Raw genomic sequence first — 69,966 nt, 5'->3', positions numbered from 1 at the left:
TGTTTAGGTCCTTGAATGTTAGTCACTAAGGCTTTAGACACTCAAATGGTATTCTTTTTAGCATCAATTATAGAAAAATCAATAAATCTAGCTTTAACACTGTCTTTAGAATATCTCTTAAGAACATAGCATGAATCAAAAGATGCATATGAATTATCCTTGACATTTTTTGCAATCTTTTTTGACATGCACAGTTTTCATGCATTTCATGTAATAACCAATACTTTTCATAAAAGTGGTTTTATGATGAATGAATGATTTCTTACACTTCTTGGGAACATACACAAGGCCTTTCTTCTTGATGGAGAACCTTTAACTATCCAAAACTTGTCTAAGTTTGGATTCTCCAATATAGCATCCTGCAAGACCGTTGGTTAGTTTTTCAACCTTTTTTTTAACATGATATTTTTATCAATAATCAAGACATCATTGCAAGATATAGTTTTAGGCAAAGTAAGCAAATCATCATACGAGGTAGATAAACACATAAGAGATGAAGTAGATATATCATTAAGAATATTGCAATATATGCTCATATTTACTTTTGTTTTGTTGGTTTTATAAGCAATAAGAGAGTCATGAGCTTCTTTGAGCATCTGATGAGTTTCTTTTAGACCCTCATGAGATGTCTTTAGCTCCTCATAGGATTCTTAAAGAGAGGTATTCTTCTCTTCATTTCCTTAAAAACTTTGCTCTTTCTTTGTTCATGAAGTCATTAAAATCATTTATTAACTCAACTAGATCATCATATGAATATTCATCTTCATCACATAATACCCTAGAGTCTCCTTTTGCCATCAGTTAATAAGGTGTGGAGAAGAGTTAAGGTGCCTCCTTGATGGTTACACTGGCAATACTCTTTTGAGATGACTTCTCATCATTGGAGGTGGGGCTTGTGTTTGCATCCGAATCCCATTCAACATAGCATGCTTGGCATCTTTCTTCTTCTGGTAGTATTTCTTGAATACTTTTTTCCATCACTCCTTTTCTTCTTGGTATACTTTTCTTGCTTGTTCTTGCAATTTTTGGCAATGTATTCATTTTCACCGCACTCAAAGCATCTTCTTTCTTCGAAGAGATTTCATTTAGAAGATTATCTCTTCTTGCTATATCCACCTTAATATCTCTTCTTCTTCATTAATTTATTGAATCTTCTCAAAAAAGAGTCATTTCTTCATAATCCTAATCTTCATCATCACTCTCTTCATGATCATCTTTATCTCTTGATGATTAAGCCTTGAATGCAACATTTTTCTACTTGGCATCGGTGGTATCATCATGAAAATCTTTTTGTTCAACCTTTGCCTTGAGCTAGCTATTTTCATATTTTTTACACATGCTTCTTCCACCTTCGCAACACCTTTGTAACTAACCTTTTTATAACTCAAGTAAAAAATATTAGTCTACAAATTTCTTATTGTCATTAATTACCAAAACACGAATTATGGGTCTAGATGCTTCAATGTGTTTGTTCAATAAACACAAGAGGTGGATTAGGTTCAGAATTATCTCAGAATATAGTCTAGACATGCTATGTAAATTTTTCATAGGAAATATGTGCTCAAAAAATGTTGCATCACGAGACTCCACCATTGTATCGACATGCACATCAAGTACCTCCGATGAGCATATCTTAGAAAGACACAATCCACAATTTTAGGTTTGAGCTTATACTTTTTAGTTATTGATACATTGATTTTCGTCAAGCTTCCCCAAGTGCGCAAATAGGAAAGTGATGGCTTTCTCCCTTCTCATTCTTCATATGGGGTTTTGTCCTTATCCTTGAGAGAAATCTATTCAGGATATGACACGGAGTGAACAGGGCCTCCTCTACCATGCCTTAGGTAATCCTGTAGTGTATAACATGACATTAACTAAGTCAGTCAATGTGCGGTTCTTCTTTTTGGTAACCCTGTTTGAATGGGGTGAATAGGATGACGTCCTCTCATGAATAATCCTATGTTTCTCATAGAATAAGTCGAAATCATTAGAGAAATACTCTCTACCATGATCTAACATAATACTTTTGATCTTTCTCTCTAGTTGATTCTCAACTTCTGCCTTATAGATTTTAAAGTGATCTAGAGCCTCATCTTTCATTTTTAACAAATAAATATAGCAGTATCTAGTCACATCATCAATCAAAGTCATGAAATATATTTTTTCACCCTTCATCAATACACCATTCATTTTACATAGATCTAAATGTATGAGTTATAGAGGTGCCAAATTTCTCTCCTCGTTTGCCTTATGGGGCTTACGAGGTTGTTTTGATTACACACAACTATGACACTTGAAACCTTTCATCTTGAAAAAAATTAGAATTAAACTCATGCTGGAAAGTCGAGTCATAGAACCAAAATTCAAATGACATAACCGTGAATACCAAACACTAGCATCATCATTAACATTGCCACAAATATAGCTCAGACTTATTGCTGAAATCAAAAAGAGAAAAATGGAATAAGCCTCCGCACTCATAGCCTTTACTAATAAATTGTACAAGCTTTGACATTACTACTTTATTGAACTCGAAACACCGCCTTAAACTCATCTCTACAGAGAAGGCATATGCTAATTAGATTTTTGTTCATTGTAGGGATATGCTGCACATTCCTCAGCTGCACTATCTTACTAGAAGTAAACTTCAGACCTATCGTGCCAACACCACAAACAGAAGTATATGACCCATCCTCCATTAGGATGAAAGAATCATAAGCGACCTAATAAAAAGAGAACATTGAGATATCAGAACACACATGCAAATTAGCCCCTGTATCAATCCACCAATTAGTGGATTGAAATACTGAAAATACTGAAGGTAAATTTCCATACCCTGCAGCTCCGCTTCCAGCTTCACCAATGCTCACCACACTAGTAATCTTTGATATCTGTTTTTTGGAGCATTTCTTCCCTTGCGGTCTAGATAATCCTTGGCAAAATACCCAATCTCACCGCACACAAAGTAAGTCAATTTTGTTGTGTTCGTCTTCTTCTTGTTGAAGGTGATAGTTTTGTTTGGCTTATTATCTTTCCATTTATTTTTATTATAGAAGGGCTTTTGCACCATATTGACGCTAGTCTATCTCTCGTCTCCTTTTAGACTCATATCCTTAGCTCGAGCTTTCTTCTTAACATAAAGAGATGCGATCAAACTCTTAACAGTAATCTCTTGTCTCTTGTACTTTAGAACAGTGGCAAAGTTTCTCCACGAAGTAGGTAACTTCGCAACAATGCCTCCAGCCACAAACTTGTTGGTTACATTGATCTTGAGGAGTTTGAGTTCCTACACGATGCACTGAACCTCATTAGTCTGCTCAACTACAGAGTGATTTTCAACCATCTTGTAGTCATGATACTGCTTCATGATATACAATTCACTTCCTGTATCTAATGCATCAAATTTAGCATTCAGTGTATCTCACAGCTCATTTGCACTTTGTATATGCATGTACACATCAGAAAGATAGTCACCAAGAATGTTAAGAATATATCATACAAAGAGTTATTGGTATCCGTGAACGTTTTTTCCTACTCAGCAGTAAGTATTCCTTCCGGCTTGCCATTAGCCACTCAGTAGACATTCATAACCGTCAGTCATAGAGTAACATTGACTTATCATCTCGTAAAGTGCACACCAGAAAACCTGTCTGGTCTCAGTGCATCGACAAATCCAGCCATTGATAAACCTAAGTACCTACAATAAGATTTTGGATTGTTGGAATATAAGACACTTTTAGGTTTAATTTAATCCATAAATAATTCATGAGTAGAATCTGCTAAACTGATATAACATATCATCAAAGTATAATCTAGACATGAGTATGAAAAGCATTATATATGATTAGATCTACTATACTCAAAATTAGGAATCGCAAGAAATAAAGTACGAGTAACATGATTTTTACGTACTGATCCTATGCTGTGGAGGCTGCTGAAGATGCTGATTGTACCGTGTTGATGGCACGATAAATCCTACTGACGACGAGCCGAACTTGTTGACGATGATAGCGAGCAGCGCCCAAGCGACTAGGAAGACGAGCCGTGGTGAAGAACTTAAACAGTCACGTGTAGTGTTTTCCAAAAATCTTATTCGTCCTTTCCTGGTGCAAGATCTCAAGAGAGAGAGAGTTTCAGAGACCTGCTCTCCCGTTCGTTGGCTCACGCTGATATTAGGATGGAGTAGACTACAATGACAACGCAACAGAAAGAGAAAGAGGCAAAAACCCTAACTCTTAACGTAATGAGAGCGTTATCAATTTTAGGTTACTCTCAATTAGCAGTGTATATTATTTTTATTCACCCAATGAGGTGGGGTCCTTGTATGTATATAAGGATAAAGTCCCCACCTCTAACTTTATTAGCAATAGATTACTAATAAAAAGTGGACCTTAACATAGGCTACCTCTCCATAATATATGTCTTTACGATTTATTAAAAATTATCACATAGATTGCCCCTAATAATCCTAACAGTCACCATCATGATCATCGTCGACCCACGATCTTCCTCAAAAGCAAGGCAACTCGAGATCCATGAAACTCCAAAAGGGATAAATCGTTTCCGGCTCCGCCCCAACCCTAACTAAGAGCCCCACGGCATGAACACCTTTGGGGGGAAATTATCCCAGCTCCTAGTCCGTTCAAGATGGATTCGCATCTCAGGCTTGTTCGGTTGGCTCGGGAATGGATAGGGTCCTGACCCAACCTCCAGTCCGACGCGGAAAATTTTCCAGCCCAACAATTTTTGCGTCTATGGTTTAAGGCTTGTTGGAATTCTAACCCGGTCCACCTGTCGTTTCCCCCTCCCTTTGGCCCGAAAAAAAATCATCGAGTTTATTGACGTGGAAAAATTCCTCGACGCGAGTCGAAGGCGACGCTGCGGTGGCTGCTGCGGAGACGCGACTCGGAGGCGACGGTGACGTGGCGGTCTCCCCTCCGGCGTTGGCAGGATACTATTGAATAGAGGCGACTGGCACCTCCTCGAGCGCCTCACCCGCGTGGCCGCACCCCCCTGCGCCTCCGTCCTGCCGCTCCCCGCCATCTGCCGCCGCTTTGCCTGCCTCCCGCCTCTCCCTGCCCGCCGCAAGAAGTTCTCGCGCAAGAAGTTGGCAGCCGCCACCATGGTCCATGGGCGGGCGGATCTACGTCGCGGTGGTCGAGACGGCCGCAGAGGAGCCCATATCCGCAGAGCATGGCTTCAAGATCCGGCAGCTCGTCAGCTCGTCGGAGGGCCACCGAGGACCCTAGCGATGAGCTGCCCCTGCTGGACGCCGAGGCGGAGCGGGCCTGCTGCTGCTGCTGCTGCCTCAGTCACACGATGAGCCTGCTGCTGGTGCTGCTTCAGTCAACAACTGATGTATGTGTTGAGCTGCTGCTTCTGGTGAGCCGCCGGATGTATCAGCATGTAAATATAGCTGATGTATGTGCATGTAAATGGCAATACATACAAACAACTGATGTATGTGCTGCTGCTCGTGCTTCTTCATTTACAATGCAAGCATGTAAATTGAGCATGTGAAGTATGTTATGAACAACCTATATGTGTATGCAAGCATGTAAATTTCAGTCAACAACCTATATGTGTATGAAATGTGTCATTGTTTTAATGAATAATGAAACCGAGAAAATGAAGAACTCAAAGCACTCCCAGAACTGATTGTCGTGCAGGTAAATTGATTCAGTGTTCAAAGCTGGAACAGGTAAATTGATTCAGTGTTCAAAGCTGGAGCAGGTAAATTGATTCAGTGTTCAAGTAATGGAGTTTGTTAGTTTTCATCATCCAAGTCTGGAACAGATTCAGTGTTCAAAGCTGGAGATTGCTTTATGTTATCCTGGAATTGCTTGCTGCTCGGATGAGATTTATTAGATGTTCAGTATTGCACAGATGCATGAGACCTCTCACATATGAATGTCTAAAGATGGTGGTCGTAGCAGCCTTCCTTTCCAAATCAAAACCTCAGCTAAAATCTTAATCAAAACCGAACATATTCTTTAAAAGAGGGATAAGAGGAAAACAAAAGATTCATCCTCCACAGGATTTAAGTGACATGAGAGAGATCTACTCAATCTCTCCTAGATAGGTTTCCATTAAAGATTAAATCTCAAAGAGCCGAACAAGCTCTCAACGGGAAAAATTCCCGTCCCTAATTCCCATCTGCAAGTTGCAAGCTAGAGAACTGTGCCACGCCCCGGTGATCGTTAAAAGTACAGGCTGCGCTAGTCTCCATGGCATGCCATGCTGGCGTGCGCGAAATCCGAGGCTGCGAGTGTGGACATGCCGATTCCATCCTCGCTGATTGGTTCGCGATCATCTGGAATTGCACTAAACTAGTGCTACTGCTGTTTACACCTATATCCTGTCTTTGTTTACGGCCAACGAAACGGGAATAAGATATTGGAACCACATATGTATATAATACTCTGATATAAAAATCGAGGCCGTTTGACCTATCATCATATAATCTACTTAAACATCAACGGCCCAGCACAACGCAGCCTTTTCTTGGCTTTACTTTTATGAACGTCTGAAACGAGATGCATTACGCATGCTAACCTCCCTCTCAAGTGCAAACACGGGGTGTGGATTTTGGGGGTGAAGTGAGAGCGAGAGAAGATAGACAGAGTTTACTGGAGGCAGTGAGCGATGGTGATCGAGTATACACCATTACACCGTACACGAAACGATCCCAATACAAATTTTCAGCCCACTTATCAACCACATCCATATTTTTTTTTTACCTTTTTTTCCTGCAACATGTGTTTCAGCGGGCTGAAATAGTCTAGGGCGCTCTCCAGTCTGGGCCGCTCTACAAGAATCGAAAAGGATCCATTTAAATATCAGAAAGATGATGTATATGATTGTTGGGCTAGCTGTTCAGGCGACATTGACGTTGGACTGACCTCAAACCCATTAAGCATTTTCCGGAAGTCCAGTAGTAGAAAGTCAGCGAACGTGCCGAAGGCACGGTGGTAATGGCTCGGGTGGTGAGCCGTTTCGACTCGTGCTCGATGCCTGGGTTTCGCACTGGGTTCCGATTTATTTCGGATATCCTCAGCTCCTCCGATGTGACGCTGTGTGTGTGGGATGTGTGCGTGTGTGTGGAGTGAGTTATCAGTTGGTTTGCATCTGTATTTTCAGAGGAGTTTTTTTATTTAAATATTGTCTAACATTAATATTTAAATAAATAGACCTGATAAAAAGAATTACAAGAATACCTTACCACTGAACAATGTTTCGTCAAAATCACTGTTCACAGTAGTATTTTCATCCTCTTTATACAAAACTGTGGTGTTCTGTTACTCCAAAAATTCTAAAACTTTTTGTACATGTTTCATAATTCATGTGCAACTCATTTTAATTAGATTCACCTAAAAAGCATATGTATAATTTAAACTAAAATTCTCCGAAAAAGACTATTTTTATAATTTCTAACAATTATTAGGGTCTCAAATAAATTTCCAAAAATCTGGAAAAATTCACTAATATTCATATTATGTGATGGAATAATTTCTAAAATTATTTCTAGCCCTATTCTATATGGTGAAAAAGTGAGTTCCTTTATAATGCTCTATTTATATGCATTTTTATCATTTCATGTGAACAGAGCATTACAAAGAAACTCACTTTTTCATCATATAGAATAGGGTAGAAATCATTCCATCATATAATATGAATATTAGTGAATTTTCTTAGATTTTTGGAAATTTATTTGAGACCCTAACAATTTCTAAAAGTTATAAAAGTAGTCTTTTTAGAGAATTTTAGTTTGAATGCTACATACAATTTTTAGTGTATCTAATTAAAATGGGTTACACATGAAAATATTAGCATAAACAGTAATTTTGACGAGACACTGTTCACACATGCGTCTGTTAGAAAATATAAAAATAAAAAACTCCTTCTAGAGCTGTCCTTCTCCTTCGCCTCCCCCAAGCAGTCTTAGCAGATTTTGTAGAGAAGCTTCATCGATGCATTTCTGCAAGGTATACCCGTCCTCCCTTCATCGGAATAGCTTCACTGATTTATTTCTACTCTCTCGACTATGAGCCCAATTTAAATTTCATCTCTAAACCGGAAAACTAGATTTTTTTTCACCTTCAACTTCTAAAACCGTTTAGAATCCGTCCCTCCTAATTTTGCTTACATGGCGATATTGAGTCAGATCTAACATGGCACAACCAGCTATTCTCTCTCCCCTTCATCCTCTCTTTCTCTCTCTCCTAATATCTTCCTCGTTTGCATCCAGTCTTTACAGTTTTGCTCCAAGCTCATTGCATCCATCCAATCCCCTCATTGGTTGACTCTACTTGTCATCGCTCCTCTCTCCTTTGCTCAAATCAGTCGAGCACCATGGCCGCCTCCGCAGCCTAGCGTCGCTTCAAGATCCGTGACTAACTCAATTCTTAGGAAATCGCGAATTAGATCATTTGTTCTTACTTCAACAAGGGAAGCACGAGCCACCTCTTTTTCTTCTTGTTCCCAATTCGGCCACCACCGATACCTTCGGCCAGCCTCTCAAGGATGTCGTCGTTGTGCACCTCCGCGTGCACCCCCCGGTCAACTGTGCTACCTCCCCTTTTCCCCTTACTCCTGTCGCCCTCCTCCCCAACCCTGTCTACACTCCGCTCCCGCGATGGTCGACCAGTCGCCCTCCTCCCTGACCCCATCCACTCGTCGCTCCCGCGATAGCCTCCATCCATCCTCCGCTCCCGTGACGGATGGCAAGAAGCAGAGCCGTCACCCCTTGGCCTTCGTGCGTGGCCTACAGGAAGCCATTGTCGCCATGTCTTCTATGGGCGGCTCCCCATAGAGTCACGTCATGGCACCAGAAGGCGGCTATGAGGCTGACGAAGCTCGACCTTCAAGGGGATGCGGCGTGGGCAAGGCCGAAGGTTCGCTGGAGGAGGCATGCCCACTTTCTTTATCAGGTGAGCGAGGGGCAAGGGGCCACCTCAGAGTCAGCGCAACCAAGCTCGAGGCAGCGAGGGTGACCTCAGATGGAGAGGCAGGGAATGCAGGATGAGCATGGATTTGGAGGCCTTCGTGCCACAATCTACGCATGCTCCTTCTTCGGCCTCACTATCACGGGTGTCATGCTTGGGACCACTATGTGTGTTACCATGAAGGCCCCCATGGACATCTTGGGTGAGCTAGAGCAGCCAACCGCAGGACTCTACTAAAGGGGAACCGTCCAAATAATATTTTAGTTAATCATCAAGTCAATCATTTAATAATTACGACTTCAACAATTAACCAGAATATTATTCTGGTAGTCTCAGCACGTGTTTTGTGCTTAAGATCGGAACACATATCTTTCTAACATAAGCAATCATAACCAAGCTTAGTAAAGAAGGAGTAATTAAATCATATTATAAGTTCTTAACTATTTACAAGTTTAACAATTTTACAACAAAAGGGGTCTAGGAGGATACTAAAAATCAACTCCTAAACAAAAGAGAAACTGCGTAGCGCAAACAAAAGCTAAAGACAACAAAAGATGAGTGAAGCCATATGCCCTTAGGCTTCACCCCAAAAGCGGGATCTCCGAGTAGTTGCTTACTCATTCCCGCCGCTAGCATCGGTAGACGTGAAGTAGCCAAACATCGTCTCTTCTTCACCTGCAAAACCTGTAAAACAGCTGAGTACGAAGGTACTCGTAAAACTTAATCCATATAGGATACATATAAATAATCCGACTTCAAGGATTGTGTATTGGGCCATTAGCAAGAAAAAAGGTCACAAGGTTGATTAAAATATATGCGTCAGCGCAACCTAGACACATATGTAAGCACCTAAACATAACCAATATACCCTTCCAAACCTGTAACTATCAACCTACACATGAGTGTAAATAAAACCATAGTAATACATCAATAGCCAACCATCAACATTACCTAACATACCATCATCTCACATTCGTAGCTCTATGACTGATGCAAATAAATAGAAGCATGCTCATGACTAAGAGCGCGATAATTCAAATTATTTTTACACCCTGCAGAGGTACTCCTTTACCTACACGACTCGAGAAACATACGACTCACGTGTCCACACAGACCCACGTGAGGAGGTACTCGGGTCAACCTTTTCTAATAAGCCTCAACTGTCTGATCATACGCCGATAGGTGCAGAGGTCATCCAGAACTACTCCCGGAGCAAACTGGATAACACTGCAAGCCCGCTCGCTCACACCATCGACTCATATACCAAAAGGCCACAGTTACAAAGGTACTCGGCTTATCGTTTCTATATGCGACATGTAGTAAGTACGGAAAGTGCTAAAGTTAATTACACCGACAGACGGTTCTTAACCGATGCAAAGCGGTCTATGGTACCCGCCTCCTCTCCTGAACTACTCCGAGGAACTCCTCCGGGGCAAAAGACACTCCTAACACCGCTCACATCTCGTCTCATCCTCACATCTCATCCAACCATCGGCATCATAATCAATATTTGTGAACAATAAGTAAGCCATAAGCTCGTGAACAATGATGCACCATCGCTCGGCTTCTACCAAGGACCTATACATTGCTAAGCATTTCGAAAAACTTTCAAGTTAGACATCAAAAATGTTATCAAGGCTACAATGATATGTATCATCAAATAACCAAGGTAGGATAATGCATCACATAGGTTCTACCCGTAGAAGCCCGACATCGACTCATCGAACATGCAAACTTGCATAAGACATAATTTATCAATTTTAGACTCCACAATTCAAATCGAAAGGTGCGATATGCTTAGATGTTTGCCTTGCTGCTCTGGGGTTTGCCTTATACTTCCCACACAACACTCGCAAAACTCCCGAAGTTTGGCGTCACCTTCACTCGCTTGGACCGGCGGCGTAACACCCTCTAAACGAATCAAAATGCAATGCATAAACAAATGAACGATGAAAAAACACGCAAATGATGCATGCTTGAAGTATAATAGAGCGCCGAGCTTCAAAAACATTTGTAAAATACCGCTAAGTGATTAGGGTTTCGAAGTTTGAAACCCCGGATAAGGTAACCTAAGTATACCTAGCTTCAATAGGCTGACGGTTAGACCGACGTAGAGGTAGTGGTCTAACTAGCGGCCAGCAGAGAGTTTTAGTCTCTGACGGTCTAGCCGTAGGCATGGTGGCGGTCAGACCACCCACCAACGGTCAGACCAACCAAAATGGCAGTCAGACTCCTGTATAAGTTTTCAACTCGGATCATTCGGTCCTAACTGGCGGTTAGACCGACCTTAGCGGCGGTCAGATCACTAGACCTTACCGATAGCGCCTTTGCGAAGATTCCAGCAAGACCTTCGATAACGAAGGATACCAAAATACTCTATGGGACAAGTAGAGTGTTTCTAAAGTGATTTAGACATCATTCACTAAGCTAAACTTAAAATACCCCATGGATTAGATCTATGCTAGGTTGAACTTAGGCCTAAATGACATGAGGGTCGAATCGAGCTCAAAAACAACGGGAAAACGGTAGGGGATAGCTTACCTCAGCTTATGGAAGCATTCTATTGGATTGAAATACTTCACAAGGCTCCAATTCGCGGATTGGCTCTTGACGTGGTGGTGAAGCTTGCAGTCAATGAATGGGTCTTTGGCGAGGGAGAAGAGGGGGAAAACTTGAGGAAGTCCTCAGGAAACTCGTGGGAGTTTCCACCTCTGATCTCTGGCCTTCGAACGTAACAAGTAGAGCTCTCTTTCTCTCTCTAGGGTCGGGTGGAGAGAGGGAGAGTGAGAGGAAGAGAGCAAAAGAAAGTGATCGATCTACTTAACCCGAGCCTTCGTGAGCTCGGGCTATCAGACCGTGGGAAATCCACATGGAAAACGACGTGGTAGTGCACCTGGCGATTAGACCGCGGGTGACACCGGTCAGACAGCGAGATGGTTCTTTTGCTGAAATTTTTCTAAGTCTCCCCTCATAGTCCTCCTTCTATTCTTTTCCTTCTCGAAGATATATAGGTATTCTCCAAAGTGCTCTAAACCATCTCTAAGGTGTTTGAGACATGTTTAACCAGTTTTTTATAGACAAACACGTGCAAGCACATGCGATGACGATTATGCATGCCTAATTACGTAATTAATATTTTGGGACGTGACACTACTCCCCGTCACGAGCACCAAACTGCAAGGTGCGACAATAGAGATGTACATGCACATGATGTGTCCAATGAGGAAGAAAGAGATGAGATGAGTAGATTTGGAGCCTTTTGGCTACAGATCTGCTCTGAGAAGAGGTGGATTTGGTTTGCTCGACTGTGGTGGCTTGGATTTGATTTTGCTCTGTTCTGATTTGGAGAAGAAGAGATGGCGTTGCTCATCTGCTCTTTAAATTTAGGGAATAACAGAACAGATAAGAGATTAGTTGTGGCCGATGTTTAGCAAAGGAACAAGGAGAGAGAAAAGAGATGTACTGACTTAGCATGTCTTTTTGATGTCGAATCTGACTCATCATCTCGACGCAAGCAAAACCAGCCTCAAAAGACCCGATGGACGGGTTCCGAACGGTTTTAGAAGTTCAAGGTGAAAAAAAAATCTAGTTTTCCAGTTCAGAGATAAAAATTAAATTGGACCCATAGTTCTATCGTTGTTTGCTTCTTAATGAGTTACACCTGATTCTTTAAGTTTCTTGCTCCCTAGTTTGTGTGATATGTAATGGAGGGTAACTTTAAAGCCATGTCTATTAGGAGAATCTCATGATGCGATAAATCGTGTGGCTGTTCGAGGTTTCTTAGTGGCCATCAAATAATATGCTGTCTCCTAAGTGGGTATGGTTATGTTTTATTCTGTATTTGACCTTAGTGGCTAATTAGCCAACCACAGACTGCAGCCATCATGGCAGCAATCCCTTTGTGGATGGTCAGTAAGCTCACCTACATTAACTCGTGTTGTTGTGTGAATTGTGTTGTTGTATCAATTAAGAGTTTAGTTTGTCCGTAGTTGTTTTTTTGTGCGCGTCTAGGATCCGATGGAAATAAAATGGACTAGTTGCGTTATGAGGGCTTATTCTAATGTCTTAGCGTGTGTTTGTTACCCAAACGAGATTTTATAGAGCTATATTATATATGTAGTCTGAAGAGAAGCAAACTGAGCGGAGTTATATTTATTGAAAAGGAAAATATTTTATTGGTTATATCTGTCTAGATAGATGGAGTTGAGGGTGTGTTTGGTTAATTAAATTTGAGATCGTATTAACGAATGCAAAAATTAAAATTATGATTGATTACTTATATGAAAATGATTTTATGACACTGACAAGTGAGTTTACTTATCTGAGCGAATACAATCCATCAGGCCAGACTGTCGTCACTCTCGGATCAGAATGAGATTGTATAATTGCACCAATCGTAACATACTATACAATATATACAGGCAATCAAACTACTTCCTTTTAGGATTCTACGCATCCGTTAAGCCAGAATGAGAAAGATCCAGAGAACCAAATACTAGGGCTGAAAAATAAAACTAAAATAGGCTTGCCTCGATAGTCAAACATTGCTACCTTGGAGGAACCCTAAAAGCCTAGTTCTGGGGTCATGGGCTGGACCGACCATCAAGTTCCTGAGCCACTCACGAGCCAGCTCTAGTTTGGCTCATTTGATCATCGAGCTAAGAATGTAGCTCGGCTAGGTAGTCAAACAAACCAAGTCCGAGCCATCTTCTTAACTTGGTGGCCAAACAAGCCGAATTTGAGCTAGCTCGTAAGCGGCTTGGGGACTCAGTGGCCGGCCCAGCCCATGATCCCAGAACTAGGCCTTTTAAGGTTCCTCCAAGGCTGCAAGGCTCCAACAAGCAACTCTCCAGAGTCCACCAGGACCAACACCCCGTCACACCACCAAGACAGAGCCAGTGCCGCCGCCTGACACGCCGTCACCGGCCACCCGCCGCCGCTCCGGTCTCCGCCCTCAAGTCCCGCAGGCCGCAGCCCCGCCGCGGTGCCGCCTCTCCGCCCGTCGCCGCCGCCCGAAGATCAATCAGGTCAGAACTAAAATAGCTAGAAGCTAGATCGATCAGGTCAGAATTGAACTAGCTAGAATTATCTGAACAGAACAAAATTCAATCATTTTGTTAATCAGAATTGACGCGATGCGTCATGTGTTTGGCTGGTTTTAGTCATACTCTGCAACCTGCAATACTTATGCATTATGTTCCATGATCTTGCATGACTAAGTAGCTTTTGAGTATAATGTATAGATGATTATCAGATTATGTGTTCTGTTTGCATTTGCCATGATCTGTTTGACGTTTGCCATTAGCTTTTGAGTATTGATGATTCTGCGATGAACTGATGATGTGATCTATTTGCCAATTACCATGATCTGTTTCACTGTTTGCCATTACCTTTTTAGTATAGATGATTATGTGACATGGACATGGCAATTGGTTACCAAAAGTAGTATTTTCTATTTCGGGTGTTGTCACAATGTCAGAGATATTCAGATAAAGTGATATTTCTATGATTCTATCTGAATCTGAAGTTCTGAAATGAAATCTGAACTACTTGTTGCACCATGTGTTCTCAGTTCCGACTTTGAGTTGAGATGCTGTAGCTTGTTTGTAGTGATATTGAGTGGTGTAAACTAAGTTAGATTGCTTTGCTAATCTTACCCAAACTGACTTGGAGTCAGCTACAAACACTTTCTTTACTGAGGCACAAAGTTTATAATTTATATACTTGGAACTGACGTTGCTGGAACCTAGAATGATGATTTGGGTTTTAAAGTTGGCCTTGGCTCACGAGCCAACCGAGCTGGCTCAAGCCGGCAACGAGCCTGAGCCGAGCCTGAATTTCAGCTCGGTCACCTAGATGAACCGAGCCTGGCTCGGGTCGGCTCTTTCCACCCTTAGTCAAACACACCCTTAGTGTTCTGTTTTGAGGGCTATGGATATGGAAATTTATGGTGACTCGTTAGCCGGCTGCATATTTCAGTTGTGCAACTGGTAGTAGGTTCACCTAGATATGGTTTTCGCGATTACATCTTGTATAATTGGCTCATGGGGCAATCGGCTAAATTGTCCCTTCAGGTTGTAGTCGCGGACACTACTGCCATATCGCATATTTAGGTGCCTGTACCTTTAGTTGTCTGCCGCCTAATAATTCTCTGACAGAAAAGAGTCTCTGAACAGCTTAGTGATACTTTTAGACTGCAGTCTTTTTGGTTCATCACAAGTAATTCTTTTGTCAGTTAAATTGATATTCTCAGCCCTAAATCTAATCAAATATTGTCAGTATCGTGCTATGCCCTTATTCTTTGACAAACAGTGAGGACAATGTTTCTCAATTCTTCTCTACACCAATCCCTTTCACAGTTCTTCACTGTTCTTCTATTCCGATTCTTTTGCTGCAAATTCATAGTCACTGATGGGGAAGGCAAAGCGCACATCCATCTTCATCAGGCTGGTACTGGATTCTTCTATGTAAAGCGCAAGAATGACGGATCACTGAGAAGCTTGAATTTAGGAAGTACGAACCCCATGTGAACAAGCATGTTCTATTTACAGAAGCAAAGATGAAGTGAGATTTCATATCTCCACAATGGAGAACTGGAATAGCTTGTGGAAGTTCTTGGAATCAGAAACCTTTGTACTGTTAACTTGGATCAAAACAATGTTGCCAACATTATCCTGTTCTAGGTTCCTGAGTTTCATACTTTCATGTAGACAATTTAATGTTTCTGGAATTGGGAACCTGCAAGCAATCAGTGTTTATTGTCTCTGTCTTCTTTCGACCTGGTAAAGCACTCGCCATGTGATCCTTAAACTCATCCTGTTTTTTGGGTGTGCAGCGGATTGGCAGCGAAAGGCGTGCGGCTGCAAGCCTACAATGGTCGAATTGGCTGAGAAGATCTGAAGGTGAGAAGAGAAGTTAATCATGTATACTGATTTCACTTTTCTACTTCTGTATATTTCAGGTCGGACCCTGCATCAGTACAAAGAACTGATATGCCAGATGGTTGGTTGCTGACCCAGTTGATTTGCTTTCACCTTGATGAAGGCCTTGTCTTGAAACCATATGGAGACTGTGATTGTTGGATTTATCCTGCTTCTTCCATGAAAATGTAGGAATTATTATGGTGGTCTGTCGTTTTTTTTTGCATGTATCATATCTTTTTGTTTCATTTGGTCAATACTGGCTTGAGTCTTTTTTTTAAGGTAGCTTCCTGGTTCTCTATAGAGGGTACTCGCCTGGGTTAGAAATTGTAGCACTTTTTCAAATAACCTGTTGGCTTCCATCCTTTTGAAGGATGCATTCCATTTGATCAATTAACTTATAATTTGCAAGGGAGGCTAACAAATAGGATAATAGATACATAGATGTCTGAAACTGTTATCTGTATTTTGAGAAGGGTAGCAAGAGGCTTGCAAATATGATAGGGCAGTTCAATATGTGAAATTGGACCTTCTCCTGAAGATTTGCTGTGTAGGTTTTTAATTGTCCACTTTTTTGTTTGAGTTGTATTACTAACTCATGCATGAGCTTTCCGTGCTCAACTATCTGCTTTGCGCCTCGTGTTGCCTGTCTTGAAGATGGTGCAAGTTTGAATTTTACCACTGGATTCTGATCATATGTTATAAACTGTATGCAAAACATAGTAAATTTGTAATATTATGAAACTGCTATACAAGACAAATCTGGCTATACTATTTTATAAAAGTTCAATCGAAATATTTAAAAAGATATTGATGGTCAAAGTTTAAACGTGCAATCCCTGGTGTCGATGGTCATAAGCTCACCGGTTTTGTTGCGCCAATTGAAGGGATGACTCTGCCTTATGCGTGCTTCTTTGATGCAACAACTCACACCTCCGGGCGGTTTTTTTTTTGCATGTCTAGGACCTGATGCAAATGGAGTAGTCTCGCTTTGATGACTCATCCTAACGTCTTAGCTTGGTGACTCGTTAGCCGGTTTCATATCTTCAGTTGTGCAACTGGTAGTAGTTTTATCTAGATTGTTTTCGCGATCGGCTTAATTTTTCCGAACAGACGTCGGGAGCTCTGCAGGGTTTATACTATGGCGATCGGCTTAAATTGGCCCCTCCAGGTTGTAGTCGCGGACACTACTGCTGTCTTGCATACTGATCAGGTGGATCATTTGCTTGTTGTCGGTCTATAAATCATCCAGAATTGGGTTTTGATTCTTGACCCCAATTGCATAGTCCTCGTGTAGATGTCATCCATGCGTCTGACTGATAAAATTATGTACAGTTTCATCAGACATTTTACAGCAATTTCACCGGCACTGTACAAAAGCAACATATAAGAAGAGAAACAAACGCATCTTTCTCTTCCTGGCAAATGGTTTGGTGTGCTGAACTAAGCAACAGGAGGATATATTTCTTTCTCCTGCTGAATCACGCTACCTAACACTTTCCTTTTTCATTCTGTTCTTATCCTTTTGCCTATTGGCACCTGTCTATCTACAAGTGCGTCGCAAGTATGACCAAGACTGCACAAACAAAGCTAACCGAGCCACCAAGCCAACTGCTCCTCCCCGGCGACATGGAGGCGGCGTCCTGCGCGTAGAGCGAGCTGAGGCTGAACCCTGGGTTGGACCCGTACAGCCACTGGACGCCTTCGACGTCGTCCACGGTGAGGTCCGCCTTCTTTTCCCGTGGCCTGAGGCTCGGATACATGACAGCTTTCGGCGACGATGAGTGCCCCAGCCCGAGGACGTGCCCGATCTCGTGCGTGGCCACGGACTCCAAGTCGATGGCCGAGTGCACCGTCTCGGCGTCCATGTCCACCGCCCACCGCTCCGCGGCGTCGAGGTGGAGCCGCCCGTTCTTCGGGGAGAAGGCGTGGCCGAGCACGCCGAGCGGTCCGTCGAAGGGGATGCCGTCGCCGTGGCTGCCCACGTAGAACCCCGCCCTGATGTCGGCCGCGTTGTAGTCGTCGGTCTCGACGAAGCCCACTGGGATGACCCGCGCCCACCGCGCGAACGCGCGCCGGAACACGGCGCGCACGGCCTCGGGCGGCAGGTAGTCGACGGTGGCCGTCGGCGAGATGGCGTACGTCAGCACGAGCGGGTCCGGCTGCGTCCACCGCGGCTCGCCCTTGAAGAACGTGAACCGGCTGACCGCGCCGCCGCCGCCCCGGCTCGCCGTCGAGGCCGAGAGGGACACGGACACGCCGTGGTCGTCGTCCCCGACGCCGCAGCGCGGGGCCATGATCCGGTCGAGCGTGGGGGAGTCGAGCTGGCCCGTGACCGGCAGGCTGAGCATGGACTGGTACCGCCTCACGGCGACCTCCAGGTGCTCGTCGAACGCGTCCGTCGGGCCATGCTCCGACTTGGGCATGTACCCGAACCTCGCCAGGTACCGCTTCAGCTCGCCAAGCCCTGCGACGCGGCTGCCTCGCCGCGCGTCCAGCAGCTGCTTAAACGAGTGCCACGTCGCACCGCCGTCCGGCCGGTGCACGCTCACCGGCGCAGCCCGCGCGGCGGCGGCCACGTGGAGGCACGAGAGTAGGAGGCCTAGCAATAGGATACAGGAGCGACATGGCAGCATCAGAGCCAGGCGTCGCTGCCGTGGCCGTTAGGCTGCCGGGGTAGCTGTGCGCCGGTGGTTATTCTCGTTAAAGGACCCGTGGGTCGAGGCGGTGCAGCACGGCAAGGAATTTTGTACGCGCACGCTGCACCGGGACAAGACTGAACAAAAGCAGCTGCTACTGCGGATAGGCCATAGTGGGTCAGGTGATGGCGCTCCGGTTGGCCACCGGCTGACCTCGTCGCCTCCTGCCTACCCAGAGGCACGTAAACGACGGGTCAGAATTCAGTCACGCGTGGCTGCGAAGACCAGCTGCTGCTACGACTCACTGTGTCGTCGAAAGCACATGGCAGAACCAATCAGTCAGTCAGTCAGTCTCGGACAAGGAGACCGGTTGATGAATGATGAGCTGCGGAGGACTTGCAAGATGATGAAGGGAGCTAGTGGTGATCTGGTTAACAAGAGGAGAGTTCTAGGCGGATTGGCTTTTGGGGTTCTGATCGGCAGGGACGGGAACGGGATGACAGTGTATTGTGGATGGGCCTGTCAAATGACGTGCCACGAAAGCCAAGTCGGAAAGCGAAAGGAGCCATATTTCTCTGCTTGGGCTTAGTGGGGAAACGTTGATTTGTAGATGGAATAATTCTAGATCACCTCTTAGCGGTCGCGCCAGGGGTGCAGCTCCAGGGCCACGTATGGCACCCCCCAGCCGCGTAGTGCGCAGGCTGCACTGCCGAGCTTCTTGGAGTGGCCCATCGTCTTGTGCACGCCGGCGACCAGACAGGTAAGCCCAAACCTGGACACGTGTGCCCGGAGCTCATCGTCGAGCAGGATCTTGGGGTGGTGCGCGTGGCCGATGGCGGCAGTCTCTGCCTCGAACGCGTGTCACTGGCGCCACCTGGAGATGGTGTTGTTGCCGTTGTCGGGCTCTCTGAGTTGGTAGACGGTGATGAGACCTCGATGGGCCATCGTCATCGTCTTCTTCGAGGTCGGAGGCGACATATATGGATCCATGTTCGTGGGTGCGCGGCTGAGTCGAGTGGCGCAGGAGCTGCTCTGTTCGGTGCACGGCGAGCGAGATAGGGCCGGGTGGGGAGGGGGAGGGACTAGGGCATGGCGGGGCCTGGCAGGCCGGCGGCTAGCCACCCGCCCTGCGGCAGCGGCACTGAGTCGGGAATTGAGAGGAGGAAGAGAAGAAAAAGGGGGAAAAACGCTGTCGTGGCAAGCCTACAAAGCAAAACCACCTTGAAAACCAGTTTAGGGATAAATTAGACGAGATTGGATAGTTTAAGGGTACGTTACCTAATTTTATAGGTCAGGAGTGGAGTAGATGAACTGCAGTAGTTCAGAGGCCATCTAGACTTATTCCTTTGTAGATAGACCAGAGAGGTTTTTTATGTTGGAAAAATAAGTTCGTTCTCCTATTATCCTATCCCCTACCAGGCATCACAGCCAGGAACTTCATAGAGCCGATTCGTAACTATTCATATCACAAGTTCAGAGCCAATCCTCTCGATCATAGATAGTCTCAGCTCTCAACTTCTGAAACTTGTGCAGAGACAGCCTTATCACCTTTGGAATAGTCGCGTAGCTCTGATGGCCGAGGTCGACATGGCCGTGGAACCTTGTCCCGGTGGCATCCGCGGCCGGACCCCACGTCCGTCGCGGCGCGCGATGGCAACGCTCTCGGCGGTCGCCATCGGACGCCGGCTGCTCGTGCCCACGCGCGCGGTGTGTGAGACTGCAGTATCGTCCGCCCATATCGCGCAGGCGGGCAGGACACCCGATCGCGACCCACACCGTTGCGGACGGAAGAGCAACGGCCCGCCTATTCCTTCAGCGATACTCCTATAACAATTCACATCTTATATCTTAAATTTTTTATTTAATATTGCTACATGTAATATTTATATTTTTGTTGTAAGCACCAGCACAAATAAATTTTGTTAAGAAGATATTGACGAGTGCGGTTTGATCCAGGAACAGATGCTACCGAGCACGGACAGTCTCTTTAGATCAGATCAGATCAGATGGAGGAGGCCTTTGCCCCGTCACCACACACACCACCTGTCGATGCTGGTGGGGCCTCAGAACCATAGCACTTGCAGGGACGTGCTAAGTGCATATGTCATGGTCCGGGAAAAAAAAAAGGCATATGCGTGGCATTCGTTACTCTGCGTGGATATGCGAGTGTACAGTTTTGTGCTGTGCTTAGAGCTGGTTTGGTTAACTATTATAAATTATCACATCTTTAACAAAATCATGCTTAAGGTGTGATGAATAAATTATTCGTTACATCTTAAATAAAATTTAATAAAAAATTAGCTTATGATAAGTAAGGTCAAAGGTTAAAAAACTATGATACGTTAAAATTGTGACAGCAAATTAAATAGCTGCTAGAGAAAGTTCAGTAAAATATGGTAAAGTGCAGTAGCGAATTAAATATATCCTTAGTTTTATAGAGTTCACACTTTAGACATGGCACTACTACGTAAAAGTATGGGTATTTTTGTTTGTGTGTATGTGCGTGGAAATTAAAACTTCCCTTCAAAATAAAGATATTTGTGTGGTTTTTACATAAAGAAATGGTCTTAGTTAAAAGAAACTGACAAGGTAACTAGAAATTTTATTTTTAAAATACCAACGAGATTATTTAACATCTTTTCTTTCGATTGCAGTTTTGCTAAATTTATTTAAAAAGCTTTACAAATCACTTTTAACTTACAACATCATCTTTGAATATCCAATATGTTTGGATCATAGATAAATAAAATAGGAATAAACATTTTATGCCGTCTTTAGACATTTATTATGGACATCTTCATCAAATATAGATGAATGTTTAGCAATAGAGTAAGTGTTTGATGGTTAACATTATCTATTTGTTAAATCTCTTTTGCTTAGTGAATGAATCATGACTATGTGATAGATGAAGTCTACTTCATAGCGAAAACAATGTAATTACATCTTCAGATGTAGGAACTGGTATATTTTATTCCATTTATCCAAACAAACGTGTGCGAGACCGTGAGAGGGAAGAAATATGAGAGGCTAGCTGAAGCATGGAAAGCTCCGGTTCCAATTAACTAATGAGACATCTTTTTCTCATGATAAATGTAGGATGCTCACACTCACCCACATACATATGGATGCGTTCTTACATACCTCTAAATTAGATTGGAGACCTAGATTACATGTATGCGTGTTAATGCAATCTAAGTCCTAACCAACTAGCTACCCTGAGTTCTCGTTAAGGAGCTGAAGCGCTTCCGCCAAATTTCAGACTCCAGCTACCCCCTCATGCAGTCTCAAGGCAACCTGATGATGCAACAGGTATGTCATTAGTATCATTTTTTTGCCAGTTAGCTTCATTGTTGGCTGTTGAAACTTGAATCCCAAAAATCATAGGCATTTCAGTTTATCAATTCTGTTGCTATCTAGAAATGTACCTAGTCCAATAAAATCCCAGAAACGGCTATTGTAATTCCAGTTTCGTGCATTAAGGGAATGGGAAAGATATAAACATATATTTCAAGCTTTCACAGTTAGATGCCGTAACATAAGTTAACTGCAGCAAAAAAAATGTACATCACCTCTTTGTTTTCAGTAAAATTCATGCCTTACTGCTGAATACCTTACCAGGCTCTCAATCAGCTCAGCCAACCTCTTCAACTGCAGCTACAAGCACAAACAACCAGGAAGCTTCAAGGCCTGTAAGGTCAAATTCAGATTCAAACACATCAAAGTGACTTGCTGAAAATCCTGTCAAATTGATCTGATGTCAATCTGCTGCAGACTATTGGTGGTCTGTAACAGAGTCCGTGGTACTCACTTGACTGAAAAAGCATCCAAAGATTTGTTCTTCCATTATTTCTGATTTTTTTCAAATTTTTGCAATGCATTTCTTTGCTGAATCCACTGTACGGCCAAGTGAATCTCAAGTTCAAATTAAAAAAATTCGTTAAAATAAGTTTCTGAGACATGTTCTTGTCCAAAGTACTGCCGTGCTGTTAGTTATCTGAAATATGCAGTACTGTTCTTTTTGTGAGGAAATACCCAGTTCTGCTCTTGCAATAAGAACATTTTCTTTTTCTTGGAAAGGGAGACACCGAGTTCTACTACTGTTATACTCATATAGAAATAAAACGATTCACAGTTCATTATGTAGTGTGACCGGTGAAACTCTGAAATACTGACAAGCATCAAAATGCTCCACTTTGAAATGAACATTGTTCATATGACATCAGGTTTTCCACTATGAAACAGACTGAACCCTGAAAGAAACAAATGTAGTACAGTAGCACTTGCGCATCATAAAAGTTCAGGGGAAATTGAGTGATAAGTTTTCATACGCAAGTATACGCACAGCAAGTACATAACTGATTCAGCGGTACTGTTCAGCTTGCAGAGTTGCAGGATCATTTCCTGCAAGCAAGAATTCGACCAATCGGTCAACGTTGATGCTCGTGGTCCCGCCTTCCTCCGTTGCCGGCATTTTTTAGAAAATGGATAGAATTCTAGCTTTTTGCATTTGATGCATACAACTACTGTTATTATTACAATGATTTGGTTAAATGTCAGCAACAGTAAAGAATTAAAGCATGTTAAATAGTATCAAGCATCTATTATGTAACTATAACACTACTCGTCCTTTGCGAAGATGTCTATTGCCATCACTCACCTCTAGAGTGTAGCATACCTTCAAAACATCTTATCTTTCATTTTTCTTTTGTAATAGTCTTCAGAACCTTAGCTAATAGATTCCTCTAAAAATGAGGATATAAAAGATATTTGTTTTTTTATTAAATATAATATTATTACGATAAAATCATAGCTCAAAAAATAACAGCTATCCTAACCAAGATTCTTTTCTCTTTCTCTTTGTTCCCACCTCCCATAACTAATTGCCCACAATGTGAACTATATTCCTAGGTCTATTAATATCCAAAGCTATTCTGATAATATGCTATATGTTCTTAGCTAGGAGAAAAAAAAAGATGATGTGTGTTTTCATTGTGATTGCAAACGCAGCACTTTAGACTACCATTCTAATTTCTTTTGACTAAATTATCTTTAGTTAAAATAACCCCACAACATATATACCATAGGAATATCTTTATCTTTAAAGGAAGTTTCAGTTGTCATAACCACTTGCGAGAATTCGTAATGGGTTGATTCTTCATTTGCTTATATATGGATTGGACTGAAAATAATCCACTTTCATTTAGAGCTCACTTTAATGTATCTCTCTCATTAGAGAGATTTTGCGTGAACATTGCAAGGTTAAATTTTGCCATTCAATTAATTTATCACCTATAATTGGACGTCGGAAAGATAAGTTAAGATGTATGTTTTTCATTACTTTCGTGATTGTGATCTGCTTGTGCCTCACAACATTATATAAAGATGGGAATTGTATGCTTAAAGGACTATTATCCAACCAAATATCATTTTAGAATTGAGTCTGGCTCACAACTTGTACTTAAAAAGAACCACATTTGAGAAATTCTTTTTTATTTTCATAAAGTCAAACCAGAAATGTGAATCATCTGGTTTGCCTTGTGCTTGTGTGAGGGCTTTGGAAACCTAGCTACATGTTTTTGAGCAGTTTTTGCCACACCTCATCCTCGTTAATGAGCTCGAAAAATCATTTGCTGAGGAGGCATATATTCTTGACCAAAAGGTTAGTAATAACCAAACCACCCAGGTCCTTTGGTTAGCAAAGAATATCTCAACGTGCTAATCTATATTTTTTCTTGTGATTATTATCTTGCTAAAAAAATCTAGACGGTTCCGGTCTCTTTAGGACACCACGAGAAATTTTTTTTAAAAAAGATATCATAAATACACGAAGACTACTTAACACAAAATTGAGAAGGACTAATTTTTCCCCAGCTGACATCTTCTCTTTACAACTGCTCAATTTGCGTTCAAATTTTTCCTCAACCCCTTCCAATCGCTATCAGTGGAAGAACTGCTCGCAGTTGGTCATCTGCTCGCAGAAGAACTGCCAGCATATCATCGGCACGCCGACGCATATGCTCTGCAGTGTCGAGTTCCACCCGGAGTGCGTCAGGAACAGCCCGATCGATGGATGCGACAGGACTTGTTCCTGCTGGCACCAGCTGAGAAAGAGCCCTCTCTCTTTGGTCTCGTCGACGAACTCCTCCGGCAGCATGGCCTTCTCGCCGGTGACGAGGTCCTGCCTGTTGCCCCACAGGAAACGCCGGCCGCAGTGCGCCAACCCCCACGCGAACTCGGCGAGCTGAGACGGCGTCATGACCGTGATGCTGCCGAAGTTGACGTACACGACCGAGCCCGTCCCCCGGGCGTCCAGCCACTGGAGGCAGCTCGCGTCCTCATTCCAGAGGTTGCCGCCGATCGCGCGCGGCCACCTCCGGCCGCGCCGCAGTCTTGTCGAACGTCGGGAGCGGGCCGATGGTGAACATGCACGGGAAGATGCAGCTCCATCGCGTCGACATAGCTCTCATCTACGGCATGTGCAGTGACATACGTAAGCAAACGATTCTTGCTACTTGCTAGAGTAGTAGAGTGCGTACGTCTGTGCATGGCAAATACAGCATCTGTTCTGCAAGAAGCAATCTTCACTCAAATATACGAACATAAATTCTACAAAATTGTCGGAGATTGCTATTACAGTGCTGCATCATACTGTAAACTTTCAAGCTCAGATAAATTCAGAAGAGGGAGAAGCAAAAACGAGAAATATGCAAGGAGGGTAGTCGTTATTTGAAATGTTCGCCAGTGTGCCCGCCGCCGTGCCGTGCTGCAACCGTTTGGCGTAAACCATGGCTTTATTTTCGGGCTTGGGTGCGTGATAGGGACACTATCACACTACGCGAGCGCCGGTGCATCCGCCTCCTCCGCGCGGCATCTGCTGCACCGGGCACTGGAGCATTCCCTGCCCAGGTGCAGGGCCACGCCGGCGCTTATGCTCTCCAGCGTTGAGTTCCACCCGCAGTGCATCAGGAACAGACCCACCGACGCGTGCGAGAGGACGAGCTCTTGCGGGCACCAGCTCGCAAGAACTCCTCTTTCTTTGGTGTCGGTGGCGAAGTCCTCCGGCAGCATGGCGTTCTCGCCGGAGACGAGGTCCGGCCTGATGACCCACAAGAACGTCCGGCCACAGCGCGCCAGGCCCCACGCGAACTCGGCGAGCTGAACGGGGCTGCGGGGGTCATCACCGTGATACTGCCGAAGTTGACGTACACAACCGAGCCCGACTGCTGGGTGTCCAGCCACCGGAAGCAACTCGTGTCTTCCTTCCACAGGTTCCCGCCGATCGCCTCCACGTCGCTACGCGCCGCTTTAGCGAACGCGTCGAGCGGGCCGACGTTGTCCACGCACGGGAACTCTGCTCCAGCGCGTCCACGACGTCCTGCTCCAGCGCGTCGTACGTCTTCAGGATGACACCGCGAGCCTTGCGCGCGTTCTGCGCCTCGCCGCCATCGAAGTTGAGCATGACGTCGTCCCAGCCGGTCGTCCTAATGAAGCTGGGGATGCCCTTCAGACGGATGCCCGGCATGCTGGGGATCCAGTCGATTGCAGTGTCAAGGTACCCGTTTCATCTAAGCAATGTGCAGAACAAGCCAATAACATTTTAGTCTTGGATGGCTCGTTAATTTCTATCTGGTAATCTAACTGAAATCATCAGATATAAAAATTCGTGAGCAGGCACTGTACGACTCTCAAGTGCTGCAGCATTACTACCCTCAGCTGTACGGCCCAATTTCCCCTTCAGGACCGGAACCATATCAAGTCATCTGTGAACAGTAACAATGACTTATTCGTGCTACAGTGCTGTTATAATAGAAGGAACAGTACCGATGTAGATCCCTCGTTACAGTAAAGGTCAGATCAGTACAGCAATTCATGAACAAAATCACTATTCACTCTCTCACGGGCCACTGTTCATTCTGCTGTTCGCGGCTGACTTGCTCTTCTAAATCAGAGGATCTGGTTCCGGACCGGAACATGGTTCTTCATGACCACCCTACCAACACATGGGGTACATGCCCGGCTTCTCACCGATGCAGCAACCTGCACGGCCACCGTTCTTTCAGCAGCCAACGGCGCAGATTGAGGGTTCTTTCCCGCCAGAGCCTTGGCTTGCCTGAAGCTTGGTGAGTATTTTTATACTCTAGATAGGTACAGCAGTTTGTATATGCAAGCTGCCTACTGGTGGACAGGTGTAGTGTGGTCTCACTCTCGATCAAGGATTAAACACCTTTCTAGTACTCAAAGGTCAAAAGCAACTGCACTGATCTGCTCTTCTTCTTTTTTCTCAATAATACATCAAGTTCTGCTGATCGAGTAGTTCTTTTTAATATCGAAAGAGGATGACACCGCATTAACTTTAATCCTTTTTATTGGAGAGGGGAAGAAAACAAACATATCTTACATGCAAGATAAAATCCAGACCTTTCATACCAGAAAGTTCTGGGGTAGCACACAGCATCACTAACAACAAACGGGCGATCGTTCGTTCTTCACTCTCTTGCTATTACCCGCAGGGAGCGCTGCAACGAATGAGCCTGTGGTAATGCTTTTATCTCTATTCTATGGACCAGCCGACTGTCCAGTCTATAAACAAGTACTAATGAGGAAGCGGGCCTATTCCATCTTAGTGTCCGTCCGCAAGAGGAGTCCTGTTTACATGCCAGTGAGTCCCTTCCAGATGGCTTAAAGCTCTCATATGCCTAGCTTTAAGCTCTCCAAGTACCTTCTGCCTTCTAGCTTAGCAGAAAAGTAGCCCTTGGTAAACTCAACACCATCTATCGCCCTGTAGTGCACCTTGCCTGCCTTCAGCAGCTCCTGAAGCGGTCCAATCGTGCAGAAAAGGTGGGCGCTGTGGAATGCAGCAATCGTAATCCTTTCCTTGTCGGGGTTTATCACTGCCCTGTGCTCAATACTCTGGTACTTGCCATTGGTGAGGATCTGTTGGAGATATAATGCTATAAAACTGATAGTTGATGTGATCAAGTGTAAACTCTGAACAAGTTAAAGCATTCATTTATAGTTACCAGGCAATTTTCTATGGAACATATATTTAGTAAAGATAACTACATGCACCTCAAGAATGTCCCCTATGTTGACGACAAGAGCTCCAGGCAAGGCCTGCACGGAGAACCAGTTGCCATCCTTCCTGATTTGCAGTCCTTCTACATCATTTACGTGGAGGAGGAATGTCATGCCAACACCATCCGTGTGCGGTGAGAGTCCTAACACCTTGTCAGCTTGACTACAGGGAGGGTAATAGTTGATCCTTACGCTCTGAGGCAGCCCCTTGAAGGGACCAAGGAGCGCCTCCTGATCAACTCCAAGGTTGTTGGCCATAAATTTGAACAGCTGTGCAGATACATTTGCAAGTTCCAATGAGTACTTATCCAGTGTGTCCCTAGAAAAGAGTAAACATCAGCGACAAAAATGGCCTCCAAAGCTTAAAGAAAAGGCCTTCAAGGTTTCTTGTATATAGCATTCACGTAAATGCACAATTTGAACAAAAGGATGTAGTGTCATCCATGTTGAATAAAATCTTGAGTGAATTGCACAAAACTACAAGTATTGTGCTATTTGTAATACAAAACTACAAGTATTGTGCACTAATTTAACATAAAACCCGATTTTAATTAGATTCACAAAAAATGGTCTTATGTTTATTAAAAAAATCCTAGAACTTTTTGTATGTGTTCCATAGTCCATGTTCAACTTATTTTAATTGAATTCACCCAAAAAATCCTATGTATGATTTAAACTAAAATTATCCAAAAAAGATACTTTAATAACTCCTAAAAATTGTTAGAGCCTCAAATAAAATCCCAAAAATATGGGAAAATTCACTAATATTCTTATTATGTGATGGGATAATTTCTAAAATTATCCACATCCCTATGTTACATGGTGAAAAAGTGAGTTCCTTTGTAAGTATATAAATGGAGCATTACAAAGTAACTCACTTTTTCATCATATAACCTAGGTCTGGAAATAATTTTAGATATTATTTCATAATATAAGAAGAATATTAGTGAATTTTCCTATATTTTTGAGATTTTATTTGAGGCCCTAACAATTGTTAGGATTTATAAAAGTAGCTCTTTTGAAGAATTTTAGTTTAAAGTCTACACATGATTTTTGGGTTAGTCCAATTAAAATGGGTTGCACGTGGATTATAGAACATATAAAAAATTCTAGAATTTTTTAATAAATATAAGGTCATTTTTTAGGTGAATCTAATTAAAATCGGGGTTTATGTTAAATTAGTGCATTACTTGTAGTTTTGTGTTACTATTCACAATACCTGTAGTTTTTTTGTTACAAATAACACAATACTTGTAGTTTTGTGCAATTCACTCTAAAATCTTTGTCTACTTCAGCATAAAGCATGGTTTAAGATTATCATCTAGCCAATCACAAATATGACAATAGCAATAAGCCTTGGAAAGATACCTTCCACGTTGGCTTACAGAAGCAATTCTCTAACTCCTGGTGTTTACCTATTTTAGATAAATTTTGTATGATAAAATCTGGACTAGATGAACAAACCTAGCATCCAATTGTTACGGACATGAAGGGTGAAATTTTCTTTAAAAGTGGTGGTAACTGAGTGATATAAGATAAATTCACCTGAATGTGGAAGGTTTTGTAGGCCAGAAGGCCAGGTTCCTTTCCTCAATAGGCCGTGTGGCGAGGAACAACAAATCGACCCAGTCCAGCTTCTGTTCCTTAGAGAAAACAAAGTGGTGGCCAAACCCTTGCATGCCATTTGGTGCAATCGCCACTGCCAACTTTTCTTCCAGTGGAAGGCTGAAGAACTCTGCGATGTCAGCCTTAACTTGCTGCAACAGCCCTCCATCCACCCCATGGTTCACAAGCTGCGAATATCAAAGTAATCTCATGAGTTTGCTGTGATTAATGCGAACGGTGGTATGACATTATAGAGATGCCCCTTTACTTTTTAAGTGAAAGAAGAAATATTATCTGAAGTGAAAAACTTAAGTGTATAATCATCACTGGAATAGACAAAATTACATGGTATATTGTGACAAAGACAGTGAGACAAAAATTTTGGTTAAGGCATATAAAGGGTGCTAGTCTGCCAGAACACAAACCTGGAAGAATCCCCAATGCTCACAAGCAGATCCCAGCTTAGCAATCTCCTCCTCAGAGAACTCGGGGTTGAGCAATCTTGACATATCTATCATCGGCAGATTATAACCCTCGGCATCAACGATGACAGCATCAGCCTTAATCTCATGCCTGACATACCTTTCAGGAACCTCACCAGTACTACGGATGGTGTCTGCAACAACCTGAACGCTCTCATCTTGATCGACGAACTCCACTTTCATTTTGTCAAAGGTCCCAGCCATCCTCCCTTGTTTTCCTTGATGCAACTAGCTTGATGATTTTAAGACAATACTTGCCATCAAGTTGTATGATAGGCTGACATAGATCTATTGAGGCAATACAATAAACAATTCAGAATTCACATGAAAGTCAACACCACGAAAAGTACATACTGAAGAATTCAAGATTGCCAGCTAGCTCGACAAGTTGCAATTTCCTAACAATCTAATTTCAAAGGAAGCTACCTGATAAGTTTATACAATCTGCTTACACAATACAATTAGTGATTGGTAATGCAAGTCAAATCCACACACAGTTTACACTTTCAAGTGAAGACTTTTTGTAGGTTGGCTATAACCATAATATCTGTTCCAGGCACATATCAATATCTCAATACCTCCTGCTTTATCAAATTACCTTTTGGGGGGAGTAAATTATACATACGTCCAGGAACTTCTGTATCAGTTGCAGAGAGCCCGAGGTATTTGCAAAAGCAAAAGTTTGTTTATGTCATTAGTTGTATCAGTATACTAGGTGATTAGCAAAATGGCTCTGCCCTCCTCCGTTAACAAAAGATGATTTGTTCGAATCCTTTTCTTAACCTTTTTTCAAAAAAGAGAGGAATTCCTCCCTTCAGATTACCAAAGCAAGACTGTCATCTTCGGAGCCTATTTTAATCCAACTCTGAGTTTCTGCTGGAGTCTTGCGTCCTCGCACTTTTTTCGATCGTCCCGCAGGACTACACGGGAATACGGGATCCACCTGAACAAGCAATGAATCACAAAGCAACCCATAAACTTACCGTGACATCTCATTAAGCTAGGTGCCATTTTTTCAAGTCATCCAAGCCATGCAAGAGCTTAGTTGTCATCTCCAAGAATTACCAAAACATGCAAACTCCAAAATAGTTACACAAATCATGCTAGAAATGAGGTTAGGCATCAAGCATAAATAGAAGGAAGATGCCCCTTGGCCAGACACCATCCTCATTTGGTCAAGGCCAAAGGTGAGCTCATCTCTCTCTCTCTCTCCCTCTCTTCTCTTTATCCTGTGATGATCATGAGTAATGGCTAAGCAAATGTCATGATAGGAACAAGGTTGCGGAAGGGGATCCAGGGAGAAATATCATGGCTAAAATTAAGCACAAGAACAAGTTAATAGACAACATGTTGCTCTCAGCTTAATTAAGGACTAAACATTATGCTAATGTTATTTTAGCTAAGTTCATTCGAGCATCCTAGCATCATCGAGCATATCATCACATCACAAGCATCACAGTGCATACAAGAGACATTTATATCAGCATATGCATCATTTCAGTGCAATTATGCTAGATTGGGGAAAGATTAGGTTCGGTTTAACTAAGGACAGAAGATACCGAACTAGAGGAGGAGCCGAGCTCCATGGCTAACGGCTATTGTGGTTGCCGGAGTGGCCCTCATCGTCTCATGGTCGACAGCAGCGACATCGAAGTAGTCAAGCCATCACTGGCGTTGCAGCGGAGCAAGGCTCTAAGGCCGAGACCCACCGTAGCTGATGAAGAAGAGGAGGTGGCTGGCAATGTCAAGCACGGGGAACAAAGGAGCTCCTTGAGCTCCATTGTGGCCACTGGCGCTCAGGAAGCCAACCAACAGAGGCTGCAGTGGCTCTAAGGCCCTACAACCGAGGACAACCATCGAGTCGGGGTAGAAAGAAACGAGCCGCAGGGGAGGAAGAAGTGTGGCCAACGGCGATGGGATCCTCAAGGGATTCCCCAACCACGACAGCTGGAGTTCGAGAAGACATCCATGGCGATGGTGACTAGCAGCTAAGGTTTAAGTCTATCCAGCTGCGGGTTGACCTGAGAGAGGAGAATGGCCAATCCGAGTGCTAGCATGGCGGAGGACCACAAGGAGGACGCGCCGGCGAGGAATCGATGGCGAGGAGGTTGACAGGGTGACCAGAGTGGCACAATCGACGCGGCCGACGTGGAGGAGAAGAAGGCGGGTCGAGTTGGGCGAGAGAGAAAAGGTGGAGGCGATCGACTGGGTCGATCGGGTCCCGACTAGGTCAAAAGGCGGCGGGAAAAAAGGCCCCGCAGCCGGGCCTTTACCAGATCGGCCTGGTCCGATCGAGGCCAACAGAATGAAGCCCAATGGGCCAATCTAGGTTGTCCCAAGGATAAATGGTGTTAGGCCTTAAAAGGTTACGGGCTAAACCGAGTTGGGCCCTATTGACCAGCTCAGATTAGGCCCAAAAGGTCGACAGGTGGGCCTGTGTTATATTGGGCCATGGGCTAACTTTTGGGCCAAACTCAGATCCAAACCTTTTAAAAAATATTAGATTTTTCTGTTATTCTTTGTTGAGTTTTATTTTCCCTGTTTTGAAAATAGGAGCATTAAAAATGCAAAATTAATTTCTTTAAAGCTGATTAAAAATATGGAACTAATTTTCTAAACATGGATAATTGTTTAAAATAGGGAAATATTGTTTATTGTATTTTGTTCCCAACTCGAGTTCTAAAAATAATACAAAGATCCTTCTAAAGTCATTATATGACTTACCTAAGGTTCAGAGTTATGACCTTAAGACATAATCGTTTGTTCCTTAAGTATAACCTTTAGAGAACATCATCTCATCAAATCCTCCGATTCCATTTTTATGCATTGGACAAGTCACGAAGTAGCAGATTTTGTCTGATTTCTAGCACTCTGACAGCTTTACTGTCTCAGGTAAGTCCCAATTCTTGCTCATATTAATGTTATATCTTGCATGAGTTTTGCAAAACCAACACTACAAAGAGATCAACTATATAATCAATCTGAATCTAATTAAAGCTGACTAATGACTATAGAACGTGAGGTCTTTAGACCTAGATCGAGTATTAGTGAGGCGATGCTTACCATGCTCTGCTAGCCTTGAAAGGCTCACTAGTATCTCATGTGTGATTAAGTAATTAACCCCATGTGTTGATCATCTAGTGTCATAATTGTGCATTAATCACAAACCTGATTGAGTCAGGCTTTGTCCAGTATCACCTGTTATATTGCTGCTTAGTAAATATATGCAAGCCATTTCGCATGTTGGTGATCAGTAGACTTGCTCCCTCGTTAAAAGTACGGCTTTTGACTGTGAACCCTATAAAGGTTAATGCAGTCGCGCGACTCACACGACGCTGGCAAATATGTCACACGGCAGTGGATTCAGCAACTCAACCTGCAACAAGCATACATTCGTGTCAAACCAGCTATCCAGCACCCCTGTTGGTATCACTTCCACGAATGCAATAAGCAATACCCAAAAATTGAACAATGCACAGGCAGCGCATATCTGTCACTTCCACGAGTACAACAGCAGTACCCATACAATAAATAAAAGAACGATCAAGCCATGCTCGCGCGTCACAACCATCGCTCACAGCCTCACACCAAATCGGTCGAAGCATTCGCAAACACACATAGTAACATTCACACCATAGACCGCCGATGAATTTAAACCACACCCAATTTCTTTCCCAATGTATCCATAATTCCATACAGACTAAAAGGAGGTTCTAAAATATTAATGGCTATTCTACAACACGGAAGAGTTCTTCTGTCCGGTGCAGACAAAAAAAGGAAACATGATAAGGCTAATAACTTAAAGCTAGTTTATAACACATCTGAATCCTTGTGCTCCGATAGAGCCTTTTACTCCGATTCTATCCTTCTGCTTCCATACTCGGCAAGCTACGGTTATGTACAAAACGGAGAGCTGTCTCGCCAAAAATAGCACTATGGCACCTTTTCTCAGCCATGAGCTCTTCCTGTTCCACATAGAAGTTTCAAAGCAGAATGACCATCACAGAAGCAATAAATAAATTAATAAATAAAATGGCACCCATAAAGTAAACTAAGGAAACAAGTAAAAGAGATACCTCTTGACGAAGGACCTCTGTAAAGGCTCCTAGGACCCTTCTCGGCAGGAACTTTAGAAATTATAAGAGAACTTTGCAGACCCTCCAGTAACTGTAGCACAAAACATTGGAAACAATAACGAATTTTGATATGTAGGTCATTTCAGGCAAGCTCCATAACATAAGTATACATCAAAAGTCCCACAGCAGGCACGCACACAAGCACTAGTCGTGTGTTTGCATATGTGCAAGCACACAGAGAGAAACAGGCAGGGAAACAAGTCTCAGGTGGCACAAAAATGTAGTATTAAGAAGCTGGATCTCCAAATTATAAGTTGTGTGACATTATGAAAACACTAGATTAACTACAAGGAAACAGAATTTCATAAACCAAGTTATATTTCCTGCAGAGTAAAAAATTAACGCAAGAACGTATAGTTTTAACATTCAATGACAGAAGTGAGCCCAAAGTCAACATATAGAATACAAATATGTTGCAAGATGCATCATAGATATAGTTCCTGTACTTACCCTTGAAGTTGGTTGAATTCGCCGGTTGGATCTCCGGGGTTCACCAGAATCAGTAGTAGTCCTTTCAGAAGTTTTGAGGTTACTTCTGTTCAAGTTGTCCACAGTAGGAACATATTTCCTTTTAGTTCGATTAGTAGTGTGCACATTCTGCTTGGAAGTAGGAACAGTTGATGCAGTTTGCATTTCAGAAACAGAAGGGTCTTCAGTTCTAAGGCCAGCACCAAGCGCAGCTTTGTTTTTTTCTACAGTGGGCTTATCAGAGGTTGATGCACTTGACATACTTCCCGCAAAAGCAGAACTCCTTTCAGAAACACCAGAATTTGGGACAGACAAGGGTAAAGGATCCTTGTCGGGAACACTGTTAGCTGCAACATTCTGAGACTTTGAAGATTTAGGTATTCTAGACCTCATCTCGCCTACCCTCCTTCCTCTCTGATCAACTTTGGAAGTATTGTCCCGTGGTCTTGGCAATTGTGGCATAAAATGTTTCGCAAATCTGTTAGGTGCATTACCCTCAGAAATCTTGTCAGCTTGGCCTGCAACATAATGTTTGCTTACTTCCATAAACTTCTTCTTCTTTCCATGTTTTGGAACACCATAGACAACCTTTGATCCTTCTTTCTGTAATCCAGGCCGCTTGAATGCAAGAGCATCTGTTTTATTCTCAACTACACTCTTCCCAATGTTGAAAATCATGTCCGTCTGAGACAAAGCCAGTGGCTTTGGCTCCTCTGGCTTTTTTGCATTGTTGGTACTCTTGTCGTTAGGAGGACCTCCTGCTCCACCACCAATAGGTAGATCGCCACCTGCTTGTTGCAGGCCTGTCCTTCGGCGTTTCTCAAGAGGTGAATCACCCTAAGATCATGGGATATTGTAATTCAAATATCATTGTGCAAAAGTAGCAGTTAAAACATCATAACCAGAAAAAAAAAATAACTAAGTGTACAAAGTAAAAGCAACCTTATTAGATTTAGATTTCATTTCTCTTGCTCGGGACCACGCTGTCCACTGGCCATCTTTCCAAACAAGTGATGGACGAAGATTCCAAGCATCAACAACTAAAGAATCAGCACCACCTCCCGCTGGAAACAAATGAACAGAACAAGGTTAAACTTCAACGTAGATCATAGATGGCAATATAGCAGAATAAATGACTACAAAAAATAATCAACAAATGATTAACCCTATCAAAATTTAACAATATCGGCTTCAGCTCAGAGGAATGATTGCAATGCCCAGTCATATGTACCTCATTGGTTTTATTGAAGGCCTTCGTAATTCACATCTTTTGCATAGAATTGTAAATCATTACTGATTTGAAAAAAGGACACTTCACAACAAAAAATCAAACAAGTGCTTCCTTTTTTATCCCAGATATTTGGAAGTTTTCGGTTGCTCGTCATTTACACATTTTTCTTATGGTTACAACAACAACAAAGCCTTTGTCCCAAGCAAGTTGGGGTAGGCTTTTCTTATGGTTGTTACCACATAATAAATTGCTGGCCAGTAATAACTTGAAAAGGCAAAAGGTGGATGGCCCGTCATGCTTATTTATTCAGAAAAAAGGATCCATCATGCAAATTTTCATTGGCTGTGGTATTGCTAAAGTTGTTTGGAGAGCAGTTTCTGATCTTAGATGAAGAGGTTGGGACAAATTGTGAATCTAGTGCTTAATGGTGGGTCAGTGATCTACATTTCCAGAACATTAAATGTACTGAGTTGCAGGTACTATGCAGAACTATTGCACAGATGCTCAAGCAATGGAACTTGCTATGCCTGGCCCTCCAAATTGCAGATGATGAACCAATATACTGGGACTTCGGGGAGGACGGCCTGGACTTCCCCGTGGATTACATGGCATGAGGCTAAAGAACAACTCAGGTGGCTGGCCTGTAGAAACACCAGCGATGCTGATCAACAATGCTGCATCCAGGGGTGCAGACTGAAGAAGGATCTCAAAAGCCGCATCTTCTATTTTGTTAAGAACATTCGATTATTAGAACAGTTTATTTATTAACCTGGTTTGACATAAGACTAGGAATGTATTATGTAGTTTCTGCCAATTTGGAAATTCACAGTGTTGCCGTGCGCTGCCCCTTTGGTATTGTAGCTGAATGTTATACCGCTGCTCCAGCTTTTAAGTTTCAGTTTCACCAAAAAAAGGAACTGGGAACAAAATTCGGTACACATGTGAAGGACACAATCAGGTAAAAAAAAGAACAATGGAAGGGGGAGACTAAAATTACCAGAAAATTGTACAACAAATTTTGTTCCATCAGCTTCATAATTCTGAGCAATAATTCCCTCTCGCCAACTGTGGAAATAAACAGGCTTCAGATCATTAGTTAATAACAAAAGGATACTGATACTGCAACAGATTGTAAAATTGTAACAAGCGGCAATTTAAGCTGTAATTCACGTGATTACAAGCAAGAAGCAACGAAAAAAGGACAGCGCAGCTAATTGGATATAGGTGATATTTTAGAAATTTATATAAATAGCTTGGGAACTTACACAAAACCTCCAATTAGATGGAGGTGGGAAATTAAAACCAGAATCCTGAACAGCTAAACTTCAATAGCAAACCCAACTACTCTAAGGCACCTAATGCATACAAACCCACAGGAAAATTAGGGAATAGAAAGGGAAGAAATTTGGTCGCAGATGCAAGTAGACGAATTTACCAAAATTTCCTGTTTCCCTACATTCTCACATCAAATCTCACTTGGTTTGAAGTTGCATTTATGGCTTATTCCCCACCTTATACCAGACAGCTCACATGGGACTGACATAACCACAGAAATCATGCGTTGTAGAATTGTTTTAACACCCCTTTTAGAAATAACTGTGAGATACTGGCTCTACACATCTCCACGCCCTTCCCCTTCTCGAGTCTCTTCACCTAATACATGAGCCCCGTCATCACGTGACGAGTGACGTCTGCCAGGGCATTCTTGACATCGGAGAGAGACGTGCCAATGCTGCCGAGGTTGTTGTTGACGTTGGTGAAGCCATCCTGGAACTCCTTGCAGAGCAGTGCTTCCTGCTCAGAAAGAAACATCTTGAACTGGTTGCTCCCAGTACTAGAAGCCATGGTTTCTGATACCAAGTGGTCACATCCATGGGGAAGTGACCGGATTGGGTAGGCGTGGGAGGTCTCTGGCTGCTCCTTAGCCAGTTTCCTGCCCGTGGTGATGGAGGTGATGCCTGGGGGCATCAGTTGCAGCAGGGAGATGAGGCGTCGGCAGCAGGGAGATGAGGAACAGAGAGCAGGAGATGAGGAATAGACTGATATATTGCTTAATTCAAAAGGATGTCGACTGCTATATATATATAGACCCTGACCCTAACAATCCCAACTAAATCCGAACCAAATCCAACTCTACCTATCTCTTTCCTAATAGCTTGAACCAAATCCAACTCTTTCCAATCTTACCTAATCCGAATTACCTAACTTATCTCAACTTCTAACTCTACTTTATTTCCTTCCTAATTTATCTAAACCGAGTATCTCCTCAATATGTCGCTGCTGTTTCCTTCCTTTCTTGTGCGCCCTTCCCTGTTTTCCTGTGGTATGTGATCCCACGCATAACACCCAATAATATCACAACCATATTGTTCCTGACTAGCAAATATTACAGCACCTTCCCAAAATAATGTAAAGAACATTGAATAGCATACCTATCTTTGACCCAAGCATCTACATGATCTCCAATAACCCAGGAACAATTTCCTGCAGTTTCCCTACGACGCTTCCTAGTTTTGAATTTAGAGAGGGTAGCAGGATGAGCAAGGCGTAATTGAGGCGCCTTTTCACCCTCTTGTTTAAATGGCACCCATTCTTCGCGAGGACCAATTCCTGAAAAAGATCAGTTAGTACAAGACCTAACTAGCATAAATGTTAACAATTAAATTAGTATAGCAAGATGTGAAAAACAAAAAAGGTAAAAAAACATGATGCATTGTGGAAGGAGCATATACAAAAGGTTGACATGTGAATCCATGAATGGATACTAGTACCTTCATTGTGGTTGTCATAGCTGATGAAAACACTACTTTCATTTATATCAACAACCTTGGCAGAAAACCAAGCTACTCCAAACCCACCCTTGTCAGATAAAACCTGTCAAAATTGAAATGTTATAACATTCTAACAGGTTTCCTCTTGAGAGTTGGTGTGATAGATCAGATTAGACCACAGCAAAGCTGACAAATACACATACAGATAGGGAACATGTGAAAACTTGAGGACAGCATGATCAATTTGGAATGTATTAATGTAAGCCGTCAAAATGCTTCATAAATTTTGGTGTGATATACATGAAGCGTACAGATTGAAAAATAACATAATAGATTTGTCATAAAAGTATTTTATACTATGGTTTTTATAATCATTGCTAACATATTAAAATGAAATGGTCAAATGAATAACATTCTATGATTTTGTTATCATTTTTGCTATATTGATATGGATATAATTGGAGATTGTGTCTCTGTATGAAGCGGCTATTTGAAAACAAGGGAGCATATCAGTATATATCATGATAAAATGGAGTACATCACATCGAGAAGAAAAGGAATAACAAAAGGTAGTTCCAGAATCCAGAATTATTCACGCAGCACACTATCATCTTGATCATGTCGAAAAGGAGAACGGAGAACCATATCCAAGCCCCCAAAAAAATCAACTGACCTCAACTGCAGATCCCTTTTCAATGCCATTCCAGATAATGCTTATTGGTGCTATATCATTACTTTTACCATCAAGCGATGTGGTGGTGGGAACATCTTTGACCCCATGTCCTGCATTAGCCAAACAAAACTAGATCAGCTGGAAGTGAATGGTCTTGATATGCCAAAAATCAATTGCAACTTTACCTGAGTGCCTTCCATCTAGCTGCAATTCTTTGCCACTTGAAGATGGCTCCGAATTCAGTAGTGCTTGATCGTATTTAGGTTTCCGGCCACGCTTCCGACCAGGTTTTTTTAGATCAGCAGGCACATCTACCTCCAATGTTTCTGTTACTGGATTATCATTGACACTTCCAGCTTTCTTATTCCTTGCTTGCTCAGACTTCCAGTATCCATCCGGACCAGCTTCCAAAAGCTCACTTAGAGTAAATGGTAGAGGTTCACCCATTCCAATAATGGTTCCTGCATTGAACACGGCCTCTGCAGCAAGCTCTGCAGCTTTCAGTATGGCATCCAAGTTTTTTGCACGTTTTGCAGCTGCAGATGCCTCTTCAACCCTCTTTCTAGCAACCTCTCGTGCCACCGAAACGATGGAACCCGGGGCATGACTGTTGTCCTTAATTTTCCAAGACGACGCCGGTGTTGAACTTGACAAGTTATGTGGATTGCTATTGACATTAAGTTTACCAGCTTCATGACTTTGCAAGGAATTGACAAATTTAGAAGAGCTAAGAGCTTCCTCTGCCATCATTTTTGCCTGCAATGCAGCCTCCGACGCCATCTTGGCAGCTTCTGCAGCTGCCTTTGCAACAGAAACTGCTGCTTCAGCAGCAGCTGCAGCTGAGGTAAGCTTCTCTTCAACTTCTGGAGGTACCTTGTTTCTTGCGATTGTGGATAGGTGGCTCCATACGCTTTCTTTGTGCCTAACTGCCTCCATAGAATGCATACTTGCACCTTTGGCTTGTCCTGCTGATTGTTCTATTGCGCCACGGATCTGTTCTGAAAAGATGATTCTTTGCTCAGCATCCACAGTACCAGTAATCTGGTAGTTAGGCACAGAGGTGATCTGACCTGTGCTAGAAACAAGCTCGCTGCACAAAGCATTGCTTGGGGAATGAGTAGATAAGGTGAAGCCTGCTGTATGCTTAGCGGCAGGAGTAAAAGACGCTATGTCCGTTTTGAGCTGAGGGGAAAGAATGACAGCTTGCTGTTCTGGACTTGCTGAAGCTTTTTTTCTTTTTCTTGGCTTTTGCGATGCTGTTCCATGCTTAGAAGTAGATGCTGGTGCCTTCTGTTTTTCCTCATGTACGACTGCTGATGGAGGAGAAACAATAGAAGGTGCTGGACTGGGAAGAAACACCCCAGGTGAAACAGCATGTGAAATGGATATATTTTTGGAAGATGCTCCCTTTGTAGTTTCATTTGTAGGCACAGCTGGTTGCATCGATGAATCAAATATTAAGTTTTGTGGTGGAACCAGCCAGGGCACAGGACGTGGACCAGGGCTCTGAGGATACCAGGACGCAACACCAGGAGAAGGCTGCCTCATGTGTGAATTATATGTAAATGCTGGTGATACAGCCTGGCTAAACTCCAGATGAGTACCTCGTTGCAGGTTAAATGCAGAACTACCAAGAGGCGCATTGAAAGTTGGCGAGTGCAGGGCTACAGCAGAATGTGCTGGCAGCACTGTTTTGCCAACTTTTTTGCTAGCTGGCGCAGTTCTAACTGTTGTACTCTTACTACCTTTTTCAGACACACAACTACCTGCAAACTCAGCTGATCAGAAAAATTTAAGAAAAAAAGTTATATATCATATATGGTGCCACTATCATCTCACATACTTACCTATACGTGAGCTTGTGGGGGTCTCTAAGCCAGGAAAAATTGGTTTCTGATACTGAAATCTTTCAAGAGCAGTTCGCCAAGCTACCTCCCATGTAGGCTTACCAACACCTACAGTTCATTTAACACAAAATTCAGAAGATAAATAAATAAAGAAAGAAAGAAAAGGAGCACATTCAACAGTGAAAACAGACTAACCAGGTTCTCCAAAAGCTGCCAACATGTAAGCCTCTCCTGGAGGTGTTCCTTGGCTGCACAAAGAAAAATAACTTATGTTAAATCATACATTTGCCAATAAATAAGTTAAGAGAATTAGAACTCACATAAGAGCTCCATAAACAAATATCTGTGCACGTAGCTGCAAATGCTGTGCATCTGTGAAAGGTAGATTAGCCAAATCTGCAGAAGAAACTGAAATATTTGAGTAAGGTAAATTTGATAGTTCTGAACTGTTTGGACATAGGAGGTTTGCATACCAGAGCACTCAGGGGTTGGATGCTGTTGTGACTGCTCAGGCGGTGAACTTTTAGTCTTAGTGCTGTCGCCAATATTAGAGTTGTCTGAGGCCCCCCCAGCACTTCCATTCACTTTCCTTTCTGACAGCTGTTTTTTACCAGCCTTCACAATAGATGTTTTTTTACTATCATCAATGGTATTCTTCAATGAACTTCCAGGGTGAGGGCTTTCTGTGGTTACCTAAAATTAGGATACAATAAACAGTGTTAATAGGTCACACCTAGCTAATCCAAGTGCTGGGTGTGTGTGTGTGTGTTAATAGGTCACACACACACACACACAGAGAGAGAGGGGGGGGGGGACCTCGGTGCTCTGAGAAGCTTTGTATCTGGGGAAAGGGCTCCAAGCAGGGCTATGAGCTTTCTCAGATACATTTGGTTGAGCGCCCACCTCAAATGAGAAACTTCTATCATCTCCTGCTGAATTAGTATCCTCAGAACCAGGAGTAGGTTTTACATATCTGGTAGAGCATTGTTTTGAGCTCTGGGTAGCATCAGCTAAGGCTTCACTATCTTTCGGATCCTCAGATTGTTCATCTAGCGTCTGATGAACCATAGTGTTGCTGTCATGTCCACCTTCTTGGGGAGAGGGCTCAGTGCAACTAATTACTGAAGGGGAATCACATGTAGCATCAGAGCAGATTCTGTCTCCGTTCCCAGGTTCTAATAAGCTTGAGTCTAGCTTGCCTTGGGATGGAACAGTACCAGGACTATGATATGTATCATGACTTAAAACTGTATCTGTAGCCAAAAAAAACATGTCACTCTGTATCAACTACAATTATTCTGACACTTGTTTTAGCTAGGCTTAACATGTATACTTAAAACAGGAAAACAAGTGATTAGAGTACATAACTCACACTATAATAACTAAAATAAGCCTTAAACTTGAAAAACACCTTCAAAGAGCTTATAAATTTAATTGAACATATTGTAGATCTGGGACATATTAGGGAAGACATTACACGGCTGAGTTTGGATTGTCTGCTTCTACATGGTGAATGCATGGAAGACCATAGAAGTGCTAACTTTGAACGTTGTAATATCTGCTTATCCATGGTAAACACACGAAAGAAAAAACTTCATTGACATTGTGCTAGCACAAACAACTTACCTTGCACATGTGCATTCAAATCATCCCTTGTATTCAGTGGAGTTTCTACAATATTTTCAACAGCCTTGTCAGTTGAAATGCCTAATGCGGATGGTGTGACTGGATCTGTATGATGTTCAGATTGTATCGAAGGTCCGTCATTCTGGCATTCCTGTGAATAAGCATCTGGATGGTTGCCTGAATGAAAATCACAATATTATCAGTTTTATAAGTAAAACAAGCTTGAAATGTAACGTGCATTACTAATGCATACAATAATTTAGAAAGACGCCAACAATTAAAAATCGAGATCATAATAGGAACGGGGACAAGGTTCACCTGATTTATCCTGAGTTTCTCCTGTGCTCAAACCACCCAAAGAATTAGCCTGCTCCTTGTATTCCGCCTTTTTTGCAGCAGAAACAGTACCACTACAGATAACATTAATGTCTGAGTTCACTGACACTGCTGGCAATTCTCCACCTGGTTCAGAGCCAGGAGAAATAACATTGTGGTCTTCATCTTCTAAAGCGGGTTTAGCACCTTCCTTGAATGAACCCTCATAATTCATTGTGGACATTCTCGAATCCTTCTCATCAGGCAAAGCAGCAGAAGAATCATCAGGAGAAACACCTCCTGAACAATCATTTTTATCCTCTGAATTATCGGGAGTGTCAGTAACAGTGGTAGACACGATATCACTTCTTGAATTGATAAATGGTGCTGACATTTTCTCTTGAGGCCCAGAAGCAGTTAGGACCAAACATGTGTTTTCAGGCTCCTCTGAAGCAGGCGTGTCACCTTCCTTGAATGACCCCTCATGATTTACCAAGCGAATGTTTGGAACCTCTGAAGTATCCAATTTGTCAGCTGAAAAATTATCAGGTGCAGTACGCTCCGAAGAATCAAACTTATCTTTTGATGTACCAGTAGCACCTGTTGCATTTTCCTCGTGACCACTTTCCACCATTTGCTCAATATTTCCTGAAACTGCTGACATTTCCTCCCTGATTGTCTTTTCTTCCATGGCACCACTTTTTAGGTTATCAACAGAATCTTGATGGTGCTCCAACACTCTAAGTTTTGATTCATCACCACTGAAGATGTTTGTACTATTGGCCCAAGCATTCTTTGTTTCTTCAGGAACACCAGTGGCATGAGCAAAGTTTTTTTTGGGAGATTGAATCATCTTGCTGCTTTCAGTTGACAAAGAAGTAACAAGATGAGGATTAGAATTTCTCGTGTCTACCTCAGATTGGTTAGATAGAGCAGAATTGGAACCAATAGCAAACTCCTTAATGAGTTCATTGTTCCTGTCAACTGAACTTTTCAAGCCTTCTGCTGCATGTTGTATTGGTGGAAAAGATGGTTGCAGAGTGCTGCTGACTCTATTACAAGTATCATCATTCCTGTGCAGCATCTTAATCGGATTCGTAATGGCCTCTAGTAATCCGTCAGAACTTTCTGACAGTAGAGTTTCATTGCTTACTTGACTGGATAACTTCACAGCGCCCAAAGGCTGACCAGTACATGACAAATTTTGCAATTCATGTAGTCCTCCTTCGACTTTATTTTCATTGATATGACAAATCTTTGAATCCTGAGTAATACTGACCTCAGACTCTTGATTATCTTGCTCAAAGTGGTATGAATCAGTGACATAAATGTTCTCAAGTGGAGCTAATTCTGGAAAAGGTTCATTATTCATCTTCCTAGAATCTACTTCAGCTGAGGGTACACTGAGTTTGTCCAAAGAATGGTCATCATGAACCACCTTGAAATAGCCGCCAGCAGCTGGGCAGCTTTCTGATGTGTTGTTTGAAGAAGAGGACAACTTATCACTTACAATGCACTTCTCAGCAACAGAATCCAACACAAAGTTCGAGTTCCTATCTGATAAAATTGACCCTGCTGCCTGTTCAGTTTTCTCGTCCATCAATAAAGGTACAAAATGTTCAAGCTGAGGTTGGGTGCTTGAAGGATTGTCAGTCATTCTAGAATTAGTGTTCCGAGAACCATCAGGATCATCTGTCATTCTAGAATGAGTGCTCTGAGACTGATCATTCTCAGTTGGCACTACAGTGCCATCTGTTGGAGAGTTTCTGGATTTAGGCTGCACGTTGGATGCATCAATTTGACTGTTCATACCACTAAACTGAAGATGTGCATCACCGTCCATGTTATCAGTCATCTTATTTTCTCTCACTGATTTCAATAAGATTTCCACAGATTCTGTAGATGTCGCCTCTGACCAGACATTATTAGTCTTAGAAATGGAGCAAGATTCAGCAGCACTAGAACTAAAATCAACAGCGCTACTTCCAATGGATAAAACGTCAATCCAACTACTCTCATGCCCTTGTACGCTGAAAAATACTTCTGAATCTATCAAATTATCAAATCGAAGGTGGCCTTGTAGTTGGTCATCATCAAGTTTTGGCAGTGCAAATGGCCGCAAGCCCGATGGGAATTTGCTATTGTCTTCACCAGCTAGTTGAAAGTTTTGGCTCTGAAAATCAGTATCATCATGATCCATGGGTGTATGCCTGCAAAATGGAGACACTTGAAACATAGAGACGAAGTCCCAACAAGAAGTTAAACATCAATTAGCAACTTAGGAGCAAGCTAAATATTTGCTGGAGTATCAATTTTACATATACCACGATTCATATGTGTGTGTTTGAGGGAGATAGAGAGGGAGAATGTTTTGGGCGGGAGGGGGCAGCATTTAAGACAACTCTACAAGACCACCACCTAATGCCAACTAATGAAGCTTGCTGTATAACAAATAACCGCCACATGCACACATTTAAATCATAATGATTGTATGACCGTTTAAAAGTGCAAATTCTACATGAAAAATACACTCTGCTACCAAAGCATCCTCTATCAACTAAGATCGTACCCCTCCTGCACGAAGAATAGAACTAACGTGCGACACTTTGACATCAGCACGCTGGGTTTGCTAGCAGCACTACACTCCCAACAAAGCATCCCTCTCTGCAAGCAAAGCCGCAATTTACCCCAGTCGGATTGAAGTAAGCCACCTCGCTAACCCCTTGACTGAGTCTGACGGCGCCCCAGAAGATGCTGCTGAAAAAGCTCAAAAACCCTAATTCCCAGCGTCGAACAGGAACTCGCAACCACACCATCGAAAACATCCGAACACGAGACGGCTCAGCCCAAGCGCCACCCACCCCAAACCCTAGCCCGCCGAGCTACACGCAACTGGACGGAGTAACCCACCACAAGAGCACCGCACACTGCGACACCGAAGCGAGGCGCGCCGAGTAGGGGGAAAAAATGGGGAGAGGAGAGGTCAGGTACCGAGGGGGATTCGCCCGCCCTTCTAACACCCTCCATCCGTGAGCGCAGTCGTCGGAACCCTAGATCCTGCGGGGCGGCGGCTGCTGCTCATACCCCGGCGCACGGCGCCGGAACCCTAGCTCCTGCAGAGGCGGGGGCCGAAGCGGCGGGAAAGGGCGAGGGACTCCGACGGTGGTCGGCGGCGAGGCGAGGGAAGTGGAGAAGGGAGCGAGGTGGAGACTGGAGTCAGCTTCAGACGAGGAGGAGCCGGTGGTGGGTGGGGTTTGTGGTTTGGCTGCGCAGGAGGTACCACGCGCCCCGGGCAGCACCAGACGGGAGGGAGGTTGGGTGGGGGGCTGGTCGGTTCTGTGTCTGGGCGGTCGCGAGTCGCCAACAGAAGACTGGGGGAGTGGGCCCATGGAGCGTGACTTGCAGGTGGTGGCTGTTCCGTGGACCTGGTCTGTGAACCTGCTCACTAGCAGCTGCTCCAGGCCAAACCCTCGAGTAGGCTGCTTGGTGCACGAACCGGGTCCAGGAACAGAGATATGCAGAAATGTGCGGTGGACCTGTGGGCGTCAACGAGCCATTCTGCGCTTTTCTCGCTCACGACTCCCCCGAGCGAAACGTCTCGCTCTCACACTGGAGTTTTTTAATTTTATATTTCAAAAATCAAAAAATTATTAAAATAGACATCTATTTGAAAAAATGTAAAAATATACTACTATCGCCTGTTAGCCTGTTAGAAGGACTGCACATATATTTTAATACTCTTAAAATTCAGAACACTATCAAAATAGTTATAAAAAATTCAAATATATATATATAGTGTAGATGATATTATAATCTAACTCTCAAAAAATTCAACTCAAAAAATTACTTTTACAATGAGAAATAAAAAGATAAATCTTATTGTGCACAGTCTGTTAACAATAAATTTGTTTCTTATTGTACAAATTATTTTTTTCTTGGTTTTTTTAGCTAGATCATAGTATCTTCTATATTACCAAATTTTTCAGAATTTGTTGTGATTATTTTGATACTATTTTTAGTTTTGAGAGTAACAGAATATTTTTTTTATTTTTTAACATATTGCTCGTTAGAAGGACGACATATTTTTTTTAAACCTATTATCAGTTGGATGGACGATATGTGTATGTAGCCCTTTCGATGGGGAACAAAAGTCTATTTTTGCAATTTTTCAAACGGAAGCATACTTTTGTAATTTTTTATTTTCAAAAAAAAAATCTATAACTATTTTGACATATGTTATAAAAAACTATAAATTAACTATTTTTTTGTAATTTTAACTATTTTGATATATGTTATAGAAAACTATAAATTATGATAGTTTATTTTAAAATCTATAACTATTTTAACACATATTGTAAAAAACTATAATTTTCTCATGTCATCATCTATGGTATGTAATATGAGGATTAAACGTGAATCCACCTATTGACAGAGGATGACAGGTAGGTATATAGTGAAAAGTTGTAGTTTTTTAATATTTATTAAAATAGCTATAGGTTTTTGAAATAGATATAAAAAAAATTATAGTTTTCTATGACTCATGTTAAAATAGTTATAGATTTTTCAAATTTACTCAATAAAAAAAATCTCCTCACACTGCGTAGGCGGCAAGTGTCGCAGCCCAGCCCACTCTGCGTTTGTACCTTGTTCATTCGCACAACCGACGCTGATCGCTCAGGGCAAGCGATCGGACGGACCATATTCGAAAGCGACAAGCGACACCCGTGTTCCCCGCTCAGAATGGAACTTTGCACAGCAGCGCGTGTTCATTCACTCCCAATGGTCACCCATCCAGAAAACAAAAAAATATCCATTCGATTTCGATCTCAACGATGAACAGTTTGAATCAGTTTGAATGAATTCAGATGGTCTCTGCCAGAAACCATAGCAGTCCACCAGTCTCTGTACAATGCTGGCAAAATAAGCAGACTCCTCGTCGTTTGCCACTTGCTTGATTGCTAGTGCTCCTTCTTAAGCTCATGCCAATCATTTCGATGATCCGAGCACAGCAATGCAGCATCAACGAGACATTTACATCAGCTACCACTGCTACGAAGAACTGCAAGGCGAAGCTAGCAGTGTGGCTTGTCGACCATGCTCCTGGCGAAGGCGTAGTGGAACCTAGCGCTGTACGGCAGCCACTCGACGGACTGCGCCGCCTTCCGCCGGCTCCCGGCGCACTGCTGGATGGCGTCCTGCTGCGCCTGGCCGTCCGCGGCCATGCCCCCCTCGCGCTGCACCCACGGGAGGACGTCGTCGGGGCCGAGGCACGCCTCCCTGGCGTACCGCTCGAGGAGGCGCGGCAGGAACACCTTCTTCTTGGACTTTCTCACCACCACCGTGGCCTGCAGGAACTCCCGCTTGGCACCCTCCAGCTCCTCCATGACGTTCTTGGCCGTGTACACCCGCAGCTGCAACGTGTCGGTTAACCATGGTCAGAGCTCAGATCATGGAGTGGCGGATCGAGCAGGGATGGTGTGCCGCAATGGCGAGTGGGGCTACTACCATGGGGTCGGATGAAGCGCCGGTGCACAGGGCGAACAGGACCAGGGGCTGGCAGACCTGCAGGCCGAACTTGAGCTGGACCAGCTGCTTCTCGTCCGCGCATTTCTTCCTCATTGCCGTCGAGAGAATGGACTCGAACCACTGCAGATAAATACGTTGGATTCTCAATTCAGAATGTGGTTATGTAGATCAATGATGAAATGTTCTTTGGGTTGTCTCAGTAAACTGATAACCAATTGCCAGCACAAACTTGGGAGTGTCTTCAACTAATCTAGTTACGGTCTAAAAGATTTTTTTTAAAATTTTAGAATTTCAATCTGAAGTTTCCAACTTTGCATGAAAAATCAAACAGAAATTTCAACTTCGGCATGAAACTGCAAACCTACGTACACGACCAATCCGTGGAGATCTGAAGCACAGCAAGGCCTGTTCGATGGAGTTGGCGGTAACGGCATGTCCTCCAATATTGTAGGCAGCCTATAATAGGGCGACTTACTGTTAAAAACATTTTGAGAGAAGCAAGCCAAGCTATTCACAGCATGAGGTGTCAAGCAAAGCATGTTGGAATACTCTATTCCAATGTCGAATCACAAATGTAGTTAGGAGTACTTAGAACATCATTTCACCTTGTGAAATAGCGCCATTCTTTTCAGAGAGCTGTTTGGAATTCCATATGCCAGATACGCCTGCAAGTGAATAACACATATTAATAAGGGCAGTAAAATCATAAAAAAGAGTAAATTTCATAAAACTAGAACTATTTACACCTAACTATCACAAAACTACAAGTACTTGTGCCCTAGTAATACAAAACTATATTTCTTGCATAAAACTATATTTTTTGTGTTTCATAAAACGACAATTATTTTGCGCAAAATAGTTGTAGTTTTGTGATAGTTATATGTAAATAGTTGTAGTTTTGTGAAATTTATTCTTAAAAAACTCTAAGTAAAGTCACGGTAGAATATCCGGCATTACGTGCATGATAAGAGAATTGTACACATTAGTCCAAAAGGCCAATTTGATGCTGTTTTCTGACATGCTCAGATCAACCCTTTCAAGCTGCTCCACAAGCAACCTAAGGTCCAAGAGGAAAAAAAAAAGGAATTTGTTACGTGCGATTCTCAGAAGGAGACATTATATGAGGGTATAATTTGCAGTATTTTCTTTTGGACAAACCTGTAGTGGGTAATTGCGTAAGAGACCTCTGGCATGTGATTCTTGTCAAGTGATATTGAAGATACTTCTACTGCACATTTGTTGTTTGATAAACTATTTTCCTCTCCGTTCACCCTCCGAGGAAGTATGACATTTGTTGATGATCTTGACAAGAATGGTGAGCGGGCCTTTTCAGGCTTTTCTGGTACCTCAGTGCGCAGAAGATAGTATATGGAGGCCATGCATCTAACCATTTCTTCAGATATTTTGCTTGGGCATTGATAAAGGTGATCCTTCAGGGTGCGAGCCAGAGAACCACTCCCAGAATAAGGTAGCTTTTTGAAAAATGAAGAGTCAAAATTAGATCAGTGCGTGATTTTGTGATTTAAGCCATAGAAATAGACTATTTTGATTTGAAATAATTAGGGATAGAAGTACGATTTTTGGACAAAAAATGTACCAATGCTGCATGTTTCTGAAAATAGATTTAAAATGTGGACTGCAAGATAGATTTGACAGCGATCATAAACTTCTGTTCATTTCTCCTATAAAAAATACGAAGCAACTCGGCAATACGATGTTTTAGAGCAGGAATATCAGAACAGTAAAGTTTTTTCTTTTTTGAAACAGGTACACCAAAGTAGATCATTAGTAGATTGATACGCAGTTAGTGTTTGCAAAAAGTTACATCAGCTTGTTATGAGATTTTTTTCTTGTCTGTGTTACCTTCCTTGGATCTGGTGGAAAGGATATAGGATGAATGTTCAATGTTTCGCTCGAGAAAGATTCATGCTTGATCTTGGCCTTGAGCATATTCTTGGTTCTCCCCGACTCTGACACCGACGCCATGATGTGGAAAGGCTGAAGTGGGAGCTTATTGGATGAGCAAAATGCACTTGGTATTATGCTTGGCTGCCTTCTTGTTCTGGAGTTGATACCCTTGGTGTGCGCAGGGGAAGAAATACCAGAACTCTGCCCCGACGATGGCCCGGACATGCACTGATCAAAGATGCTTCTGTAGAGAGTAAGAACATGCTGCTCGCGGTTGGCGATTTCCTCTTCAAGCAATTCAATCTCTGCTATCAGTTCCTTGGTCTGCAGGGAGAGCAGCAGTCAGTCTTTATAATGCCATTAAACAATACTCCATCCGTTCAGAAATAATAGACGTATTTTAGACTCAGTCTTCGAAGTTAGATTTAGATTTTAACTTAGTTTTTCTTACAAAATATATCATTTATAGCTACAAAACTTATATAGAGTGAAATTATTTTGAATTATGAATCTAATTGTATAATTTTTATACACTAGATATTTTTATAATTTAATTAAATACTAATCAAAATACATAAAATTTAATTTTTCTAAAAATATATGTATATTATTTCTGAACGGAGAGAGTACTTGAATAACAAGATGTAACACTTTCCGTATTATGGTCTCTTCATTTGGCAATTGCTTTTCTTTTCCTTGAACTGGCATCACACTAGCTATCAACAATGCAACATAGGAAAAAAAAACTGTCTACATTTAGATACCCGTGGCCTAACAGTTGTCTTGTATCCAAAATTGTCTACATCTAGAACAGCGGTTGACTTTGACTATCTAGTACCAAAATTGCAATGGAAATTTTTTGAATTGGCAGATCATGCATACCTGGGCTGGGAAATGCCTATGGCCGGGAGACAGAGTGCTGGATGCCCGGCCAATAGCCTGATCAAGCATGACCCGGATAGACCTCTCCTGATGCAAATGGAGCTGCAGCTGCCTAACCTGACAGAATTCAGTAACAACTATTCAGACGGAGAGCACTACGCCGCATCAAAACGGTGGCTACTGTTTTGCTCCTCACATCATTCTCCAGAGATACGCGGTGGTTCGGCGACGCGTTCGGCCTGTGATCTCTCAGTGCCTGGTGAACCGTCCCCCCGGCGGTCGTCACGTAAGACTTCCTCGCGTCCGGCTGGTTTTTACAGCGAATTCGCAAAGCCAATCAATATTCAGTAATTCACATCGTTTTCTTCTCTGCAGTAAAGAGTTCGGTAATCTGTAACCTTCGCCGAAAAGGGCGTGATGGCAACCTGTTCTTGGCCGCAGCGTTGCTCCGCCGCGCCATGCGAGGCCGCGTGCTTGCATGGCTCCAAGTTCCTGCCGGAAGATGCACTGAAACACGAACAAAGACGCTGGCAAAGTTAAAATCGAAATTTTGTACTGCAAATGTGAAGGAAGAGGAAGCAGAGGAGAAAAGATCGGTGGAGGTCAGCACGCGGGGACCGACCTCTTGGACCGCCGGTGGTGCGGCAAGGCAGCGGGCACACGCACGTCGGTGGCGGCCTTGGGCGCACGGGCCGATGCCGCAGCATCAGGTTCGCCGTTCTTGGCTTCGTTGTTCTTGCTCGGCCCTTGCCCTCCGGTCACCCCTCCTGCCTGCTCCATCTTTTCTTGGCCTGGCATGGATCCCGGCGCCGGCATGAGTGCTGGCCGAGCGTTATATGAACATGAACAGTGGCGAGCAGAAGCAGGCAAAGAGCATCCTGCGCACAGAGGGCCGAATTAATACGGCGTGGTGGCAATGTTTCTGCTGCAGCGGCGATGCTGGTGCCGTGGGTTGCAGTGGGCTGGCGATCGATGGGGAATTAGAAACGAGGGTGGCATGCATCACTGGCCCTGCGCAGCGCACAGGGAGAGTGTGGTGCGGAGGATGGATGGATGGCGAGCGGGGAAGGGAGGGGCTGCGCTGCCGTAGGGGCCGGCCGGACGAACGAGCCGAAAGGAAGCGAACGAATTGGTGGGTGAGCCGCGTTAATGCCTACCCTGCCCTGCACTGAGGTCTGAGTCACAGTAATGGAGCAAGAGCAGGGACTTGCCATGCCATGCCATCGCACTCACCTCTCTCTCTCTCTCTCTGGACACTGGCGACGTTTCTTACGTGGTACGGTTGACTCGAGTTGAGAGCTACCACATGGTTCAAAACCGTTACTTTATGCGAGAGTGCTACTGCTCCTAACATCCTTGACCAATTCTGTGCAGAAAAGAGTCCAAATTCGCATAGCCTAGAGGCTCCAAAAGTCAGAAAATAGGCAGTGATACGAGACAGAGTATAAGATCTGGCACAAGCCACTCTGCAATCTGCATACTTGCCTAACTCCCCCCTCCCTCTCATGCCTAGACTCCCCCACTCTGCATACAAGCCACCCATGCCTTGACTCTCGACCAAGCATAGCCACGGCGTTCGCTTCCTTTGGACTTGGACCCTTGCTCCTCTGTAGCATGCAACGGCCGAGGAATCGATCGGGCTCATGCTCATGCTACTGGCACGCAGGCCCACGACTTCACGAGGTAGGTAGGTGACGGTATGAATGCAGCTGTTAATGCTCCCTCGCCTACTTATCTGTCCCACGTTGTGTAGCAGCATGCATGTCTAGTGATTGTTAAGGATTTGTTCAGAAGGCTTTTTAGCTCGAAGATTCGTATAAGATTTAAAGTTTGTAAGATAAAATAAAAAAAATTGAACCACCGTTTTTTCTAAAATAAGTTCAGCGGATCCTCTATCTAGCACTATAGTGCATTTGCCGATCGAGCAGGTGCGGCATCACTGCTCCAGCAGCTGCGGCATTGGGGTCTATAGTGATGCGGGATGCCGAATTCATGGACAGAGCAACGGCAAATTTGCGGTGGAAAAGAAGAGACCGTATCACTATTTATAGAATATACGTGTGGGTTTGAGGGGAGGAGTATAATAGAAGATAGAAAATAGAGTATTTGTTGGAGATGAAAAAAATAAAGGATGTTGTAATAGGGTTAGGGGATACTGTTATAGTGTTATAGTGGATGAATTTTTAAAGTATCTGCTAGAGTTGTTCTAACTACCTGTAATTTGCTCATAACTTCAACTACAATAATTTTTAAAGCTAGAGATGATGAACTTAAAAAATTCTTAGAAGCTGCCATACACCCTCTTGCATTTTATTTTTCTCACTGGGAGAGTGGTATACTTAGGCCATCTCCAGCAGAGGAAGCATTTTTGCAGATTCAGCTGATACAGTGTTTTACGGTGTACTGTTCACGTACTGTAGTAACTCCAGCAGAATTGGTATCCGGTGCTACAGTGTTGCTACATTACTGTGGAGAGAGAAAACGGTCCTGCAAATCTGCGGAGTTACTGTAGCACAAGTACACTGTAGCTGTACAGCGGGTCTGGAGAGAGAAAAAGAGGAGTAGAAGGTAGAAAATAGGATAGCTGCTGGAGATAAAAAAAATAAGAGATGCTGTAATAGTGATAGTGGATGCTGTAATAGTGTCTTTAGGATGAAAATTTAAGGTAACTACTGGATATTGCCTTATAACAGTAGCAGCACTGCTGTCAAACGGAACAGTCTGCACGAGAGCAACATGATGATGGTTGCATGCACCTTGTCTCACGAGCCTGATTTATGGCGCGGCTTAAAGATGCGCTGGTACGGCCAGAAACCACATCAGAATGATGGTACAGAGGCATAAAGGAAATGAAGAGCTACAGGAAAAGAAGGGAAAACGCTCTGTGGCTGCTGCGGGGAGTGACAAGGGTAGCGGTAGGCTTGGTACGCAGGATGCGCGCGGCACGGTCGGCGGATTCATCCAACAAACGCGTTGGAGTCTCGGATCCCCTTCCCTCGGCGTCGCAGGGGCTTCGCGCGCGTTTGCTCGGCATTCGGTTTGGATCTTCCGTTCATCGGCGGGGCGCACGTTTCGGTTGCGGCGAGTGCGACGGGATTCGCCGGTCCTCCTCGGTGCTGACGATGTGTCGTTCAGTCCCGGTCGGGGCGTCGGCTGGTGTTTACTTCCCTCGGGGGAGCGCGGGAGCCGTGCCTGGGCTCCTCCGTCTCTGGGCCTGTTTGGATTGAAGCCGGCGCTCGCCTTGTTAAAAAATTGGTGTTTATTCTGTCCTTGCGAAATCGTTTGGATAGACACATTTCTACGTCCACGCTGGACGAAACAGCAGACAACTGATTCCTCTGCCAAATGTGGAAGGAAATTCGGATCTTTCAGTGAAGAATCTCGTAGAATTTCCTTCCGTTAAATATTTAACGGATCTGGTATTTAGTGGGGTATACGTGGGCCAAAAGCAAACAGCCCCGAAGCCGTGACGCACCTCGCCCACGCGCGAGGCTGTCAAAGATTTGTGGGCTGGCAAAGTACTGGTGCTTGTCAGGGTCGGCCCGTCAGTGAAAGGCAAAAGGCCGAGATTATTTGGTCTATCCCACGGGCTGTGTTTTCGGCCCGTCAGGTCCCATTCTGCCAGCGTCAGGCCCGACGAAAGCCCTGTGTCGTCTCGTGCCAGTGTGCCACGGCGCGAGCTCCCGCCGCCTCGCCCGCCGCCCAGACCCTTCTCCACCTCCATCTCCACCCCCACCTCGCCCTCCCTCGCAGTCGCCGACGCCAGTACTCCCCTCAGCCGCCGGCGTGGATTCGCCGAGCCGAGCAGAGCCCACGCGGAGAACCGCTCGCGAGTCGCGACGGCCTTGCCGCCTGCCTCGCCCCCACGACGCTCCCCGCCGCCTATCGAGGTGAGCTCTGCTTTTGCCTCCGCCGCCCAAGCCTCTCCTCACTCCACCATCCTCAGCCCCGCTCCAATCGACTCCTGGCGCAGCGGTCACGCCGGGGCCTGGGCCGTAGCCCACCGCCATCACTAGCACAGAACCCGCCGTCTCCGGCCAGGTCACCACCGGCGCCCCAACCCGTCAGTGGGACCCCCGAGGCGTACAACCCCTTGCTCCGCTCACCACCTTGCCGTTCCGCAACAGCCAACCCCCGACTGTTCCTCTCCCAATCGTCCTCAGCCTCTCCTCCGTGCTCCCGTTCTCATGTAGATCCATCCAATCCGTTGTTGCTTGCTGACGCCGGTTATGTGGAGATTACATCCGTAGTTACAAGTTTCTGTCCAATTTGCTTGCGATCTGATGATGCTTTTGAAGTGTAGGTTAATGATTGATTTGCCTGCTCTGCTCGATTTATGGATAATCGGAGAGGAGCCGGGAGGGGATCAGTGCGTTGGTGCATTATTTTAAATGATGATTTATTTTTAAAAATTTGTATCCAAATGGCACCCAAACACAAAGTTTCGATTTTTAATTGGTCTGAATCAAATTCGTATTATACTAGAATAGGATTCTGCATCCAATTGAGTGAATCAAATTCTGTTCTAGAATGCCAAACGAGGTTTTATTGTTTGAAAGGTTTTCAGCTGCAATAATATTTCCGTTTCTTACAGATCGACCTAGAGGTTTGACTACAAAGTTTCCTTTGTCGCTGAATACTGCAAGCAGTTGTGCTAAAGATGCTTAAGAACATCTTGAGCCAATCGTGGAGGAGAGGGGCACACACACTACAAGAAGGAAATTCAGTACTGGCACTATATACTTGTTGGAGTCGATTTCATAGTGGGCAGGTAACAAGGATCATTGTCTGACAGCAATATATTTAACTTGAGAGATTTATGTTGTTACAGCAATTTGTGTGAGCAAACTCTTTTAGTTCCATCACTTACATGAGGATAATTAATTTGTAATGTCTAATAGATGATGCGAAGATGCAAATGTTGATGAAAGTTTTGTTTCTCTTTTCCTCTTCCTTCAGAAGTTTTGAGGATGAAATATCCTGATCAAGTTAGTGCTAACATTTTTACCCCTCTCAATCTGGATTGTAGAGTAAGTGTCTGGTGGACAATGCTGTGCATAATACTGGTGATTTTTCTTGCAGTTGGATTTGAGACATGAAATATTTACGTTTTATATATCTCATTGCTCAAATGCCAATATTATAGCTTGGTTGGCAATCAGTGCTCCCAAGAACTAAGCTAATACATGATATCATATTTGATGATAAGTAGATACATATAGCTTAGCTTGGATTGCAAATTTGCTGATAAAATCCAGCGAGACTCAAAATAAGCCCCTTTTTCATGGTATTGTGTAGAAAAAGAAATTCTCCTAAACTAGTTATACTCCTGTGGGCATGCAGTATTGTTTTTGTGGGAACACATACTATATTTAATTTTTCATACCGCAACATTTTGAATGATCAGTTATTTTAACCTTTTGTTTTAGTCTTGTGTTTCTCAAGGCTTAAAGCTGCCTATGGCTATTTCAGTTTAACTTTTACAGTCGTGTATATAGTGCATGTAGACAGGATAAATAGCGTTTTGAACGGTTCAATTACCAAAGATGAAATGGCACTTACAACTCAGAATTTAATGGCACCTACAGTCTATTTCAGCAATTTGTTACACCAAATGCAACAGTTATCGGTTCTTTTTTTTTTACATTTCATTTTCAGATTCATTTACTGAGAGATATTGGGTTGTGCCTTCTCTTTTCCAGATCTTAAGCTCTTCCAGGAGCTTCTTTGGCGTAGAGGACTTTGTTGATGAAGACAACAGTAGACCATACACATACAAGAAGGAGAAAAGATCGAAGAACCCACACAAGCACATTTCTTTCAAGCAGCGCACCATCGCATACATGGAGCCTTTCACACTCGACGTCTTCATTTCCAAGCGCTTTGTCTCGGCATCCCTCACCCACCGTTCGACATGCAGGCAGGTCGCAGTTGCTGGGACCAATTCGAAGGACATCAAAGCGGCTCTCCAATCAAGGTCCGACATACCAGCCTGCTTGGCCGTGGGCCGTTTCCTGGCAGAGAGAGCGAAGGAGGCCGATGTCTACACCTGCACGTACACGCCGAGGGAACGGGACAAGTTTGAAGGGAAGATAAGGGCGGTTGTTCAGTCGCTGATTGACAATGGGATCAATGTGAAACTTTATCTTGATTGAGTTTATGTTGCATGACTAACTCTTTTGGTACTTGCTAATGGGTAATCTATTGCATCCGTTCTGCAATCATGGCCGTCATCGTGATCCTGGTATGATATGCTAGTGTGTTCTAGTGCCCAGAAGCTATACTTCTCACTTAGTTGTGTGCTGTGATCGGCCACAAGCTGAGGCAACTTGTATGACTAGACTATGGAGACACCTTGAGAAGGATTCGACACCTGTGCTTGCTCATATATTTGGTATGCACTTTCTTTTTGCGGTGGAAGAATGGTGGCAAAGTTCTTATGGTTCTGGTTGTTGTTATCACTATTCGCTATTGTTGTTTGTCTGCCCCTTGTCGCTACATTTCCCAGGTCACTTTGGACACAACACGTTGCTGATGTGGCATGCGTGTCCCACCTTAACTGCAAGCTTGTTGAGCTACTTGTGAGGTGTGTATTGCTCCTTACTATTATGGTCACACCGCTATCCCTAAGACAGTTGCTCAACATGTGAAAAACAATGTTAGTGTTTGAAGCACACGAGAGTCGATGTGCCTTATTGGCTACGTGAGTCGTGAGAAGCAGGTTGCTGGGAACTAGAACAGTTTTAGGTGAAGCCCTAGCGAGAGGCTGAGAGAGAGTAGCGATGCATCGAGCAAAGAGACAAGGAGCCAGTTTAGATACGAGGGAGGCTCTCCGCCTGGCTAGCCATTTGGGCCGGCAGCCGGCTCAAATGGGACTAGAAGTTTTTATGTGAACTAGAATACAAATTTCTACTCTAATGTAGCTAATCTCTATTCTAAGGCTGTTGCTTTTTTTTTCAGCGCCTGATTTTGGTTTTATTTTCAGGAGACGGTCGTGACCATCTAATGACTCATAACCTTTCTTTAACCTCTAGATCCTACCCGCCTCTAGCCCCCGTCCTCGTCGTCCCGCTGCGCTCGCTCCCCCACCTCTAGCCTTCTCTTGCAGCAATCGCCGCGCTAACCTCTCCATTTTCACGCTCCCCCACCCCGCCCTAGCCCATCGGCCGTCCTCTTCCATCCTGCCCTAGCTCCTGCCTCCTCCGTCAGGCCAGCTTACCGCTGCCAACATTCTTCTAAGTTCAAAATTTATAAAATCCCCCTAAACCTGAAAACCTCTTCCCTAATTCGTCACTTGAGCACCCTATCAATTTTAGGTAACTGAAATTTAGGAAGTATCATCTATCCTAGCCTCATAATCGTATTAGAAGAAACCACAAAAGCGCTTGTGGGCATAGCAAGGTAAGTTCATCGATCCTTTGTATTCCTTCTCTACTTTACCTTCAGCCTTTAGCATAATTAGCACAAGAGTATCGCCAAAGACAGGCATGGAGCCATCCTATAGGTCCCCTTTACCTTCAGCATAATCAGCTCAAGAGCATCGCCAAAGATAGGCCCAGAGCCATCCTACAGGTCTCCTTAGGACCTCAGTGTAGTACAACATATATTCAGAGAGGGGAGGCAGGGGACGAGAAGCTACTCAGCTAGGCTCAGTGATCCAGGAAGCAACGTCTCGAGAAGGCAAAATCCACAAACAAGACGCTTGCACAGAAGGGGAATCGAAAGGCATCACCTTTTCGTCAAGGACGAGGAGGATGCATGCGACGGCCTTGCTCTGGTGACGCATCCGGTACAGCCGCCGCCCGAGCACGACGAATCCGAGTAGTGTGATGGAAAACGACACCGACCACGAGCTCCTCACCGCACACAGGGCCCACACTCACAGCGCATCCAGTGGCAGTTTTCACCACCGCATCGCTTCTCCTCCCTTCACCACTGCCTCCCTCGGGCTTTGTCGGCGTTGCCGCCTCCTCAGCCCCCTCGAACGGCTCGACCTCGTGCCACTCTTCGTCCAAGGATGAGTTCGACCATAGCGCCACTCGGTCACGGCTAGGAAGATGATATCATTGGGGTCCGGCTCCATCCAGCCCGTGTTGCCAGAGTCCGCATGGAGCTCCTCCACCACCACCTCCTCCTCCTTGGAGTCCCCCTTCGACAACAACGCCCTCCTGGGGTACTTGGCATCGAAGCTGAGGTCAAAATAGTCGTGCTTGGGGGACGTGAGGAGGAGCTCACAGTCCTCGTCCATCCCGCGGAGGCTAACCAGGGTTTGGGAGTGGATGGGGCTAGATTTAGAGGCGACTGGTGAGGAAGGAGGATGTGAGCGATGCGGGAAAATCGGGAGCGGCATGCACGAAAGGGGAATGAAGGGGCGTTTTTGAAGCGAAAGGGGAGCAGACAATGCGCGATGCGGGCGGACGGATGGGACACCATTTCTGCGGTGGTTTTGCGGATTGATCGGGATTGAGAGGGAAGAAGGATGCGGAAAACCCGGGAGTGATGGAGAGAAGATGAACACATGGCCCACCACCACCGGTCGATGGCTCGGTATGGGCGGAAGAGAATTGAGGAGCAGAAGGAAAACCGAGGAGCGGAAGAAAACATGTAGCGAGAGGAAGGAATACTACTGACTTTTTAAATAAAAGAGATTTTTTGCTGATTTTTTTGGGTGTTCATCTATGGATCCCCTCCTGCTCCGTCCATTCATCAAGCATTCACGATGATGCGCCTCCACACTCATCGTCCTCGAGTGCCATTACCTCAGCTCCCCCCCCCCCCCCACCCCGCTTCACATGGGACAAGCTTTTCAGTTTCAATCATAGCAAAATTACCCCCTGCGCAGAAACAAAAACGAGTGCTCTGCTCCACTAGTTCAGTTTCTGCGAGCGACCAGGCGCCGGACTTGTGGAATCGATCAGCCGCGTGCAGTGCGGGCGTAATTGTCGCGCGAGGGGATCAATTGATGCGATGCGTGGCAGAAGCTTCCCCTGAGTTCCAGACGATCCGAATGCAATCGTCACACCAACCCTGACAAGACATATGGATCTGCTACCTGCTGCATGCATGGCGCAGAAAGTTTCAGTGTGTAGGGAAAGTTACATTGAACGGTAGTTTTCCGTTTTCAGAGTAATGAATTAGATACTTAGAAGTTGAAAGAAAATCAGTTTTTCCTTATTCACTTTTTTCATATAATTCATTTTTTTTAAAAAATAAACTCTATATAGAATCACTTTTAACTATATAATTATTTTTTCTACAAAATCACTACTCTTAGATAATTTAGATCCGAGAACCTATACCAAACAAAGCTATCAAATCCATGTCTCTTTATCGATTAACCAACTTCTCAACACTGGGTTGATCCAAAAGAGATACCACTCTCTCATGAATTTTTCTTGAATTGTGACCTTTTGGCTCAACTTTATTCGAGTTTTGCTGGAGTAACCCTTTTTCATCTTGAATTGGTCCGAATACTCTTTCTATGATTTTTTAAATGAATATGGTCACGATCCCGTGAGGACGAGCTAACTCCAAAAACCCATGCTCAGTTCGGATTGCAAGCTGAAGCTAGCTCAGAAAGAATACTATTTTATATGCCTCGATTCTACTCTACGTTAGAACATTTGGGTGAATGCTACTTCGATCTAAGTGGTCCTATTCTCTGTCCCGCGTTCAATGATGATGTTTATGCGAAAGAAAGCCAAGTTTACGGACGGCACAGGGGAGAACGGAAAGTAGTTTTCGCAGCAGGTGGATGCGTCGCTTCCACCGCAAGCAAGACGAGAAAGAAAGCGGCCGGCGGCGGGCGGGGGAGGGAGAAACTGAGAAAGAGACGTCGTGCTTATCCATGGACGCCCCCATTACCTTGGTGTCATCTGCCGCGCGTTACGCTTTTGTGAGAAAAGCGAATGCGATTAGTGCCTTGGTCATGAGAGAAACTACGGGCGCGTTTAGTTCCGTTGCTGACGCTGAAGAACGATTTTTGCTCTCCCACGTTTGCCAGCGCCAGGGAGCGATTTTTGCTCTCCATATTTGCACCGTGGAACAGAACCAAACGTGCGAAATCTTACCAAACCTGGCAAGGCAAGCCGCGGCAACCGAACCAAACACACCATATGTACTGCTTAATAAGCGAATGCCATCAGGAACTACGCTTTACAGTAACTTTACTACGCAAGTACACAAGAAATAATACAGGTCCCCTGTTATATGATGCACTACAGCTTGTTGACATATCTCTTTTTAAGGGAAGTAGGGGTAGTAGATAGTTGAAAATAATAATAACCACATGTTTATTTCGTCAGAAACGACCACTGTGAACAGAACACTGAAAAAAAAGACGAGCATTGTGAAATAGAAGAACAATACTTTTTTAGGGAGAATAGATGAACAAGACTTTTTTGTTTTTTAAAAATAGAAAAACAAGATTTTTTTTATCAAGGGAAATAGAAGAACAAGACTAGGAGCAGCAATCCAATCAGCAGCCTGGATACGGCCTGCTAAGGGTCTGTTTGTTTCGGATGATAAAAGTTGGATTGTGATTATAATCTAAAAGCTGAAACAAATAGTTAAATTGTAAAAACTGAATTATGATCATAATCCAAAAGTTGAAAAATAAACAGCTGGTTATAAAAACTGGATTGTTATAATCTAACACTCAGATTATAATAATACAGTAATCCACATTTCACCAGATTATAACAATGCATAATCCTATTTTTACAATCCAAATTTTACAATTAAACTTCTTACAATCCATAATTTCTAACTAAAATAAATAGGTCCTAACTCCTTTCACCGTGCGGCCCGCAAAAAAGGCACCCAAGTTAATGATGGAAAGAATTGTGCCAGGAATCTGCCTTCAATTTCTTTTTTTTTTACTTCAATTTTTTTTCTTTTCTTTTTTACTTTGGCTTGGGATTTGCTAAAACTGGGCCATCGTCTTGGATCACGCGCGCAAAGACCATTTACCAGCAGGTGTAAACGAGGCGGAAAGGAGTAGCACAAACCAAAGGGAAAGTTGGGGAAAAAAATGGGCAACTAAAATGAGCTGACACGTCAAAACCTACCAAGGACCGAACGTCTTGTCCGAAACTGGACTACTCTCTTAAACCTCTCAAACCATCTCATCGGGGCATGTACAATGGAGCGATGCTTAAGGAGAAAGAACGATCAAGCACTATTTTACTGCTATTTTATAGATAGCACACATCAATTTTACTGCTATTTCATCCGTCTAATTAATTCGTCGAATTTATCCTCCTATAAACATACCTTCAACATGTCCAGTTGATATTATCACTAAAACCTCACCTTCTATGAATGCCTTCTTGTGGCTTACGTTATAGTCAAATTTGGACTTTAGACAACCTCATAAAGAGGGGTGGTCGAAACAGAAAGCTTGTCCACTATCCAGAACTACATATGAGTCGACAATCTATATTTTTGCACATTGCAGATTTTCCAAATGTATATGGAAGATCATCTACACTTAGTGCACCGGGAAAACCAACTGCACAATGGTATGAGATGCTTTTGACACAGTCAAGCAAAGGTGAACAACACTGCAAGGAGTGCCGTCTAGAGTCCTTAAATCTCTCATCATCCTTATAGTATGGGAGTTATGGAATAAAAGGAATGGTAGAATTTTACAACACCGTGAGAATACGGTGATCGCACTGATGGTGAAAATCAAAGAGGATGCTAGAGCATGGTGCATTGTGGGAGCAAAGAGGCTAACAACTTTTCTTCTGCGGCTCTAGTTAAGTTTATTTTGATGTTTTTGCCCTCTGAAGGCTTTATACTTTCTCCTACCCTTTCAATATAAAATTAGCATGCCCCTTACCAATTTCTTTTTTTTAAAAAAAGAACGATCAAGCACTTCGCGCCATCGTTTCGACATGCCCTATGATCATTCTCCTCTTCGTCCACCACGACAAATGCTGCCGAGTTGCCGTAAGGCGCATGATGATCTCACAAGCCACCACGACAAATGCTGCCGAGCTGCCGTACTGACCATTACTTGTCCATCAGAAAAAAACATGACATTTCAGACGCAAAAGCCGTCCACCCGACGCGTGAGATTCCGCTCGTCGGCCGGACCACCAATCATTGGCCGCGCTCTCGTCACGCCTGGCACGGCCGGAACGCATCATGCATTCATTCATGTTCTGCCGGCGGCCCGGCGCACGCCGGAGGACGCGATGGGACAAACGTCTCATCCGGTGGGGGCAACCTGAAGCCTATGCTGTTGTTTACTCCACCAGTAGCAGCTAGTGCTCAAGTCCACCAGCAGTTGAGCTGAACCTGAGCAGCCAACAGAAAAAAAGAAGAGCCTTCATGGTCACATCGATCGAGTTCCTACGGGTTGCTTTGCTTTGCTTTGCTTGACTGCTCCACTAAGTTTGAGCTGACCAGCTGCTTTATTTTAATTTGACATTGTTAATTAGTTCAATTGCAGATTTGGACCCCCAGACACCCACTACGACGGAACAAAGTACATAACACAGGAAAGGTTAACAGTAGCAGCAGACTAGTGGTAGTATCTATCAGCAAAGCACTGCACTGCACTTCACTTCAATTGGCATGGATTGCTTTGACGCATGCCTAATCATTTTAGCCATTTTCCCAGCTAACCTACAGCCACGTGAACAAGTGTTACCCATGAACTTGGTAAGAATGGTTGTGTGCAGCCTGAACGTCTTGACGCTGTGCAAAGGCTGAAATTTGTACTCCCATTATCTTAAAAATCTTGGGAAGAGCACCTGGTGATCTACGAGGCTCGGAAGAACACTTGCTTTTACTGCTGTCGAGACCTTACCGTTGCTGTCAATTGGTGACATTGCGAGGCTCCGCTTCGAAGAGGACAAAAGCGACGGCTCTTCCTCATATCATATGCCCTACAGGCCTGCACAAGACGAAGGCATCGAGGTGCATCAAGCCCCACCACGCCTGGGAGAAAAAGAAGGAAACAAAATGAGAGTGCTAAACGAAACGAATGAACACAAACAAGCAAACAAGACCAGGAGACAGCGTTCAGCTCTTGTCCTGTTACTCCTGAGGAACAGATAGGGAATCGTGCAACAGTGAACGGACACTGTCCGGCTTCCATGGGTGTCTTGTCATCAACCTCTACCGACCACTTGCTGGTTTGAATATAGACATGAACGCTCCCTATCATCTCTTCAAGATCGTCGCCAACGAAAATCACATTACGCAAATAATGTGTGGGTCTGTGGATTTTAGCATACGGAGAACTAAATGATCACTACATAAAAAAAGTTTAAAACTGACAGGTCATAATGGATATAGATAACGGATACCGTATCGATCATCCTAAATACGTCACTGATGGCTAGTCATCATCAGGTTACCGATCATCCTAAAATTTAAAGGTGACGGGTAAGAATCTGTCACAAATGAGATCATAGGTGACAGATTGTAACTTAACCCGTCACCTATGATTGTCTCTCATATACTAGAGAGAAAGACATAAATAATGGATAACCACTTCATCCGTGACTTATGTTCTAACATAAGTGACGGATAACTAGTTACCCATTACTTATATCTTTCACCCATAAGCTAATGAGAAAGAAATAAGTGACATGTAAACTAAGTTACCTGTCACTTATGTAATACGTAAGTGACAGTTTAACTAAGTTACCCATCACTTATATCTTTCACCTATAAGCTAGTGAGAAAGAAATAAGTGACGGGTAAGTTACCTGTCACTTATGTATAGCCTACACCGCATGATTGTATTATTTTTTGGTTGTATCTTGAGCATAACCAGAATTTAATAGCCGTTTTCTCCCTGCAAACAACAACGACGCATACAAATCCATATGGACAAACACACTTACATAAAAACTTGCTTCATCACAGAATCACAAATGTTACAAATTTTCAATCAATTCATTATAGAATCATAAATGTTACAAAGTTCTGATCAACTTATATTACATAAGATCTCATAACCTAGGGATTATATAGTGGAACTCGCCTTGTGAGCTGATGACTTTAGACACCATGAACTCAGCGATCTATCATTGAATCTCCAAGAGTGCACCGTCGTCAAAAAAAGAAGCTGAAAATTCCTGTATAATTTGACACGTAACTAATGTCATATTATCATGAAATTAAACTAATTACTAAAATTAGTTACGAATAATCTTGTATTGAACTTACACCGGGGGATTTGATATCCTTCATGCGAAGTGTGAGGATCATGTTCCACGCAATATAGAATTCGCAGGAGTTGCCCGATAGTTGTTGGTGGCACTACTGAAAAGAAAATTTATTGTTAGATCAAAAGTAGAAAAACAACAAAAGAGAGCATTTGGTAATCTGTTTGGTAGCACTTATAGCGAACCCAATTTTATGTGTCAATCTGCAGCTATCTTTCGTATTGTAGTCAGGTTAAGCTCGAAGGTACTTGTCAAAATCCCTGCATAAAGAGGGACCGATTAGGGAGAATTCAAATGTTAGAAAAGTTAAATAATTAAACTAAGTCAGGTAGAACTTACTAGTCGAGGAGTCCTTTTACAGTGCTGTAATCACGATATCTAAGTTTGCCTTTTGGTGCTACTGGTCTTGACGAGTCGAGGTACCACAACAAGTTTCACTTGAGGCAAATAACTAGTAAGATCCAATGATCACCGGTGTTATGGGCGCCGAGCAGATAGTGCATTTTGGAATATTGTTGCATTGCCGTAGCCATATGGTCCACAACGTAGTCGGGGTGAAGTTGGATGACCGATATTGTAATGGCCTTAGGGTCAAGAAATGCGATGAGATCCTTGTTCTTTTTTGTTTCTTTGTCAAGTGTCTACAGATAAGAACATAGTTAGATTCAAGACTTAGTGATATTAATTAATGAATATCCAGTTTCAAGTGACTTACAATGTGAAGATCTATAATAACGATACATCCAGGGCATCAAGGTTGAAGATGTTGTATAAGTCATTGAAACCCACAATGAAGTAGCTATCATCATTAGTTAAGAGGTGGCATCATTTGTATTGTACGACTATGGATTAAACATTGTTGTCTCTAGTAGCCTGCATGTAGTAATTATGCAGGTCGACATATGCTTGTCCCGCCCTTACTAGGTCATCTACCCTCATCAAGGACTTCTCATATTGGAACTTCGTGTTGGCACTAATCCACGCTGCTCCAATGTCTATGAACTTCTTCGCCGGTACAATGACCTTCGACATCTTCGGCAGGTGCTTTTTAGAGCCTTTCTTCTCAGCTTCATTTTCCTTCTTCTTTTGACACTTTGGGAGAGACGGAATTAGATCTGGAAGCGAGGTTGCTGGATACAGAGGAGAGGGCAGTGAAGCCAGTTTCTCTGGAGGAGGAGAAGGAAGTGAAGCTGCATTCTCTGGAAGTGAGAGGCGCGTCAACGGTGCATTTGAAGCTCGTTCAGACTAGGATGCCTTATAGACCACGATATCACACCTCTTCCACTGGATCATTTGATGAAGAGCTTCACCCAGAGTTGTAACTTCATTATTGGGGGGAACTGCAATACGTCATCGGTGGTATTGCTATGTACCATGTCCAACGTAACCACAATGTAACCTTCACATATCGGGACCGTGTGTAAGATACAAACGTCTGGAAGCATCTGGCCCCTTGCAACCTTGATGAGATACCCGCCAGGCCTGATTACAAGGCTGCAGGGCGTGGGCCCTTCTAGCAGGCCAATCTTATCCGGCTCAGTCATAGCAGCAGCTACTTGTTGATCGACCTCCTTGGAGGCGCATCTACTATTCTCTGCAACTTTGGGACTAGCTTCCTGTGGTATGTAAATCTCCATTTCCTATGATGCAAGCTGCCCCATGATGCTTGCATAAACTTTTTGGGTGATGTCCCGTGTAATTGCATGTATGTCCATTGCACCTGACCTCTTCCTCTTCTTGTACATCCCGAGGCCTTCGGGAAAGTCGTATTTCTAGCCCTGGGAACTTGATACACCTCGTACTCAATCTGGGTGCTTCGGGTTTCCCAGTACTGCTAATAGAACATCATGTTCCCTAACCTCGGTAAAAGAACCTCGGTTAGCTTCAGCTCCCTTTTCTTTTACTTTTTTGCGACTGACTGGGTTTCGCTATTTCTGAATGTGATTACCCTGCTTTCGGATAGGTCACCCCTTGCACGCAAATACGACTACGATCATTCCGAGAATTGCAACCAAGGATTCTCGTGGCCTTCTCTGACTAACTTATCATCCTCTGCCTACTATTTTCCCCTTTTCCCAGCGTACCCAATTGCGTCGGTCTTGTGGTTGTGCTTGTTCGTAGCCTGAAGTTGCTTTTTCTCTACACTCTCCTTTTTAAACTGCTCTGAGTTCTTCAACTGTACAAAAGCATACTAATCTTCCTCTTTCAAGTGCTTGTAGCTTTCGAAGGGCGCCGCCCCTTTAGCCAAGTACCGATTCATAAGCTTGCTCTTAAAGCTTCAGTGAAGTTTCGTGATCACTTTCATTGCTGCATTGACTACAAAGATCGTTTGACACTCGCTCATGTTTCCATGGTACTCCAGATACTCCTTGATAATATTATCGAACAAGTTCCTTTTCGCTTCGTCACTGAGGTCATCGAACTTAGTCTTATCGGCACCCTCTCCCGAGCAATGAGCCCTACGACCCTCTGGAATCTATTTAGGGCATTTTCATCCGTAGGCAGCCTGTCAGCATCGATTCCCGTGATGATAATCTTATCCATTGGCCACTGTGTTTGTGATATTGGCTTTTGGGCTCGTGCACCACTACTAACTGTCTGGCTTGGAGACCGCGCTTCCACCATCTAGAGAGAAAATAAGGGAAGTTGACATAAACAAAAAATATTTCTCCATTCAACAAGTATAAAATGAATTAACTCATATTAATATCTCTTCGGCGGGATTGTATTCTTCATCACTTGCCCGACGTCGGCTCGGAGGTTTGCACGGAACATGGCTCGGGTTGTGATTCTGGCTTTCGCTGCTATGGAGGAGGACGTCGGGTGTAGGCTTGGGCTCCTATCCGTCTCATCTTGTGGCAGGACGGCCTCTAATGCTAGCATCCTCTGTGCTTTTGGTTTTTGAGGGGCGACAATCCTCTTCTGCACTATGGTTTCTTAGAGAAAAGAAAATCCTAAGGGAGATATCAATAAGTACTGGAGTGAGGATTCAAATCGGGCCAGCTTGGTGAAACATTTCTCCCCTAGCCAATAAATCCTAAGGGAGATATCAACCAAGCTAGATATCAAACAGATCAAAATTCATACATGAATCTAACCCACCAACAATTAAGGTAGTGGGACTAACTTCCAGGTAGCGATTGATTTCTTTTCAATTATCAACAACACTGAACAGCAGGGGGACATAAAAATATTGCTCTCAGATGTTCACTATAGTTGGTTCTAGAACAACTAGGTTATGCTCTGAAACATATAAGTGAATATATCAAAATTAGACTAGATACTAAGATCATACCTAGAATTAGAACATGACTACCATCCTTTGAAATATAACAAGGATCCCTAGACAGTGCTACAAGAAAAATCAGAGTAATAAAAGGGAAAACAAAAACTATATACCTGAAATAAACTGAGCTACAGACCAACAGACTGAGAGATAGTAAGCAATCTAATTCTACAGCTCAAACCAACCAATAGTACATAATCCAGGGATACAAGCAAATAGACAATGCACATCTAATTTCCAAAACTTGGCATCCAGGGTCAGACCAGAAGATCACAAACCGCAAGACTCATGCACTGCCTAGAACAACAATATACTTAGAGGATCAATCAAGTTCTAACTATTGTACTCAGCTATCTAGTCCAAAATCAGTTCATGTTATCATCATAGAGCATTAATTCACAAGCAACCGTACTGTTCAGATCAAGAGAGAGGTAAAAACTCACAGTGAGACACGCTCAAATGCATGGAGAAGAGAGGCTACCTCAATCAAATTTGGTTTGACCTTGTTTATTGTACCACCAAAATACAATAAATCAGAATCCAGGCTACCACCAGAACAAAAAAAGCCATTGTGCATTCTCTCTTTGACATTAGTTAAATTACATTACTAAATCACACAGGACTAGAAGAAAGTTGATACCTGGCACACCATTGTTCACAAAATTCCCGTAAAAAATAACCAAAAACCAAAAGTGTGATCTAGTCTTTTATAGACCAGCAAGGAGTTGACCAATCTCAGCAACTCGGATGGAAACTGCAACATGTTGCATATCTATCTATAAGGTAAAAATTGCATCATTTCACAACTCCCAGCCACCTGGCGTCATCTCCAAACATCCCTACACTGAAAACCCTATGACAAATACATCAATATATGTGGTACTCTAAACATCTGCACCTAATTCATGTATAGATCACAGTACTGAATAGCAAGGGGACATAAAAATATTGCTCTTAGATGTTCACTATAGTTGGCTCAGAACAACTAGGTTCTGCTCCTAAACATATCACTAAATACATCAAAATTAGACTAAATACTAAGATCACACATATAATTAGAACATGACTATCATCCTTTGAAATATAACAAGCATCCATGGATAGTGTACAAGCAAAATCAGAGTAACAAAAGGGAAAACAAAAACTGTATATCTGAAATAAACTGAGCTGTGGACCGACAGACTGAGAGATAGTAAGCAATCTAATTCTACAGCTCAAACCGACCAATAGCACATAATCCAGGGATACAAGCAAATAGATAGTGCACATCTAATTTCCAAAACTTGGCATCCAGGGTCAGACTAGAAGATCACAAATCGCAAAACTCATGCACTGCCTAGAAAAACAATATACTCAGAGGATCAATCAAGTTCTAACTATTGTACTCAGCTATCTAGCCCAAAATCAGTTCATGTCATCATCATCGAGTATTTATCCATAAG

At 43.4% G+C, this 69,966-nt stretch overlaps 5 protein-coding genes, 1 long non-coding RNA gene and 2 pseudogenes across 13 annotated transcripts; 2 read left to right on the top strand and 6 right to left on the bottom strand.

Moving 5' to 3' along the window:
- Positions 1–13,798: 13,798 nt before the first annotated feature.
- On the top strand, positions 13,799–16,231 carry LOC133903298 (uncharacterized). Its single transcript, XR_009907212.1, has 2 exons — positions 13,799–13,972; positions 15,781–16,231. It is a non-coding gene; the product is annotated as an uncharacterized LOC133903298 (long non-coding RNA).
- Positions 16,232–17,154: 923 nt separating this feature from the next.
- Positions 17,155–19,754, bottom strand: LOC133903297 (metalloendoproteinase 1-MMP-like). The gene has a single exon (XM_062344605.1). The coding sequence runs from the start codon at positions 18,499–18,501 to the stop codon at positions 17,413–17,415; it is 1,089 nt and encodes a 362-aa protein (XP_062200589.1). The 5' UTR covers positions 18,502–19,754; the 3' UTR covers positions 17,155–17,412.
- A 5,451-nt stretch (positions 19,755–25,205) lies between these two features.
- Positions 25,206–26,062, bottom strand: LOC133904001 (7-deoxyloganetin glucosyltransferase-like; annotated as a pseudogene).
- Positions 26,063–27,143: 1,081 nt separating this feature from the next.
- Positions 27,144–29,919, bottom strand: LOC133903649 (2-oxoglutarate-dependent dioxygenase 11-like). Its single transcript, XM_062345084.1, has 4 exons — positions 29,610–29,919; positions 29,125–29,372; positions 27,574–27,898; positions 27,144–27,438 (listed from the first exon to the last, which is right to left on the bottom strand). Exons 1-4 carry the CDS (start codon positions 29,868–29,870, stop codon positions 27,193–27,195), a joined length of 1,080 nt encoding a protein of 359 aa, XP_062201068.1. The 5' UTR covers positions 29,871–29,919; the 3' UTR covers positions 27,144–27,192.
- A 3,393-nt stretch (positions 29,920–33,312) lies between these two features.
- On the bottom strand, positions 33,313–46,058 carry LOC133903048 (uncharacterized). Of its 2 annotated transcripts, none has more exons than XM_062344392.1 (17): positions 45,725–46,058; positions 42,737–44,943; positions 42,419–42,595; positions 41,609–42,045; positions 41,266–41,485; positions 41,113–41,188; positions 40,988–41,040; positions 40,793–40,900; positions 39,131–40,711; positions 38,946–39,055; positions 38,273–38,375; positions 37,934–38,111; positions 36,499–36,566; positions 35,213–35,334; positions 34,253–35,107; positions 33,743–33,833; positions 33,313–33,631 (listed from the first exon to the last, which is right to left on the bottom strand). In XM_062344392.1, the coding sequence occupies exons 2-17, from the start codon at positions 44,931–44,933 to the stop codon at positions 33,615–33,617; spliced, it is 6,393 nt and encodes a 2,130-aa protein (XP_062200376.1). In that variant the 5' UTR covers positions 44,934–44,943; positions 45,725–46,058; the 3' UTR covers positions 33,313–33,614. The 2 variants fall into 2 exon arrangements, with proteins under 2 accessions (XP_062200376.1, XP_062200377.1); XM_062344393.1 differs by having other exon boundaries at positions 41,609–41,913.
- A 1,509-nt stretch (positions 46,059–47,567) lies between these two features.
- On the bottom strand, positions 47,568–52,285 carry LOC133904075 (uncharacterized). Of its 3 annotated transcripts, none has more exons than XM_062345549.1 (11): positions 51,672–52,285; positions 51,448–51,556; positions 51,246–51,356; positions 51,050–51,166; positions 50,123–50,491; positions 49,418–49,731; positions 49,217–49,316; positions 48,865–48,924; positions 48,625–48,715; positions 48,239–48,379; positions 47,568–48,144 (listed from the first exon to the last, which is right to left on the bottom strand). In XM_062345549.1, exons 1-11 carry the CDS (start codon positions 51,863–51,865, stop codon positions 47,855–47,857), a joined length of 1,896 nt encoding a protein of 631 aa, XP_062201533.1. In that variant the 5' UTR covers positions 51,866–52,285; the 3' UTR covers positions 47,568–47,854. The 3 variants fall into 3 exon arrangements, with proteins under 3 accessions (XP_062201533.1, XP_062201530.1, XP_062201531.1); XM_062345546.1 differs by having other exon boundaries at positions 48,629–48,715; positions 51,672–52,284; XM_062345547.1 differs by having other exon boundaries at positions 48,629–48,715; positions 51,475–51,556; positions 51,672–52,284.
- A 2,398-nt stretch (positions 52,286–54,683) lies between these two features.
- Positions 54,684–57,446, top strand: LOC133903758 (uncharacterized). Of its 5 annotated transcripts, none has more exons than XM_062345217.1 (4): positions 54,685–54,939; positions 55,353–55,418; positions 55,644–55,820; positions 56,752–57,446. In XM_062345217.1, the coding sequence occupies exons 3-4, from the start codon at positions 55,710–55,712 to the stop codon at positions 57,202–57,204; spliced, it is 564 nt and encodes a 187-aa protein (XP_062201201.1). In that variant the 5' UTR covers positions 54,685–54,939; positions 55,353–55,418; positions 55,644–55,709; the 3' UTR covers positions 57,205–57,446. The 5 variants fall into 5 exon arrangements, with proteins under 5 accessions (XP_062201203.1, XP_062201201.1, XP_062201202.1 ...); XM_062345218.1 differs by having other exon boundaries at positions 55,353–55,426; XM_062345219.1 differs by lacking the exon at positions 55,353–55,418 and having other exon boundaries at positions 54,684–54,939; positions 55,699–55,820.
- Positions 57,447–58,688: 1,242 nt separating this feature from the next.
- LOC133904000 (uncharacterized) lies at positions 58,689–59,297 on the bottom strand (annotated as a pseudogene).
- Positions 59,298–69,966: the final 10,669 nt, after the last annotated feature.

Source organism: Phragmites australis, chromosome 21, assembly GCF_958298935.1.
Source record: "Phragmites australis chromosome 21, lpPhrAust1.1, whole genome shotgun sequence".
Lineage (NCBI taxonomy): Eukaryota > Viridiplantae > Streptophyta > Magnoliopsida > Poales > Poaceae > Phragmites > Phragmites australis.
This window is presented reverse-complemented; position numbering and strand designations above follow the sequence as displayed.

Excerpts from the sequence above, each read along its gene's own strand:
- LOC133903297 (XM_062344605.1), bottom strand. The coding sequence starts at position 18,501 with ATGCTGCCATGTCGCTCCTGTATCCTATTGCTAGGCCTCCTACTCTCG.
- LOC133903649 (XM_062345084.1), bottom strand. The coding sequence starts at position 29,870 with ATGGCTGGGACCTTTGACAAAATGAAAGTGGAGTTCGTCGATCAAGAT. Across the intron at positions 29,373-29,609 it reads AGCATTGGGGATTCTTCCAG|CTTGTGAACCATGGGGTGGA; the intron begins GTTTGTGTTCTG and ends TGATATTCGCAG. Across the intron at positions 27,899-29,124 it reads ACAAAACCTTCCACATTCAG|GGACACACTGGATAAGTACT; the intron begins GTGAATTTATCT and ends ACTCTTTTCTAG.
- LOC133903048 (XM_062344392.1), bottom strand. The coding sequence starts at position 44,933 with ATGGATCATGATGATACTGATTTTCAGAGCCAAAACTTTCAACTAGCT. Across the intron at positions 41,189-41,265 it reads TCCAACCCCTGAGTGCTCTG|ATTTGGCTAATCTACCTTTC; the intron begins GTATGCAAACCT and ends TTTCTTCTGCAG. Across the intron at positions 39,056-39,130 it reads GCTAGATGGAAGGCACTCAG|GACATGGGGTCAAAGATGTT; the intron begins GTAAAGTTGCAA and ends TGGCTAATGCAG.
- LOC133904075 (XM_062345546.1), bottom strand. The coding sequence starts at position 51,865 with ATGCCGGCGCCGGGATCCATGCCAGGCCAAGAAAAGATGGAGCAGGCA. Across the intron at positions 51,167-51,245 it reads GCGTATCTCTGGAGAATGAT|GTTAGGCAGCTGCAGCTCCA; the intron begins GTGAGGAGCAAA and ends GAATTCTGTCAG. Across the intron at positions 48,145-48,238 it reads GCGCTTCATCCGACCCCATG|CTGCGGGTGTACACGGCCAA; the intron begins GTAGTAGCCCCA and ends GACACGTTGCAG.
- LOC133903758 (XM_062345219.1), top strand. The coding sequence starts at position 55,710 with ATGCTTAAGAACATCTTGAGCCAATCGTGGAGGAGAGGGGCACACACA. Across the intron at positions 55,821-56,751 it reads GTCGATTTCATAGTGGGCAG|ATCTTAAGCTCTTCCAGGAG; the intron begins GTAACAAGGATC and ends TCTCTTTTCCAG.